This window comes from Spermophilus citellus, assembly GCF_964194105.1.
Source record: "Spermophilus citellus genome assembly, chromosome: 2".
Lineage (NCBI taxonomy): Eukaryota > Metazoa > Chordata > Mammalia > Rodentia > Sciuridae > Spermophilus > Spermophilus citellus.
In genome coordinates this window covers 207,397,595-207,469,683 of record NC_138183.1, presented here as the reverse complement: position 1 = coordinate 207,469,683, position 72,089 = coordinate 207,397,595, and positions in this window count along the sequence as shown.

Genomic DNA, 72,089 nt, shown 5'->3' with positions numbered 1-72,089 from the left:
GAATTATATTTTTAAAACTGTTAATGGTCATTATCTTGAGGTAGTAGAACCTATGGTGATTTTTCTTTTCTTCCTTTTTAAAAACATTATCCGTATTTTCTAAAATGTTTACTATAAGCAACTGCAAAAAAGAACAAATTAATAAATCAAAAGCTAGAACTAAATACTGACTGCAAGTCCGAAAATTCTTCAGGGGCCTATCTGTACTTCTACTATTAGTGAAATAATGTAGGTAGTGAAAATTTATGTCAGGTCATATATTTCGTTACAACATTTAATATCTAAACTTGCTGGCTAAGCAGAGATTTCACATAGAGCATTCCAGATTTCAGCCACTCTCTACCTCCTCATAAGGTACCCAGACAGTTGAGTTTGGGCTGAATCAACAATGCAGAACTCAATGTGGCCCACCTTCAGGAGGCTTGTGCAGGTCTCTCTGGAGGAATGACTTCACTCTCCTGCTGAACTATCTTATGGCCCAGCACCAAGATCCAACAAGGACTAGATCTGGTGAATGTCATATTAAGTCTGTGGTGAAGTAATCGTGTAAGTTCCCAACTGTGTCTCCAACTATCTACTAGACTCTCTCCATCTGGATGCTCTAAGGCCCCACAAACTCAGCCTCATCTATCTTCCCTCCCAAACTAGTGCTTCTTCTAGAAGAACATCCCATTGTATGGTCCCACTGTCCATCCAGATGACCCAGCTAGAAATCTGGAAGTCTGCATCCACCCTGCCTTCCCATCTAGGACTCTGCATCCTAGCACTTTCCAAACCACTCACCATTTCCTGCTCATTCCTGTTAAGTGCACCTTTCTATTGACACCTGATGTGCCTCAGCTAGAACATCTTTCTTCCTTTTTTCCTTCATGGTGAAAACTATCTCAGGTGGGGAGGGGGATGGAGGCAGGAAAGGTGGTGAAATGAGATGGACATCATTACTCTAGGTACACATATGACTGCACATATCGTGTGCAACCATAGAAAAGAAAAGTTGTGCTGCAGTTGTTGTGCTACAGAGTCAAAATGCATTCTGCTGTCATATGTAAACCTAATTAAAATTAATTAATTAATAATAAAATTTTTTTTTAAACTAACTCATCTTTTAAGACCCATATCAAAAGTCATCTCCTTTTAGAACATTCTATACTAGAGAGGTTAATCGCACCATCAGAAGATTCAGGATATATCTAAGTGAAGCTGCTCAACCTTCAGCACTAGCTCAAGGACAATCCTATGACCTGTCCTCTGGTCACAGCTATTGTAGCAGCGATGGGTACATGACCTAGAGATAAGCCCCTGGCCAGGACCTCTCATTCATAAGCTAACCTATTTGCAAACATTAAACTAGAAAGCAGGTGAATTTTATGTTATATAAATTTTATACTTCAATAATTCGTTTTAAAAAATGAGGAATTTTGAAACACTGAGCCTTTTGGGAGTGGGTATTTGAAATTGAAAGCCTGAACGTAGACAGAGGCCCTAGAAAACCACGCTGACCATGCACGGGCCAAAGTCAAGTCACAATGCAGAATCTATGACTAACCAGAGGAAGGCAGCCAGGAGTGAGAAGAGAAAGAAGCAGACAAGGAGAGGAAGAGGGAGATGCCGAGAGAGAGGCCATGAGACTCTGAGGGAGGTTGAGAGAACAGCTAGTCCTCAGAGGTGCTACATCTTTCTGCAGTTTTGATGTCACAATCCTGGTCCCTGGGTCTTCCTCATGTTAACACCCACCCCCCTTATCATTTGACTTGTGCCTAAATGAAGTTGATAGCCACTCCCTGATTGCCCAGAGAAGAATCCTTCTCTCCCTTCCCTATAAAATAAATGTGCATTTGCACATTTATTCTACAGAAAATGTTCTCATGTTGAAAAATAAGTATGGCTCTGAAGTCAAATAGACCTAAACTTTAACCTTACCTCACCAATTAGCAATTCTAAGACCATAAGGCCCACATCTTCTCTTTGGATATTAACTCTCTCATCTCTAAAATTTAAATAATCCTGATAGTGAGGATTTACTGAGACAATATAGGGAGCAACAGGTACTGTGCCCAGACCTTAATAGGTGCTCAGTAAACATCAGCTTAATTCCTTTCCACTTTATCCTTCATTGGCCTGTAAATATTGGCAGAGATTGTCTTTGTGCATTTGGGATACCCTGGCATTGGAGCACTTTGCCTGGCAGATAGAAGGTATTCACTAAATATGTATTTAATTCAATTAAATCCATAGATTACTGGGTTCCATCCCAGAGGAACTGCCAGATTTAAAAAATAAAAATACAGAAAGTCCAGTTTTCATTTTAGACAATCAGCTGATGGTTTCTACAATGAGTGTGTGCACCACACACTTATACTAAAAATTACTCCTTGTTGAACTGAAATTCAAACTTAACTGAACTTCTTGCATTTTATGTAGTAGCTCTACATCCTGACCACTAACTTCTCATCAACTGACACACTGTTTATAGGTAGCAGGCACTTGTTTCTACAAAATGCACCCTTTTGGAATAAAACACAAAAAAATTAGATGGGTGCTTTCTCTAACTTGTGATTCTCATTAATGAAGTCTAGGAATAGCAACTGCGAGCTTACTAGGCATCAGGATCACAAGAGGCAATCTGCCCTGGAGAGTCCTGATTGCCCTTAATTTGGCATGCCGTGTCACTGTAATTATGAGTCGCTGCTCCCTTCACTTTCAAAAGTGACCCAGTTGGGAAGATAAATGATATGGCCTCCTGTGGGCAGGCACAGGGCCAGGACCTTGGCCCATGCTACCTGTAACCAGAGGAGAGATGCTGCTGCTTCCTAAGACATTGAACCCAGGGCTCTCCTTTCCATGTCTCCTGGCTATTTTCACTCAGAGGGAAACTCAGTCGGGGAGCTGCACCTTGCTCACAGTGGCAGCCCCTGGCTAGTGCTCCCCCCTCCCACTGGTGCTTATTTGAGCCTCTTTACCTTCTCCCCTCCTGTCTCCCACTTTACCTGCATTTCTGCTCTATGTGTCCTTCTCTTCCCTTCTCAGGCATGATAACCATTTTATAGATGAGGGAATAAAGGCCCAGAGGTAGGATCAAGGACAGGTCCTTTGTCACCAAAGTCTATGTGTTTTCTAATGCACTGCATGTGACTCTCCAAATGACATTACTTTGGGAGCCCCCATCCCAGGCCAGGCAAGGGGGAAATGTTACTGGGAGGTATGAAGGGAGCTCCTTCAAGATGCACTCCAGACCCAGAGAGGCCCTCCTGTGAGGCGTGCACCTGGGACGCAAGCTCATCTCTGCCTGGAAGACCCTCACAGCCTGTCCACTTGTTCCCTTGTTTTCTTCCAGCTTGGTAAATATTCAGAACAGGTGGGCCTAAATACGGAACAAACGCCATCTAATTTGAACTCGAATTTAGCCTCACAGACCAATGCTTCAGTCAGTCCATGAGGAAAAACAATTATTACACTCCAGCTAGCACAGTCACCAGCTGATGAAGCGGCAGCAGTGGCACAATGGTTTATTGGCAAAGTATGGGAGGTTAGAAAAAAATCAATTTTGTTAAAAATAAACAAACTATAATTCCACCTTCCTGACTTGAGAATATTTCCAAGACAAGTGAATAAAAGCATGACATTTGAGTTCCCAGAAATGATTCCAGAATCATCATTACTACACATTACCTAACACCAAGTGCCTTGGCACAGCATTCAAGGCCTCCTGGATCTGTCTCTGCCAATCTTTCCTCCCTCACTACCTGCCTCTTCCATGAGCGAGTGCTGGTGCCAGCCATGAGGAGCCATTTCCAGTTCCCACAAACACACCACACATACACTCTCCTGATTACATTTCAAGACTCTGAAGCCATCACTGTCTCCATGAGATGCACCTCCCTTGGTGCTTCAGTCCTTCAATACTTTTCTTTATTTTCTTTCTTTCTTTTATTTAATTTATTTATTTATTTATTTATTTACTTTTTGGTACCCAGGATAGAACTCAGGGGCACTCGACCACTGAGCCACATCCCCAACCCTAGTTTGTATTTTATTTAGAGACAGGGTCTCACTGAGTTGCTTAGGGCCTTGCTAAGTTGCTGAGGCTGGCTTTGAACTGGCAATCTTCCTGCCTCAGCCTCCTGAGCCACTGGGATGACAGGCATACGTCACCACACTCTGCTAAGTTTTTCTTTTTTAAAGTAGCATTTATGGAGCATTCATAATGTGCAAAGCATGATAATAGGAGTTTTATATGTATTTTAACAATCTTTGAAATACTGTCATACAGGGGATAAAATGTTTATATTCCCCCTTTAAAACAAGGAAATCGGGGTACCAAAAAGGGAGGCAAGTTGTCAAGGTCAACAGCTGGTAAGCAGTGGAACCAGGACTTAAACCCAAGCAGTTGATTCCAGATTCTACACAACAAACACTATACTGTATTTTTCTCTTCTATGAAACAATAGAGCTCAGGGCCTGATGCACAGAAAGTGCTTCATAAATGCAAGCTGAGCAAACTAACAAAGGAAACCTATTTCTTGGCTCCCAGTGGCCTTGGGCTGCTGATGTGCAACATCTGCTTTCTTGGCAAGGCTGCTATCCTCACAAACCCTTGGACATAAGGCTGAGAAGAGAGCAAGCCTGGTTCCAGCACATGGTTCCACCCAGTGCACCTGGACATCCAGGCAGGCCCTGGTTAGGCACAGATGCCCAGGCTCTTAAAAAGAACGTCCATTTCCACTGAAACAGGTAAATTGCTTCAGGGAATGACAGGTCGCTGTTCTCTCTCTCTGAAGATAGAAACTGTTCCTTCAGCCCAGAGTGAGTTCGTTGGAAAAAACTGATTTCACGCTTTGCTGAGTCTGATTGTCCTTGAACACCAGAGCGCATTATCTGCCCGCCTGGGCAGGGGAAGTGCGAGGGCTGCTGTGGCTGAGGTGCAGGGGTGCAGCTGGCCTCTGTGTGGGGAGATCTAGGATCTCAAGCCTCCCCTGGTCCCCCAGGAGCTCCAACAGAGCAAAGTCATCCAGCAGGCAGAGCTCCTGGCCCCAAAGCCATTGTCCTGACCCTTTAATCCCCTGGTCCTCCCATCCTGTCCACAGCTCCTCAGCCCTCACGTGCCCAAAAGGGAACTTTCCTTCTCAATCCTGCTTTGCCTGTGTTCCAAGGAAGTCACCTTCAAGCAGCCAGTCCCCAAGCCAGAAGTCCCCTCCACCCACTCTCTCTGTTATACATTTCCTGGTCCTCCATGTGTCCCCTTCATATTGACGTGCCAACATTAGAGGGTGGCCTCAAGCCCCTGCTTCCGGCCCCTGTGCACAGGATGACATGAACCTAGTGGCCGGGAAGAGACCTCACGAAGGCCTGCACAGCCCCTCCCTCTGGAGGACAAGTGTGTGGCATATGGTGCAGCTGGAGTGGGGTGCCAGGCCTGGGTGGCAGCTTGTGTGGTCACAGACAGTGAGGAAGAAGATGAAATCAAATCCTGACAGCCTCGTGGTCAACCCAGGGGTTAAGTAGAGTAGAGGAATCTGGCTAAGACCTTGAGAAAGAAACCAGAACCAGATGCAGAAGGAAAAACTAGCCCATGAAACGCGGCAGCCCTGGAAGGGAGGTCCTCTGACAAAGGAGAGAGCTTGTTCCTGGAAGTCTGAGGTGTAAAGGGAAAACTTATCTCAGAGACCCTCGGAGTGCCTTTGGAGGAAGTTTCCGAAAAACTAATCTATTTCAATAGAATCCCTTAATGAGCTTTGGATAAGCAAAGGAGTCCAGAGTTTGTAGGTAGAGGGTGGGTAGTTGAGGTATTCTCAGTGTGAAGGAATTTGGTGGCTAGGGTGGGAAGCTGGCAGCATGGGAGGGGAGAAGGAGATTCAGAAGGTTGACAGAAGAGGCATCAGGACTTAATGAGAAGCCAGGTCAGTGAGAGGTTTCCCAGGGCAGGGAAAGTCCATTCACTCTCTAGGTGCTGACAAGTAAGACCTGATTGTAGGCTGTGACCATGAATGTGGTGTACCCTCAGAACCTTCCAGAAAATTTACTGTATGGGCATCCTTATGTTAGCAGTAACTAAGAGAGAAATGAAGAAAATTGGGGTGGTGCATGAAATGAGCAAAGAGGCGATTACAGAGTCGGGTTCAAGGATACAGGAAAGGTGGGAAACTAGAGAGGCTAGGAGGATGCTGAGTTCCCCTCCTCCTCCTGATGGCTTTTGAGTTACTTTTCTGTGTCCATTAAAAGGAGGGAAATGCCCCCTTAGGTGGGAGGGCTTAGGACTCCTGGTGGCTGACAACTGCATGAGATTACTGACCAGAACCAGAAGTTTGGAACAAGGAGCAATTGAGCAAAGTTAAGCCTGGAGGGGATTTTTTTTTTTTTTTAATTAGGAGTCTGTGGCCATAGAGGGGCTGGAGAGGAGTTGTTGCTGGCACTGGCCTGAACAAGCCTTAGGCAAAATAGAATAGAAAGAAAGTTCCCGGAAATCCAGACAGAGAACTAAGCCAACACCGCAAGGCTACAGGCGTAGACAGAAGATTTGTGCAGGAGGATGGTGCTGTGTCTGGGTTAGGGAAGTGGGCCAGGGAGGCCACTGGGATGACTATGCCCAAGGTGTCAAGGCACGAGGGTGGGAGAGAGCCATGGCGGGTAGGTGCAGCCAGCTTCTCCGCACTTGACCTTGGGGAGGAGCCAGCATGGAGTTATCTTTGCTCCTGTGCGACTGAGGGAACAAATACCCAGGGAGCTCTGCCTGACTGTGTTCTGCCTTGCAGAGGCCCCCAGATCCTTGGGAAAACTACTGCAGATGGAAACATGGGTAATAATGTCCCTCCCTCATCCTCACCCCCAGTGAGCCACAGAGTCCTGCAAGTTCTATATCCCAAATAGCTCCTTTCCTCCTTGTCCCCCAATACTCTTGTCTGCCCTCTCCTCATGGGCCTGTGCTCCCGGGAGCCTGGTGCTCTATCTTTTCCTTGGATTGGGTCTCTGAGTTCCCTTCAAGGGTTGGGCACATGCCAGCAGGTGCTTCATAAAAGCTTATTAAGGGGATAGTTTGGGGATATGAGGCAAACCCTTTTTCACACTGCCTCCACCTACATTTCCTAGCTAAGTAGTTTCCTTTCCTTTAAAAAGTATGTCCACTGCAGTTTCACATACTAATATTTAAGTATACAAGTAAAATTTTCCAATATGGGAGAACTGGGTCATCATCAATGTGTTGCTGGGATGGCATGAGAACAACTACCTTGTTCTATAGTTTTGCAGGAATGTGGGGACCAGGAATTCACTCTGTTCCACTATGGTGAACACAGTTGTTCCTTCAGGGGCTACTTAGAAATAGTCCCACTCCCTTTTGCCCTCTCTTTTCCATCTTCTTCCTTTCTTCCTCCCTCTCCTCCTCCACCAATTCATCATTTATTAGTATTCTACAATATCAGACGCTGTAATAGGCTCTGTCTATAACTTACTTCAACTAATCCTCACCACCACTCTCTGAGAGAGGTATCAGTATCCCTACTCTACATGAGTTGAGAGATTTGCTTATTGGAGCCTCCAGAGCCAGTGAGAAGTAGTTTATTTTTATCCCAAAGCCAACACTCTTTCAGCTCCCTGGGCTGCTTCTCATGCAGCTAGGATCATCTGGCCAGTCCCTTCTCCTATTCCCTCCAGTCTCCATGGAGCCCTACTAGTTGACCACCTCTTTTGGTCCCCTACCTTAATTCACAATCTGTTAGCCCGGTTTTGCAGGTTGAGAACTTAGATCACTTTCTGCCAGAAGATATATTTATCTCTATCTGCTTCCACTGATGCACTGTCATCTGGGAGAACAGAGACCATGTCTGGTCTCCCTCTGTTGCCTTCAGGATGCTTTATCCAGACACCAGGGCACCAGAAACTTCCACTTGATGTTTTTGAATAAAGGGCATAGAGCATGGGTATGGCAGTCAAACAGTCCCAGGTCTGATTATCCTCCATCACATTCATCTCTAGAACCTTTAGCAAGAAGCTCACTTTTCTGAAACTTAGTCTCCAAAATGAGAAAAATAATAGATATCACCCACTAGATATGGTGTAAGAATGACATGAGAAACACACATAAAGGAATTAGCATACTGCCATAATGGAGGAAGGGCAGACAGATGTTGGCCATTCTTGCTGTTGCTATTGGTGGTGGTAGTGACTCTATGCTTCTTATCTCTGATCTTTTAAGACCACCAAACACAGCTACCCAAACCCGTTGAGTCTGTAAGTGGCAATTCCTTTGGATATTTGTGATTGTTTCCATCCTGCTCTTTCCCTGACCTTATTCCCCCAGTTGTGATCTTGGGACTCTGCATCCAGCCTTCAGATTCCAATCTTGCCTCTGCCCCTTGCATATGGATTTTTATGTTTGGTTTCCTAGTATTTGACTTGTGGATGCTCCACCCTGGTGGTAGTCCTATATGAGTCCTTTTGGATCTTCCCAAAGTTTGGGGTCTTCCTCTGCCCTAGTTCCAAATAAGATCACCCAATTTGCCCAAATTCTTCCAGTTTTCTCTTCACATTCTTCCCACCAAGAAAGGGGAAGAAGGAAGGAATAAGGGAGGGCAAGTGGCAGGGATAGAGGAAGAAAAGAAAGAAGCAGAGAAAAGAGAGGAAGTTTACACCACCCCTCCATTCTTCTCTGGACTTTTTCCACCAGTGCCTGGACTTGTATTGTTACTTCTAAGAAGTAGCCAGTTCATCATTCATATGGTATAATCCACTGGAATAACATTAATAACTAGCATGCATTAACCATGTATTATGTGACAGGTACAATTTAAAACACTTCACTAATATTAATTCATTTATTTAATTCTCCTGCCAACATATGAAATAAATAATAAAGGCAACCGCACTTTTAAGATGAAGAAGCCAACATGCACTGACCCACGTGCTTGAACAACTTTCCCAAGATTGTACAAGTTGTAAAGCAACAAAACCCATCAGAACAGCCCCCGGGGGATGAAGCTGGATGCTGTTTCTGCATTACAATGAGCATATCCTTCGAGTTAAGTGTAGCCAGATTTTGAGACAACCTACTTAGATTTGGTTGCTACCTGGGACTAGTGGATTCCGATGAGGTTCAATGGTTATGCTGAAGTATCATCCTAATCCTCTCAATAAATTTTCCCATAGAGGGCAGCCAAAATTTGAGGGCCCCTTTGAGCTGGAGACAGGCTCAAAAGATCCTGCTGCTCCCTCTTCCTCGTTCACACACGTGACAGTGAGTGCCCACAGCTCAGGGGCTCTCACTTATCTTCGTCTCCCCTTCACTCTTTTACTAGCATGTGCCCATCTCAACACATGCCTGAAACACATGGGGTTATTCACACTGATCTCTTAGGGAATTTAAATAATATTTATAAAAGTGTCCCTTAAAATGTTCGATGCTTTTCAAATAAAATTCATCATTGTTAGTAATCTCAAAAAAGTGCTAACTACTGGAGGGGTTACTAAAGAATGTTTATGTCACTGGAAAAGGAAATTAGGAAGGAAGCCATTTCAATTCTTTCCTGCTAGACAGAGGCACAGTCACCGGAGTTTCTTTTGAATGGGGTCAAATTGTCTGTGAAGACCTCTTGATAGTTGAAATTCTGCTTATCTTGTTCAGACCGTGGGGAAAGAGCTGCCTGTGGGTCCCAACTCTGCCCCTCACCCACCTATTTGTGGTAGAGCCCTGTCTGGAGAACCAGTGCTCATTACTTGACTTTGGTCTATAAACAAACTTGAAAGACTGGGTAGCCAGTATGGGTGTTTGTACAGAGCAGTTGAGGAAACATTCCCAGCCCGGGGGCACAGCCAGGGAGGTTGTCAGACCAACCCAGGCCTCTGGGAAAAGGCTAGGCTTAGCCCAGCAAACATGGCCCCAGCCTGGGTCTGACCTCCGGATGCCACGTGTCACCTTCGGTGGGAAAATAAATAGTGGCCTTGTCTGGAATGTGCACCCCTTCTCTTGTGTAACATGGGAAACAGCCAGCAATTGTGTGAGAGGAGAGGCCTGTCTGCAAGCTGTCCTCAGAGCATGTGGTCAGGCCTGCTTCCCGTCTCGGGTCAATACTGCCATTGTCTCCCTCGATGGGGAATGCCTGTCACTCACCCTCCCAAGATGCAAGCTCTAGATTTCAGGATGAGGCAGATTGGCATCCACACACTTGTGTGAGGGGATGAAAGGCAAAGGGGCACACATATATGAGGGGAGTCTCAGTGCTGCTCAGCTTGTGCGAAGACTGCACACGGATGGAGACTGCAGGTCTGACCACCCGCAAGCTCACCTTTAGACAGCGGCTGCTGGGACTCCCTGTGTCCTGAGAGGTGCAGGGCAGATGTGAAGTCTTGCAGTCAGAGTGCAAAAGGCAGCCTGGGTGGGGAGAGTTTGCCAAGCAGGCACCGAGTGAGGACCACAGCCTTATTACCCAGAAGTGTAATTCTAAACCTTTAGGACTATAAGAGGAAGTAAACAGCTTTCATCTTTAGAACTAACGTGCCATTGTATTGTGGTATTGTGACACTGGGTTCAAGCTCAGAGAGTGGGAGAGACTGATACCATTGATTAGTGAGATCTGCCATGAGGTCTGACTGAGAAGGGCTGGGTTTATCTGCATGTGGGCCCCTCTCTGCCATCCCCATCCCAGCCCCACTTCCATAATCCTAGAAATCTCAAGCTAGAAACCTTATCACGGATTTCTCTTTCCTCATTTCCCTCTAGATATGGATAGTTCATAAATCCTTCCAGTTTTACCTTCTCACAACCTTTTTAACCATCCTCCCTCTCCTGTCTACACAGCCTTTGTCTAGCTCATCTCTCACCTTGTTGTTCTCAGCGTCCTTCTAACAGGTCTATCTGACTTGAGCTCTACCCACCCAGCTCGACATCCACCCATCAAACTCATCACAAGAGTGATCCCGGGAAGGCTTATGTCAAGGATTACAGGCCCCAAGAGCCTCAACACAGAAAGAAGGGATTCATCAAATAGTAAAAGAGCTGTCTGAGATAGCTCCAGGCAAATCATAACTTTTTGGTCTCCCAGTGGTTAGTATTCCACATAAGGCTCTAGTTCTCCCTGTTCCTCGCACTGTCCTCTCCCCTCCATCTTGAGCACCTTGCTAACTCATCTCCTAAATACCCTCTATAGCACCCCCATTCGAGCATGTGGAGTAACCAGTTCAAAGACCTTTATTCTTCAAGCTCTGAAATCGAGGAAAGTTCATTTTTATCTTGTTCTCCAATCACTTCATTTTCTTTTCTGGTCAGTTTGTTCCTGTCTCCAAAGAAAAGCTCAAGATGGAATTTAGATAAGGATTGGCCAGCGAGAGAGAAGCAAACAGATCACAGGACTTGGAACTCTTGAGTGAGGGCCACAGTGAGGCGTCTGTCCTGGCCAGCTGAGAGCAGTTTCAATTTGATCCAACCAGCCACTAGGGGATGGTGTGGGGATGATTTATTCCCTGGAGCAGTAGGATGGGCTTCATAGATATGAAAGAGGAACAAGAGCATGTTGTAATAAACCCGACAGATGCCCTTGCCCTGGAGGAAGGAAAGCTCAGTGACTCAGGCATTAAACTGTCACATTATGACTGAAGACAGGTTGAAGGAAGAGAAACCCTGTTGTCAAGCCAGGTTCCCAGATTGTGGGGAAGGCATGAGCTGCCTCCTGGTGAAAAAATGAATAAGACAGCTTCCAGAGATAGGCATGGAGGGAGAAAGCCAGGGAGCTAATATACCTTTCGTAATTGCAAAATCCAAGGTGTTCCCCTTTCTTGTGGTTTGCAAACAGCACATAATGTCTCTCTGCTGCACATGGCAGGAAAAGTAACCATTTTGTCAGAGTCTTCAATGGACTTCCTCTCCATTTTGATCATTTAGCTCCAGAAGCATCCTGAGGCAGGAGGAGAGGCAAGCAGAAAATACAAACCACAGGAAATGTCTAGAAGAATAGGCACAGATAGGTGTGGAAAAAGATCAGAAATACTGAGATCCATTAGAAGGAATCTGTTAGTGCTTTCTTTAGGTGGAAGTTGTGTGGGTTTTTGATATAATTAAAATTATTATTTAAACCACTAAAATACTTCTCCTTTTTTTTTTCTCCAGGGAAATTCTTTTAACATTCCTCAGGGAAGACTCCCCTGTCCCCTGAGATTGACTTAGATGAGCCTGTTATGCAAACTCATGGCCTCCTGTACTCTCCCTTCAAAGAACTCCTCATAATGTTTAATTATAGCAGCTGTAAGTTTCCTCATGTGTTTAATATCTCATCCTCCACTAGACTATAAATTTTAGGAATGCAGAACAGGGTGGCCTTTTTTTTTTTCTGTTCTATCCCTAGAATCTGGCACTTCCTTCGGACATAATCTAAACTCAGAAGGATTGATGAGAATAATGGACGGCATGGTGGGAAGAGAGGGAGACGCGGACCTGAGGGGACTTAAAACAACAACAGGATCCATAGACTGAAGTCCAAATAGGGATGAAGAATGATTATAGGATGTGTTCTAGAGGTGATTAGAAGCATTGAGATTTTAAGAGGGGGTGTAGCTATGGGTAACAAGAAGATCTGGATCGAGGCATAGCATGTGAGTTGTAAGCTGGAGTGGAGTAGAGAAATTCACCAGGGGAGGTGAGAAGCTGAATGTCTGAGGCCACTTGTTGGTTGTGTCTTCTCCATAGATATCGATATTAACAAAATGGTTGCTGATGTCAGGACACGTGTGGAGAGCAGAGGGCGTCAGTGAAGGATGAAACAGGAAGACCAGGAGATGGCAACAACCAGGAGAAGTAGACGGTAACAGGGTGTGATGGCATGTATCTCCCATCCATTTTCTTCAACAAATATTGACAGAGCGTGTGCTATATATGAAGCCCAATGCACACCACGAATCATATAAATAAGAGTAAAATATTGTCCCTTTTTAAAGGACTTACAATTTGCTGCCTATAAACATAAGTAACATCAAAAGGCCTTTATAGGTTCAAGCCTCATTGATGATCCTAGTCTGCACCAAGCATAATGCTCGGCTCTTAAGAATACAAGACTCAGGCTGGGGCTGGGGCTCAGTGGCATGAGCACTTGCTACCATGCATGATCACCGGGTTTGATCCTTAGCACTGCATACAAAAATAAATAAAATAAAGGCATGCTCTTCATCTACAACTACAAAAAAATAACTTTTTTAAGTTAAAAAAAAAGAATATGAGACTAATGGACTCTGCCTTCAAGGAGTTTATGATATAAGGGGAGAGATCAGCAACAACACAAAAAGATTACAACCAAATGGATAAATGGGACTATTTTAGGGTGAATGGAGATTGAATAATCCCAGACATACACAACACCAAGGGGGCAAGAGGAGATAACCTCAGACCGAGGAAAGAAGATCAGAAAAGATGTGGTGGAAAAAATATGTCTGATTCCATTTTGAAGGAAAAATAGAAACAATAGGTGAGAGACAGACTACAGGTTGTTCTTGGCAAAGTTGCACACCATTTGCACACTTGGCGGAGTGCAATTATTTCTGGTGAGTACAGCACACGATGGCAGGCAGAAGGGTGACAGATTCTGAGACCTACAAGGAGCTCTGTGTGTTGGGAGCCCAGGGGGAGATGCAGGGAGTGGTGGTGGGAGAGGAAGCTGGAAGGTGAGCAGGTCCTAGGTCATGAATGTTTTTAGGACAATCAAGGGCCTTTGGATGATCCTGTAGAATACAAGAAACCAGCAGAGGGATGACATGAGCCTGGATTATTAGTAGCAAATGATGAAAACTAAGAAACAAGAAACTCAGCTCAAACTACCTTAAGCAAAAACACGAATTTATTGGTCACATCACTAAAAAGTATGAAGAGTAAAGCTGATTTCTATCAAATATTGATAGACAGCTTAAATTATTTTATCAGGACAGGGCTTCTCCGTCTCTTGGTTCTGTTCTCCTGAATGCTGTGTTCTGCTCTTGCTCCTTAAGATGGCAGATCTGGGCCTGTATCTGCCTAGAGTTGAATCCAGTAGAAAGAGAGTTTTTCTTCTTGCCCCCAGTTCTCACTTAAGTCCTAGGAGTCTGATTAGACCTACTTGGTCACGTGTCCCCTCTGAACCAATCACAGTGGCAAGGAGCTCAGTGTGCTGATTGGTCAACCTGATTCTGTGCTCTACTCCATAAATGGGAAGGGTGCCCCATTCAAACTCCATAGAAGGAAAAAAGGGAAGCCATTCCCTCCACACAAGGGCACTGTCACCAGAAAAGGATGAATGGATACTGATTAGGTAAGAATAAATGTGTTCTATAGCTTTAAGAAAGATCACTGTTGGTATAACTCTGTAGAAAAGCAATTTGTTTGTTAGCCTAGTCATATAAAAGGTGATGATGACCTGAACTAAGGCAGTGGAAATGTGAGTGATCTGGGGGTAAAAGCAATAGAATTTGGAGGATGGGTGGGCATCAAGGGGAAAGAGTCAAAGTTGACTTCCCAGGTTGGGATTGTAGCTCCTTGGTAGAGCACTTGCCTAGCATGTGTGAGGCACTGGGTTTGATTCTCAGCACCACATATAAATTAAGTAAGTAAAATAAAGGTCCATGAACAACTAAAAAAAAAAAATTTTAAAAAGATAACTCCTAGGTTTGAGCTTCAACAATTGGGTTGAATCATTCAACAGACAGAGACTATTGGAAGAAAGGCAGTTTGGGTGGTGGTTGAGATTAATAAATCTAACCTGAGCCTCACGAATTTAAAATATCTAGAGCACATACAAGTGGAGGTTTCCCAAAGGCAGTCAAATCGAAGAGTCTGGAACTCAACAAAGAAGTCTGAACCAGAAATATGGATTCAGGTGTCTTCAAGTCATAGATAGAAATTGAATCTGGGTGTGGGGCGGGGGGTCAATAACCCAGGAAAGGTGTGTAAAGGACAAAAGAAAGGGAGTCCAGGAAAGAGTCCCACGCATGCTAAAGCTTAAGGGGCAGGTGAGGAAAATGAACTAGCAAGATGACTTGGAAGAAAGTACCAGAGATAGAAATTGTAAAGCAGACTGGAGCCTCTGTGCAGAAGGCAAGAGGAAGGCAGCAGCAAGCAGAAGCAGCTGAGTGGAGGGAAAAGGATGCCCACCTTCCACATCACCTTCTTAGCAGAACAAGGTAGTGAGGCTCAGGGGAGCAAAGACAGGCAGCACGTTCAAGGGAGAACAAGATTCCAGTTAAGGCAAGACAGAGAAGGGAATAAATAGTGAGATGCCGAGAAGAAAGCGAGGTGTGCTGATTCTTGAGTATGGAGTTCTAGAAGGCAGAGTAGAGAAAGTTGAGAGGGAAAGGAGGTAGAGGGAGATGAGATTGCAGAAGAGGACTGGTGACTGTAGAGGCTTGAGTTGGGGACACGGTTGATAGGAATGTGGCACCGTGGGGCTAGGTGGTGTCCAGGTTTCTAAATAAACTACTACTGCGTTGGTTTAGCACTGGTGATGTCTAAATTAGATAACGTCACCCCCTCCACACCCAGGTGCACCACAATGACGTCCTGTTTGTTCTTGGAATAAAATGTAGTTTCTTACTCTGGCTTTGCAGACCCCACCTGGTCTGCTCCTGACCAGCGAAGTCCATACCTGGCTCCCCAGCTCTCAATCCACCTCCAAGCACATAAGCATCCTTTCTGCGCCTGGGAAACCTCAAGCTTACCCCATCTCGGGACTTTGGCGCCTACTGTTCCTTCTGTCTGCAATCTCCTTCCTTGTCACGGCTGGTCCTTCAGTTCATCCAGGCTTCAGTTCACGTGGCACTCCCTGGAGAGGCCCTTCCTCTCCCGCCTCCTTTCCCTTGACCCTGCCTTATTTCCTTCACTGTATCGATTACTCTCTGAGACGCTCTCATTTACTTATTTCTTTCTAACAAGAGTGTGGGCTCCAAGAGGTCATGGCCCTTTTTCTGTCTTTGCTCACTGTGTTATCTCCAGCATCCAGAACTGGGTCTGCCACACATAGGTGTTCCATAAATATTTACCGACTGAGAACTGAATAAATGAATATTTCAAGTTGCAATAGCCTCTGTAGGCTCTGGATAGAGATATGGTCAGGTTCCTTTGAACCTTTAGCAGTAGACAGGTTGACATATTTTGACAAAAGAAGTCACTCAAGGTTCTTCAAACAAGATATTTCCTTCTAATATAAATCATTCTGTATATTATACAGCATTTCCAAAAGGCAAAGCCTCACTTATGAAAGAAAGCATATTAAAAAGGTAGTTTCCCAAACAACAAATTTAATAAAATAAATCTAAGTAAATAAAATACAGCAAACAACGGTGCACTTATAAATAGGTTTCCATAGAAGCTGCTGCACAGAACAAAAAGCCACCTGCTCTTACCTAAAATATTTTTGGGAGTTTTAATTTTAAATGGAAATTTTAGAGTGCCAAATTGTCAGGCACTATTGAGGTATAATCAGATGACTTGGCATTTGGCAAAGACCACGAGAGTCCATACTCTGACTGTCTTGGTTGTAAAACTCTATTTCCCAGAATAGAACTTCTTTAGGGGAGTTGAGTGAGGTGAGATCACCTGGAAATGGAGAATGTGGGAAGGGTTAGAGCCTGCAACCAGAAAGGGGATATTAACATTTTTCAAATTGTGTACCAAAGAAGGCTAGATAGAGTCCCTGAGCTAGAACAACAAGCAACAAAAGCTGGGTGGGTGTGGGAGAGGGTGGCATACTGTAAAAATAAATCTGGTCATGTAGTTATTAAATTAACTTAGACAGGCTTCTTGACTGCAGGGTTTGCGTGCATTTGGAGATTTTTCTGAGCAGGAGGTAAGCCACCATATCCACCCTTTGGATCTTAATACTTTCCTAAGAAACACCTACTTAGGTCACGGTGTCAGTAGTAGTTGTATGATTCTTTGATGATAAACTGGCTTCCATATGCTACAGCATCAAGGCTGAGTAGTGGGTTGAAGAAGGGATTAAAAAAATGAGTCGATATACATGGAGGAGAGAAAGTAAATAGCAAAGACACAGCTTTGAGGATCTGCTACCCTGAAGGGCACAGGCTGCAATACTTGAGGTGGAAAGGTAGGAAGTGTTGGGATTTTAAGCAGAATTCACGTTAGCTGTGCCAAGCCACTCGACAAAGGCTGCAAAGCCTTCCTCTGCTCCATTTAATTCGTTTGGCTAAAAGCCAACTCTGACAGAAGAATTTCCTTATCTAAAGTCTGGAGTCTTTTTTTTTTTTTTTTGTATTCTATTTGATTTGAAGCCTATTATCGCTTCTCTTTTGATTAGCATAAATTTAGGTAGAAAAGATCCTTTCTCTTTTCTTTCATGCAATTCTAGAGCTAAGATTTTTCTGAGAAGCAGGGGTAAGCACCAGCTTGGTTTTATAAAATATAAGTTACAATAAATATGTGAAATGTATCTTGTATTGTCTTTAGTTACATTGAAGGAATTCCTAAATTATGCTTTTGAATGGCCCGTGTTCTGGGACCGACTGAAGTAGCCAAGGGCTGGAAGTTCAGCAGGGAAAAAGCCACAGCAGCTCTAGGGGGAGGTGTTGTGGGTGGATTAGGCAACCAGCCACTCTTGCTGTCTCCGGAGAGAGACCACCATCATGCTGCAGGTCCATCTGACAGGCCCTCGTTGAAGGGCCTACAAAACCGTGGAAGCTGGTCTCCGTGGAACTCAGATCTCATTGCCTCCCAATATACTATGGGCTTAAAGTAGACAATTGTATAACGTAAAGTAAACATTATAATGAATATAATTTTCATAAGAGAGGATCAAAAATACATGTGGTTGCCTGTAATCCCAGTGGCTTAGGAGTCTGAGGCAGGAGGATAGCAAGTTCAAAGTCAGCCTCAGATATGGGGAAAAAGGTACACTTACACATTGATGCTAAGACTGCAAAATGGTGTAACCATTTCTTAAAGCAGTATGGAGATTTCTCAGAAAACTAGGAGTGAAACCACCATTTGACCCAGTTATCCCACTCCTCAGTATACATCCGAAGGATTTAAAATCAGCGTACCACAGTGACACAACCACATCAGTGTTTATAGCAGCTCAATTCACAGTAGCTAAGCTATGGAACCAAACTAGGTGCCCTTCAGCAGATGAAATGGATAAAGAAAATGTGATACATATACACAATGAATTATTACTCAGCCATAAATAAGAATGACTTTATGACATTTGCCAGCCAATTGATGGATCTGGAGACTATCATGCTAAGTGAAGTAAGCCAGTCCCCCCCCCAAAAAAAGGACAAATGTTTTCTCTCATAGATGGAAGCGAACACACAATAAGGGGCTTGGGGAAAAGAAAGAATAAAAGTGCAGTAGAGTAGAAAGTTAGGAATGGAGGAAAAGGAATTGGGGTAAGGAAAGACAGTGGAATGAATCTACCATAGTTTTCTGAGGTACATATACGAAAACAAAATGGTGAATCCCACCACCATGTACATCCATAAGACTGGGACTTGAACTAGAATCAGATATATTCCTTATTGTATAATTATATCAAAATGGATTCTGCTGTCATATGTAACTAAAAAAAAAACCCAATAAAACAAAAAGCCAGGCTTAGCAACTTAGCAAGGCCCTAGTAACTTAGCGAGACCCTGTCTCAAAAGAAAATATAAAGAGGACTGGGAATGTGACTGAGGGTTAAGTGCCCCTGGGTCTGATCTCCAGTACAAAACAAAGCAAACAAATATATGTATAAAGAAGAAAGTAATAAGAGATAATTGGGGGAGTGATGTAATCAGGAAAGAATTCAAGGGCCTTCAAAGATGGAAATATAGAACCCTGAAGTCAAAGAAAGATGTAGGGAAGAGGCATGGATTAGACAGTTTCTGCACTGGTGCACCAACTAGAGTTCAGTAATCAAGACAGGAAAAGGTGGATGGCCAGCATAGTACAGTATGGTGTGTTCATGGCATGGTTCTGCTCGGAAAAGTCCCCAGGTCCCCATTTTTCATTCCATGGCAGAGGATGGCCACCACAACTGAAGTCTTCAACCTTATAGATTTCAGAATCAAGTCTGTGTTTACTATGTGACTTAAAACAAATTATCTAACTTCTTGACTCTCCATTTCTCCAACTACAGAATAAGTATCATAAAACCTTTCAGAATCATTGTAAAGAGTCTATAAAATTGATGGTTAGAAGGTATCTCAGTTCATTTTGTGCTGTTATAACAGAATACCTGAGACTGGGTCATTTATAAAGCACAGAAATTTATTTTTCACTACTGTGGAAGCTGGAAAGCCCAAGAGAGGTGCAGGCATTTGGTCTGCATCCTCACGTAGCAGAAGGCATAAGGGTAAGTAAAGGAGCCCAGTGTTTCACACAACCTCTGTTAAAAGGGCTTTCATTCTGTTGACGAGGGATAGGCTCTTGTGGCCTGAACACCTATGAAGGGCCCCACCTCTTAATACCATCACACTGGCTTGAGTTTTGAAGGGGACACATTCATACCATAGCAGAAGGTATTAGCCCACTGTGGGCACCTGGCACTCAGCAGGTGCACAAAAATTCCCTACTGCTGTAAAGTGTAAAGTATAAGCCACAGTAAAGTGGCCTATAGAAATTAGATTTTAAGATTGAAGATTTTTTCAAAATCAGATTTAAGATCCTGCTTTGTCTTGAATAAAGAAAAATGCATGTGGTGGGCATCTTTCAGTGACATTTCACATACACACACAGAGAAAGAGTTTTTTCCTTCACTGCTCAGCCACGTGAGTCTTTTATTTAAGCTGTGCCCCATGAGTATCAAGGAAATGCCTTTTGGTGCACCTGGTTTAAGCCTATCTACTCTTCACTGGTTATTAGAATCCAGTTAATGTCTAGTCATTTAGATAACAGTAGCCAAATAGGAAATTCAGACAGGTCTTTTTATTTTTTTATATGACTCAAAAATTGTATTCAATCCAAATGTTAATAACAATAACAGTCTAAAGCACTGCTTATTAAAAATCAATATATCACGTGATGGTAAGCATCACTGCTACTGGCCAAAAATAACTCAGAAAAAAAAATCAAGTTCATTGTTTGGAAAAAGCTTAGACAAAAGATTTGATTGTATTACTAAAAAATAGAAGTAGTGTATAGATATAATTGTGTAAAATAATCATGAAAAGCGTTCTTTAACATCATGTCTATTTTTCCTATAGCCTATTTCCATGTTAATGGTATTTTATAATGGAAGATGTCTTAGAATCTAGGAATTCTGATATTTCCTGGTTCGGGTCTAGATCCTCTTTCTTTGTCACTTCTCCTTGTCCTGTTCATGGACCCCATGCTAATCTACACCTCTTCCTATGATGCCAGCAACACCTTGGTACCAGAATCAACTATTCTCTCTGCAGTTGCTCAAATTTCCGTCTTCAAAGAGTAAAGCAGAGAAAGGGCAGGCGCACAAGCCCCGCGGCAGTGGGGACAGGTTGTGTTGAGAACCTTGCTCTCCTAGTTGAACACAGTCCCCACCACTCCCTATTGATTGATACCCTGCCCACTGTGCTTATTTCAGTTACTGGACCTTCACAGGCATTTGACTGTGTGACCTTCCTCTGCAGGCCTACCAGTGACACTCCCTGACTTCCATTCTTCTCTTGCACGGATCATTTCTGCCATGGACCCTGGAAGGGCTCATCCCTGCCTGCCTCCACCTGGACCAGCTCCTGAATTCCAACCATCCTTCTCAGTCCTGGTTTGTCTTCTCATATTCAAGTACCTGGCCTGGAAAGTCACGGAGAAGTCTGCCAGCTGATGGAGCCCAGATCTCCTGCTTGAGCACAAAACACAAGGGTGGAGAAGACACGTTCCGCCTCTCTCTAACAGACGCACATTTCACTCTCTTGTCTTTTAGTCTGCACAGGATGAAAGGCTGCTGCACTCCGTTCGACAGAGGGCCTCGTTGGTTCCAAAGGAAACATTGCAGAAAGGACAGTTTTCCATTTCCTTTCTTCATAATGAAAGTCTCCCCCAGAGACGAACCTCAGGTGCAAGAATGAGAACCACCCCCTTCACGCCTTGGCCCACCCTCTACCCTCTGCCTCACCTGGTGCCGTGCTGGTGGCCGGATCTGGGTCTGGCATGTGAGGTCCCTTTGACTCTGAAGAGCTGATGAGGTCAAGCAAGACCCAAGGAAGAGGAACAGGAGATGGCAGAGGGGCCCTTACCACACAGACGGGGGAAGAGCAGGATTGCGGTGGGGAGTGGTTTTGAGGCTGACTCAAAGTTAGAAATAAAGAGCAAAGATTTGGTTCTGTGTTCCCTAGTTTGGATTTGCCAGGTACCTAAAAGGGTAAAAAGGAGACTGGAAGGGAGGTAATCCTGACATTAAGATATCTTAAGGATTCCAGTTCCTGGATGTGTGTTGATTGACTAATGGGGTGATCCTCTGATGACCCATTCAGTCGCTAAAAGACAACCCAGGAGAGGCTTTATCTGTGATGCTCTTCTAAAAATTGATTTAATCACGAGCTGTTATAAAGCCCATAATGCTCACTGGATATCCCTGACTGGAGAGAATTGGCCTTCTTTAAAGGAGTAAAGACAAAAAAAAAAAAGAAAAAAGAAACCTTTTCTCTTGATTTGTGAGCCCTGAGTTGCTTGAATGCTTCTCTTCAAAGATTATTTTCCCCATTTCATGCCCGTCGCTTTATTTTCTGATACCTGCTTAGAAATAACCTTGTCTTTCTGGTACTTAGTTATACCACATAAATCCTTTTGCCATTTCTAAGAAATCACAGAACTCTGCTGACAGCCTTCCACCAGCAACAGCCCAGCACTGCCACCAAGTCTGGCTTAGGGCAGGGGGAGAAAAATTAATGAGCTTTCTCCTGTGGAGGAGTTGGATAGAATTTGTAAAATGGGATTTAATTGGGGCTGAATAAACTGCACTTTAAAATTCCTCACACATCAGCCTCTGCTCATGGGTGACAACAGTCTGCATTGGCTCTGATTTGTAACAGAATCCTAGTCATGCAGGCCAGTGCCCCAGAAAGAGAGAAGCCACCGACCCCACATGGCCTCTGGAGCTCTGCAGTCCTGGGAGAAGCTCTGTGATACGAGCCTTTTCTGAACCAAGGAATCCCAGTTGGAACTTTGGACAGAATTTGAAGCTTTTGTTAGTGACAAGCTGTTCTGATTAATGGCTGCAGAATCCTCAGTGGCTTCCTGCTACCTGGATGCAACCTTAGAAACCGGGTGCTAGCCCTCGATATTGGTGAAGGAAGCAAAATCAGACCCTTGACTAGTGAAAGACTGAGAGAGCTTAGCATCAAAGCTTGTCTCTGACCCAAAGGTTCACAACTACACCAGCTGAGAAACCCACAGGTGCTGGTTTTTTTTTTTTGGGGGGGGGGGGGAGGGAACCGGGGAGGTTTGCTCTTTGGGCAACATGGAGGAATAGCGGGGGAGGACTCATGAGTAACCCCTGGAGGGTTTTCTGTATGTGGATTCCCTGTACCAGGAGAAGGAGCGAAAGGAAAGGTCCACTGGGGTTACTTTGATGACAGGATCTTCCTCTCCCCACTCTAGGAAGTGGAGGGCATGCTTACAATCAGGACAGCAAACAGATTTGCTCTCAGGTGCCAATCCTGCTCATTTGCAGTGGGTGCCCGGAAGACAGCACTGAGAACACTTTCAGTTCTCTGTCTGGGCTCCAGGAGGGAAAAGGTACTGCCATTGATTAGTAATCACGTAGCATGAGCCAGAATGGAGAGGAAGTTTACCTCTACCCACAGACGGTCAGTTAGGAAAGAGCAGCTCAAGCCTTGTTCTAGAGGCTCCAAATTTGCCAGGTCTGCCTCCATTTTGCTTTTTCCTCTCTTTTACAATAGTATCCAGGCAGATTCCTGCTAAGTGTGTGCTCAGTTATGATACCTAATCTGATATGCTACCTGAACTGAATCTACAAATGAATGGTAGATCTCCTCTTCCAACCACTGCTCTGCTACTATCATTATTGACCTAAGACACACAATAACCAAGTGACAAAGAAATAGCAGGGAAAGTGTTCAAATTAACAATGCAGAAATTCAGACAGGACAGATAATTCAACCTTTTTTTTTTTTTTTTTGCTAGCAGAAAGAACAATACTTAGTGTTTCTAACGCCTACTAAATGCATACGAAACAACTTTGCCAATAGGTGAATAATCAAATTGTTCTGAATAATCCAATCCAGTGTTTTCCTGCTTCTTCTTTATGCTAATTTATTCTGACATGGCTTTTCAATAATGAAAATCTGTTCTTGCAGAATCCATTTCTTCGAGATTTTTCATATTAACATGGAGATGGAAGTGTCGTGGAGAATTAGATTACATGTCCTCATGCGGGCACTTGGCATTCCAGGGGAGGGGCCTTTGTCTTGCAGGGGGTGACCAGATGGCATTAATTTGAGAGCAGGGAGTGTACCTTCCTCAGCAGACCAGGCGAATGTTTTCATAGTGCTGTTCCCATCTAATCGAGGCCTCTTGCCTGCACTGACTTAATTCGCTTCTTTCTTTGTGAAATTTGTTAATTTCCAGGGCATTTTCATCCCTAATCATTACCACCAGGGTGAAAAACTCGTGTAAATAAAGGTCTTAGTGACTAGAACATATGGCGGTGTCTTATTCCAGAGAAATACTCTCTGGCCATACCAAGTCTAGCATCAGAAACAGAATAGATTGATACACACATTCAGGAGTTCCTTCTGGGCACAGGTCCCACCATAGGGGCTGAGGGTACTGCAGGAAAGAAGTACAATTCTCAGCCGGGGACTGTCAAAAGTGGGGGTCTCCAGAGAATCTGTTGGAATCAGTTGGTGCTCAGTAGAGGTTTGTTACCAAAGGAAAGCACTTTCAGCATCTTTCATAAATGTCCTCAAGTAGTTTACTTCCTGTGATAGTCCAAGTTGCTATCATCCACCTTTTCTGTGAATATCTTAATCCCAACATTCTTGAAAGTGTCTTAAACATGAAACAGGTTCTTTCTAAAATTTGTGTATGTAATCTTCAATTCCCATAAAAATATTCATTTGGTTATTGCTATAGAGAGTAGGCAAGTTATTGATCTTTGTAATTTTATCTAGTGTAACATTAGTTTTCCCCAATTCTACAGCACCAGTGCTACTCTTATACAAGGTTTCTAAATAATGAAATTAATAATAATTGCAACAATAATAAGATATAGCTGCTGACAACTTGATGATATGCCAGGAAGCATTTTGTATGTTCTATTTCCTTTAACTCTCACACGCACCCTATGTGACACAGGCCACTGTTACCACTCTCATCTTTGTGTGTGTATGGGGTAGGGAGGTACTAGGGATTGATCCCTGTGGTGCTTATCCACTGAGCCACATCCCCAGACCTTTTTTTTTTTTTTTTGAGATACAGTCTTGCTAAGTTACTTAGGGCCTCACTAAATTGCAGAGGCTGGCTTTGAACTTGCAATCCTCCTGCCTCAGCCTTCTAAGCCACTGGGATTATAGTGTGCGCCACCATTCCTGGCTACATCCCTCCTCTTGATGATAAGATTCTACACCAGTGGATGTGGGCTTTCCAGCCCAGCAATGATAAGGCTGCCTTGGCACCACATACAGTACCCTGCCTCATGATAAAGCCAACGCAGTGGGGATCAAAACCTAGACAGAGAGAGGAGAATGGCAACCTGCCCATGGCATTGCAGGAACTCTCTTCCCAAACACTTGACAAATGTGCCCAGGATTTCCTAGGTACTTGATATAACAATTTCCTTTCCTTCCCTCTCCATTTCAAGTTGGGCTATTGTCACTTGCAAACAAAATCAAACATTCAAACCAATGCATGGGCTCTGTTCCTTCCTGACTCCTTTGCCAAGTATTACCAGTGAGTGTTAAAGTCTGGGAGACCTCTCTCTCTTAGTATCTATAGAACCACCTCAAATGCTGCCTCCTTTTGCTCCAACTGTTAGTAAATTCTCTTGGTCATTAAAGAATTAGAAGAGATAAATATGGGAAAGCAGGTGGAGAGGCAGATGACAAATGCATTGGAAAGTACGTGACTGTGGACTTAGGCGGATCTAGATCACTTACTTTTTTGTGCATCTAAAATGGAAATAGCATAACCTACCTCACAGACTAGGGGGAGGATTCCATGGGATAATATAGGAGAAAGTGCTGCTGAGCACCAGGCTTAAAAATAGTTAAGTGCTCCATTTAAATTAGCATCCCTCCCTTCCCCTTAATTAAGATTCATGAAAGAGAGGACTGAATTTGGGGAGATTCAGGTGAAATAGCTTTATACTGTTTCCTCATCTCAATCATTTATTCAACACATTATTGCCACAAATACAAACGAAGCATGGCGCTGGCCCTTGAGGGGCTCAGAATCATCAGCTTGGAAGCTTCCTACTGAAATAAGAAGCAGGAGACCGGGAGAGATGTACTCCCAGGGACAGTAAAAGGGGCAGGTCAGGCTCTGAAGGTGCGAATGTGATGGTCCTCAGATGGACTCTGAACAAGACCAAGCCAGGTGGAGAGCCCTGCTCAAAGTGCTAATATGCCACTGCATCACCATTGGGCCTGCTTTTTCCATTTTTCTTCAGGAAGGGTTGGCTGCTGATGGGCAGTGCCAGGAAGCTGGTTGGCAAGATGAATGCAGTGGACACCCAGAGACTGAAGACATAGGGACATGAAGAGATCACAGGGTGAAGGCTGTGACCCCAGCAGGAGATGCTGGGCTGTGGATAGAGATCAAATGCCACTCACGGTATTCTGCTGTCTACATAAGCTTCACGAGGCATCAGAGGGCAAGATCAGCTGGACTGCTAGGGCATGGGTGTGCAGGCATCCGGTTTCTAGGTGATGGGCCAGAAAGACAGTTACAGTTTCACTTGTTCACAAAGAGGACATCTGGATCATGAAGAAACTTTTTTCCCCCTGCCATGAAAGTACATGTGCCAACCGAAGCAGCTGCACATGCAGCTGAGTCAGGACACTGTAGGGGAAGAGCTGCTCCCTGGTTTAGAACTCGTAAGGCCACAGTGTCCTGTCACCAAGGACAGGACCAAGGAGGCTACAACTCAACCTTCTGCAAAAGGGAAAGAGTAGGTTTCTGCTTGAAAGACACTGATTCTGACTCTGACAGTTATTTGCAGGCTGAGGAGGGGATCAACCACCAGATAGATACCCAGGAAACGACTGTGCCATGCAGACAGGAATGAATTCCTTCAGCTGCAATCCAGGGGGGAGAATTCTGTACCCTCGTGAGGGCTGTGTGGGGGCACATGGCATGAATCACTCAGGGGCAGCTTCCCACTCACACTCCAACGATCATACACAAGAGGGTGAGCAGCCTGCTGTGACTTCTGGGCAAATTGGGAGCAGAGGGAAGGAGCTGTCCTTAGGAACGGGGATTAGGCAGAATGCTCCACTCTTGACTCTGTGGACATGGGAAGGGCTGTGGCTACTGGGGGGGGGGGCTTTCTTTTTCTCACTTCCTTTGATTACTTTTTGAGGGGTGTCATGGAGGAATTCAAGAAGTGTTTGGAGTTAGACGGGGCTGGGTTCGGACCTAGCTCATGCTTCCAAGCTGTGTGAGCTAGCCAGCCTTCCACAGGCTCTCTGGGCTTTATTTTCCTCCCTTGGAAAGTGGGGACAAGAAAATCTTCTTTGAACTGCTGGAGGATTGGGTGTGACCCACAGCAGGCTCATGGAAAGCACCCAGTCCCTAGATTTGGTTTCCAGAGCACCTATTCCTTTAAGGGAGAAGCAGCATACCTCTCCATACCCCAGGCACAGACAAGAACAGTGTTAATCAACACATAAACAGAAGGAGGGGATTGATTTGTTCTCCTTCTCACGCAAAGCTGAGCACGAGACAGGTTATAGTTTTGAATATTAATGCATGTGAAGTGAGAAGAACCACTTAGAACAGAAACTGTCTTGCTTGCAAAGATTTATTCCCTATGTAGTTTTTCATGGCTCATAAAAGGTGATGGATGAACGTAATTTTTAGTTTAATTTCTTGCCATGCAGTTCAGTAATTTTTGAGATAAACTCAAATTACTAAGGATCTGGAACTGTTCAAAGCAATGAGGAGTCATGTATATTTGGTTGTACACAGGACACTCAGCATGTTTAATTTTTTAATTCAGCCAAAGAAGGGATGATGAGAAATCTCAGCAAGCCTAGAACCTCCAAATTTAATCTTCTTTTAGGAAAAAAAAAATTTGTCTGTAGGGGTGTTACCAAAAGTTTGGTCCTTGTCCCTGATGCTAGTCCAATAACAAGGACCAGTTTTGAGAAAAAGGAAAAATAAGTTTTATTGCTTTTCCAGCAAAGGAGAAACACAGGGGACTCTGGTTTCAGAGGCTGTGATTCTGCCTGTCACAGGGAACAGAGGATTTTTAACGAGGTGATTCCAAGGCTACATTACAGGTGTTCTCTGTCTGGAGTTGTATTTCGCTTGTTAATTCGGGAGATAGTCATTTCTTAGATAATCTGGTGCCATCCCCAACTCTGAATTATTTCATTCTGTTCCTATGGTGGGTGTAATTGCCTAGGATGGGGAAGAAAGGTAATCCTGTTCCCCTCCCCGACCCCCAGATTTGGGAAGGGAAGGTTATCGAAGGTGAAGTGGAGAAGAAGAGAAAGAAACATGTCCATTTTAAAAATAAGTCTCAGTGGCAGAGCAACAAGGCTACATTCAAAGCATAAAGTAGGCTATTGTTATGGGGGAGAGAGTGGGGACAGAAAGTAGGGACATGGATAGGCAGGTACTTCTTTTCCTAGATATTTTGTATCTTTTTATTAAAATAGATTTTTTTTTTCCTAAAAACAGAAAGGTAGACCTTGAGATGGGGTTGGGTGGTTTGGGTTGTAAATTTTATTTTGTTTTGATTTTTCCTGTAGGTTTTAAATGTTTATAAGACCATTGAAAAATCTACATATTTTATGAAATTAGCAACGTGGTATAATCGGGGGGGGGGGGGGGATAGAGTTTTAGAATTAATCAGGTACAAGACCAGTGATCAGGATACAAACTGGATCCAGAAATGGGAGCCAGATTGTCAGAGGTGGGGCAAAGATGTATATAGGCCAGCTTTCTCTGCAAGTTATACGTAGATAAATAGACAAGTAAATAATGAAATAAACAAAAACTAGAGTGTAGTTAAGCACTGATAAAGGTTAATTATTTAAAAAGATTTGTGTTTTTAAAAAATAGTCTTTCTTTCAGTTTTTCTGAGGAAAAAGACATTGCTCTAAAAAAATCAAACCTAGTGAAAAAGCATAAATTTTTCTCTATGTTGTATCTTGCCTTAAATGTATTCCTGTTTATTAAACTGCGTTAGGTTAAATAAAATATGCCATCCTAATGAAGATCTTTTCCTCCTTATAATCTTTCTGAAAACAAAGAGAGAAAGATAAACGTTCAAACAACCACAAGCTCTGCTCTCTATCACTGACAATAACCTGAACAGAATTCTTCTCTATCAGCAACTTAACCGCAGTGACATTGTGCACGCCCAGAATTACAATTTTAGTCTGAATGACGATATGGTATTTGCAGCACGCCAGGCACAGCCAGTGTTGGAAATAGAGCGGGGACAGCAGGGGGAACCTCTATACTGTTATAATTCTGTTTCTATGGCTAGAACCGTCTTCAGAAGTCAGATAATTATGGCTGCAAGGAAAATTTAAAAGGATATAGGAAGTAATGATATCAGAGAAACCACGGTGGCCCGTTGAAATATCTGTGCATCCCAAATGCAGTAATCACTTTTGGCATGTTGGATGTTCGGTAAAACTTCCATTGATAGGAAAAACAACTACAGCCTAGAAATTTGCCAAAGAGTAACATAAATAAGAGGATATGACATCAAATAAAATGAGCTACAGTCTTATCAATCTCCATTTCCTTATTTACCATTTGTATACTCTGGGTTTAGGAAAAGGATTTGAAGTGGCTTTTAATGAAAGAGTCAAAGACAGTCTCATTCTAAATTAAGGCAAAAGAGCCCCCTCCCCCCAAGAAGTATATAACAAAGGGAAAGGCATTTTGGCCCTTCCTGGGGACTGTAATGTCTCAGGTTTGTACTCCCCCTGTGCAGCAGAACAATTTAAAATGGGTCTTCAGCACCTTCACATTGTCCCAGTTCTTGGCGGGAAGTCTCAGCACCCAACTTGCTCCTGATTCTCCAGGTTTTCAAACTCAAGCTCAAGTCCTGCTCATCTCACCTCTGAGGCCCTTCTGCTCAGCACCGTTCTTTTGGTGTTGACCTTCAGTTTCTCTCTCTGGCTTATTATGCAGGAAGAAATTGATCCAAGATCAAGGAGAGAGATTTAATACAAATTGCTACTGACTTCATATACCAATTTAAACATTTATTGACTCTAACCAACGATATTCAGCTGTGCCAAGCCTGCATGCTCATTTAAACCACTGCCTATTGTCTGCACACTTGGGAAGTTCTGTCTCACTCAAAATCAGCAGCACCACCACTGACTTTAGCATCATAAGGCGTTCTTTCCTCAGCAATAGCCAGATTTTGCCTGTCTTGCGATATCTTGGTCACTTGATGTTGCTGATCTGCCCCTGTCTTCACAAAATAAACTCAATCTCCCTAGAGGCTCTAAACCTGTGGCTTTCTTTTCTTTTCTTTCTTTTTCTGTACCCAGAATCCCACAGTAAGAAATATATTCCTAATCACAGCAAAGCGTGTGTGCACACACACGCTCACACATACATACACACATACAGAAACAAAGGCTTCATTACAGAAACAAACCAACCCTTACTACATGGAATCCATATTGATATTTTCTATTCTATTTTCTTCTATTTTTTTTACAACTTTGATTAAGATGCTCTGAGTCAATTCACAATCCACTAAAAGCTTATGGCCCAATTTTATAAACTCTGATGTCGAGTGGTACACAGTTTTGATCTTATCTCACTGGGAACCAGGCCTTTATTTACATTTTTCATTGTTGCTGCTGTTATTGTTTTCTTGCTTTTGAGGTGCTGGGGATGAAACCCAGAGCCTGACACATTCTAGACAAGAACTCTGCCACCAGTTTATACCCCCAGCCCACCTACCTTCTTTTCTACCAATAGTCCAACTATTGCTGAACGGTTCTCAAGATGCTGCTGGATTTGGCTAGTTATGTGACTACAGGTTTTAGGATCATCTTGAATAAACATAAAATCTCTCTCTTCCTCCACTCTTTGGCTCCCATGGTATTTCCAATGCATCTTTTCCACTTTTAAAATATCCCAACTTGTCTTGGCGACAGTCAGTCACAGTCTTTCCTGTCTTCAGTCACACTGGGTTGCCCAGGCTCTCCAGATCTTCCATCAGAGACCAAAAGCCTTTTGCTCCTTTGCTAGACCCAAACACAAGAGAGGTGCACAAACCATTCTCAGTAGAGGGTAATTTTTTCACTTGAACACAGTTCTGAATTCCCTGGCAGTCAAGACAAAGAGGAGAACCGAGAACAAGGGCTTGTAAGAATGTTGGCATAATTCTCATAAGATAATAAAAAGAAATACATTTCATCAGGAGAAACGCAATTTTTCCTAGAAGTATACAGAGGAATTTATTGTGTGATATTACATCTCCAGCACACATGGAGATGCATAAAAGCTGCTGTATCTTTATATATAAAGAATTCTATAATGTATGTCTTGGTTTTGTTGTTATTTATGCAGTTAATTTTTTCTAAGTTTATTTTAAAAGTGTTCCAGAATTATCCCTAGATTCCCCCAAAAAACATTTATTTAACTAATTGGCAGAACTGGGTTCCCCTAAGCAACCTTGAAAGAAATGCAGCACTTGCTACTTCCACTTCCTCATACACATACTGTTCGCCTCCTGAACTACATTCTGTCTTCCCCCCCTGAGATCCAACTCCAGTATCTCTCAGTGAAATCTATTTTCTAAGTGACTCTAATCAGTAAGGATGGGCTAAGTTATGCTATCCTAACAAATGACCCTAAAATCCTAGTGACTTAAAACAAGGTTAATATCTCACTTATGCTCATATGTCTACCCCACATTGGCTGGAAGGTAGGGAGCTCTGTTCTATGACTCACTCAGGGACTCTGCCTTATGGAACCTCCATTATCTGGAATGTCACAAGTCATGGTGATAGGGAGAAAGAGGTAGAGAAACCTGAGCACCAGCTCTTAAAGAGGGGAGGGGGGATAGTAGGGGATAGGAAAGGTAGCAGAATACAACAGTTACTAATATGGCAGTATGTAAAAACGTGGATGTGTAACCGATGTGATTCTGCAATCTGTATTTGGGGTAAAAATGGGAGTTCATAACCCACTTGAATCAAATGCATGAAATATGATATGTCAAGAGCTTTGTAATGTTTTGAACAACCAATAAAAAAAAAAGTCTCTGACCTCACAAAACATGTGCTGCTTCTGTACGTGCTCCATACACTAAAGGAATGGAAGAGGTGCCATCTTTCCTTTTGCCAGGGAGAAAGACATGGAGATTCTGTGAATGGCCATTCTTCTCACCATAAAAAGGATGCTTCTCCTTTGCTTCCATCCAAGCATTTCTGCTGACCATCTCTCTGAGTCTCAACATGTTTTCTCTCTCAACATGTATGTGCCCCCCCCCACATATTGTGTACCACAATGGGGCCTAGGGAAAAAAAAAACAACTTGAAACTTTTATCCTTGATCTTACAAAGAGTGATCATCTCAAAAACTAGTGCAATAGTAAATATGTGTGGATTTATAAACAAACTCGTGTTTTTGTCCAAGACCTTTTTTTTTCTGATTGGCAATATGACCAACCAATCTAATATATAAGTATATATGAACCAGGAAATTTATTGTATCATTGCTTATAAAATCAAAAGAATTTCAATATCAAGCAACAAGGGATATTGTTAACTGTGATCATCCACAGTATGAACTAATTTTTTTATATAGAAATTTATTTTGTCAAATGGGGAAATAATCTGTAGAGTTATACTTATGGCAAAATTCCAATTCCATGAAACAAATGCCAATACCAACAAAAAGAGTCCTAAATATGTGCTTTTAGCTTGAGAATGAAGGAAACCGTGAAAAGATATGCAGCAAGTTGTCCACATTGACAGTTTCAGGGGGATTAGAATGGAGGGCAGTAAGAAGAGATTTGTCAACTTTTAAAAATATGCTTTAGGACAATTTCATTGGTTATAATTATTGATATTATCATTTTAATTTAATAAAGAAAAAGTCTATACAAAACTAAACTAAAGGAAATTTTAATTTAAGAAAAATTGTAACAAAAATAAATCCTGTAATTGCAACACCTCCAGTCTGCCCCATGGTCGGTCCTCTGCCTGTCCACAGATTTATTTTATAGCTGCAATCCTAGTGAACACATTCTCTTTTACTTAGCTTCACATCTGAAATGTGGTTTCTCATCACCCAGTCTTTAAAAAGATTATTTTCTGTATCTTCACCATCTTCCAAAGGACCAATAAACTATAATTTATCAAACCACTATTTCATGGGGAGTATGATGATCATCAAAATACTAGAACTGTCATTCTAGTTTATGCTTTTAAACATTATTTTTCCTTGAGGTGTCTTTTCTATTATGGCTTTTTTGATATATGTACAGCATTCTTTTCTTTTTCTATTTTTTTATTTTTTTGTTCTAGTATGATTTAGGAGGTAAATATTCTGTTTTAACATTACTCATCATTAACTTCAGACCTTCCATAAAAAGCATATGTACCATAACTTTCAATTTATATGTATCCATTCCAGAATCACTGTAGAATTTCTTTTATGGCTGATAAGGAGTTAGGAACTTTGGGGATTTTCTTACTTTCCCCATGCTTCCTCATTAGTCATTGGTCTAACCTAAGAGATAATCTACTTCTTTTTGTATCATCTATCTCAGCTTTTATCACAAGCAGATAATAATAACTACTTCCACTCTTTCCATTCCTGCCTATTTGTAAGAATACCTACTTATGTTTACTTTCATATATAAGAAACTTTTCCCAGTGACTATATCTATTTGCTAGATATAGTAATATTGGTGCTAAGTGGGGTGGAACCAGCTGGATAGGGAATAGAACTGGTGGGGACATAGGTATCTTGCAATGTCTATCATGTCTCCAGCTATGCGTTAATCTTCTCAAGGTGTATTAGCTAGAAACAATTCCAACAGGCCCAAATCAGAATAGGGCCACATTCTTCTACTGCAACACACAGTGTCAGAAGACAGTGAATTGTGTTTTCAGAACTTTTGAAGGAAAAATGAGTGATATAAGATGACTGTGTTCATTGAAACTATTTTTTCATAAAGGTAATGAGACCAGCTTTCTTCAGAAACTATACAACTCAGATATTTCTGTTAAAATCTTTGGGAAGCATTATCTAGAATAACAAAGAAAATTAAAAGGAGAAAATTTAGCTACATAAATGCATAAATAATGAACACTGAAATCAACAGTTCCATATAAAATATAATTTTTATTTCAAGTACCTATTTTGAATATAAGTAAAAATAACCTAAATGGAAAAGTGCAGTTACTAAGCAAACAGAAAGTAAATACTGGAGGAGTGAAAGGGAAGGAAGTGACTTAATACTAGATGTTTATTTCTTGTTTACATGAAGTCCAGCTGGATGGATGGTGGGGGTAGGAGACACCCTGAATCCCCTTATGCCTTGCTTTCAGGTATCATGTGTATCTTAATCATATCTGTCTTGTTTTTCATGGTATCATCTTCTATAGTACCCATTTTTCTTTTTTTACAGTCTCCTATGATTTGAATTATTGTAGAGCAGAATTTTCAGCTGTTCTGTTGGTATTCATAACTGCCAGTTCTTTGAGATTGGCTCATGGGTTTTGTTTTGTTTTAATTTTCATGCAGGTCAGGGGATACAAAGAGAGGCAGGAAAATGGTCTCAGAAAAGAAAATCATTTCTGTCACTAAAGGATTTGCAATCCAGAAAAAGAGAGGCATATAAACAAATAATTGCAGCAATATATTTTAAAAAACAGCCCTAGAGAGAGATGTAAATATTATGTGGGAACAAAAAGAGAGAGCAAAGCACTCCTCCTGACACTGGAAAGACAATATTTGATCATCACTGGAGAGGACCTTGTATCCCCCAGAAAGTATCCCAAACAGAGGGATCAGCATTCTCAAAGACGGGGTACCTCCACTGCAGAGGCATGCTAGAAATGTATCTGAGCAAAGAGACTCAACTTGAAGTGATCTCTCATTGATGGTTCAGTCCTTCCAGAAATACATCATTCTGTAAGTAGATCAATTCAAAATAAGTGTGCTTTAAATTCTAAAAAAGACTAAAAATCCTGTGTTCTCTGCATGTAGCTTCAGGATGCTTCCAGAATACACCAACATGACGTCAACATCCCAGTGTGATGGGAGGCAGGGGATAGATTTTTAACTGTCAGAATTGTGATGCACCTGTCAACATGCATGAAATCAACTGCACAAACATCATAGGCCTCCCTGCTCGGTGGCAGCAGAAAGCTCCAGTTTTTTATCAAGTTAGGAAATAAAAATAAAGGAAGACTCTGTGTGCATCTTCTCATGGAGGATCCACCTGCCATATCCAGATTTTCTGTGCCTCCTTTCCCATTTTGTAAATGCCAAATATATGTCTTCTTTCATTAAACAATTTATCCCCTCTGGGCCTTAACTTAATGCTAGAGTTTTACTTTTTTGAAATATTAGAAATGTGAAAAGAACCAATAATATATTTTGAACTGGCATTGCATTGAAAGACCAATATTCCTGCCAGAGCTTCTGTGAGAGAGAATACAATGACTTTGGCTCCGTGGTTGGCAATGCTGAGCTCACCTCACTGGGTCTGGGACATGCTGAGGGTGAGAAAAGTCAGAGCTTCTGAAATGTGAGTGTGTCCAGCCCACGCTGCTGACCTGTCACCTCCCTCTGGTGGTAGACCAGGAAACGGGAGCACTGAGAATGACATTTTCATGAATAATACATGATTGCTGAGGATGGTTGTAGCACTTAAGACTGGAATTTCTCAGAATGACAATGGGAGCAGGTTGCTTTAGACATTTCCATTAAATTCAACAAATGTTTATTAAATACTTTGAGCACAGCTGCCAAGTCCCTGTGCCAGTTCGGTAGCACCTTCTGCAGATGCTGCAAAGATAAAGACAATTCAGGTTTTGCCCTCAAGAACTTCACACCTAAAGAGGGAGCTGGAACAAGTACACCAACATTCTTAGTAAAATGCAGAGATGACGAATGCCAAGAGAAAGGTCCCAACAAGTATCTGTGGGGATGAGGGCAAACGAGGAGCCTGCACGTCATTGATGGGTGCCTGCAGGAGATATCAACTGAGATGGATTTGAAGAATGGGTGGCCAACAATTTTGAGCATCAATTATGTGCCAGATGCTAGCATGTGCTATCACATTTAATTCTCCCAACAATCCTACCAAACAAGCATTTCTGTGCCCATCTAATTGATAGGTAGGGTGAGGCTCTAGGAGGTTAGGCAGCATGCCCCCAAAACCATAACTGATAGAACCAAAAGCTGAAGCTCAGATATGTCTTTCCCCACAGCATCAAGCTGACTTTTCCAGCAGTAAAAATGGGAAAGGTCTTCAAAGAAACAAGAAAATGAAAGGCACAAAGAAGGAAAGGAAAACACATATAATAGACACAGCAATCTAGTTAAAATGGAAAGAAAAGTGGGCATTTATGTGACCTTCAATGCCAGGGGGAGAAGTTTCTACTTTTGCTGGCAGTAGAGCGCCCTGGAAAGTTTAGCAAAAATGACAGGGTTGGATCAGTGCTTGGTGAGTGCATCTAGATACATTGTGTAACTGAGATGAGAATAGGAAGATGCCTGGAGTTGAGGAAGTATGAACCTCTGGTGAAGGATGAATCTGTCTGACTTATTTTGTTTTAGTCAGCTACTCTGCTGCTGTGACTTAAAGACCTGAACCAGAAACTGTAAAGGAGAAAAGGTTTATTTAGGGGCTCATATTTCAGAGGTCTTACTCTACTCCAGCTCCATTCCTTAGGGCTCAAGGTGAGACAGGACATCATGGCAAAAGAGTGTGGCAGAGGGAAGCAGCTCACATGATGATCAAAAAGCAGAGAGAGAGACTCCACTGGCCAGATACAAATGTATACCCCAAAGCCATGCCCTAAATGCCTACCTCCTCCAGTCACACCCTACCACCTCAATTACCACTCAGTTAATCCCTATTAGGGGTTTAATTCTCTGACTGGATTAAGACTCTCACAACTCAATCATTTCTCCTCTGAACCTTCTTGCATTGTCTCATACTTCAGCTTTTGGGGGACACCTCGCATTCAAACCATAACACCTTCCCAGCAAACATGCCTCTTCCATAGTTGAAACTACTTGATACCTATCTGCAAACTTGAAGGCCCATCTTGTTCTTAGAAGAGTTAGCAATTTGCAGAGCCACTTTTAGTACCAATCCTACTATCCTCTTTATGTGACCACCATCCTCTCTCCACTGGATCCTATTTTTTCTTCCTACATAGGTGAATGTGACCATGCATATGCCCACACAGAAAAAGGGAAACACATGCTTTAGTTTCAGTCCCAAACCTCAAGTTTCCCAGACAACTACCTAATACCTAATTGATTCTAACATCTGTCAAAACACCTACCTGTTCCATCTTTACAGGAGCATATGGCCACATTACCTGCCTGGACCATGAGATTGGGGCACTGAACTCCATCTGTCTGCCTGGTACCTCGTGTTTCCTCTTACCTGATGTGGGGCTTATTGCCAGGACCTGCTCCACCCTGTATGCAGGTTTGTTTGCCATGGTCTGATTCATCTTATTTATCTTCTGTACCTGCTTAAGGTCAAAAGTAACTGGAATAGACAAGAAGAGGTCATGTCAGAAATGAATAAAAGAGGCACTAACTGGCACTTAGAAATAAGCTGAAAACTGAAATGAAGGAGAATGAGCCTGAGATGATTCATTCATTCATTCATTCAAGGACTACCATGAACTGCTCTATATACCAGGTTCAGTGTCAGGAACTGGCTACATAGTAATGAAAAAAAAATGCATGCCATTGTTGAGTTTACAGACTAATTAGAACCGTAGATGTAAAAAATAAATGTTAAAAAATTAAAATTCTTGGGATCTTTAAGGAATTTAGAGAAGATGAAGGGAGGGAAGAGAGTATTTAGAGAGGTGGAGAGGTGACAGCTGCTAGACAATGCAGGGTCACTCAGTTAGACCAGACAAGTAGTTAGATGATAAGAATAATGGAAGGAAACAGTTACCTTCTTGTCGCTTGCAACCCAACTAGTGGCAGTATCTTCTCTGATCCTGTGGGTTCTTCTTCCTTTCCATGTGTCATCCCTGGTGTAGAGCTCAACACCTTTTCTCATCTCCTCCCACCTCAACCTGTCCCAAGGCATCAGCGAGCAATGTGACTTTGCATGAAGATCCCACCATAATAAGGTGCTCCCCACATCCCACATGTCCATTGTCCATTCCGACCATCAGTTTTATGGTTTGTTGGTGTTTCTTTTGTTTGGTTTAGTTGGGATGTTTTGTTTTTTTCTCTCCCCCTTTTCCACCAGTACCCAGTTCCTGAGTTCTTTCATTTTAAATTTCCCTTTGAGAATCTCAGCTTTTTCTTTCTCCTGTTAAGCAACTCAATCCTCACTCCTATTATCAAGTTTATGTACTAACTCTATTTCTCTTTTGTGGAAGCAAAAGAGTCCTGTAGTTAACAGGTTCCACCGTGCTTAGAGCACACTATAGTGATTATCTTTTGCTTCTTTAAAATGTCCTAAAGACTCACTTCCCTATCCACTTCCATTCTACCTTCTCATACCACCACATCCTTAGTTGCCTTATTTGTTTCAAATATAGGGCTCTTTTCATAAAGAATTTCAGCAAAAACATCTCCATTTATGATTAGTTATTTATGCATATACCCAGAACAACCTCTATTTTAAAGTTAACAAAAAGTTTTCCTCTTAAGTTATTAAAAAAAACCTCATAATAATATCACTTATGCACACACATATACACACATACCCCAAAGAGTTCAACTCCTAAAGCCCATCACCTGTGAATACAATACCCTCTATGGCAAAGGCAACTTTGTAGATGTGCTTAAGATCTTGGGATGGGGAGATCATTTTGGATTTTCTGAGGGGACTCAGTATAATCATGAGTTCTTTTAAGGGAAAAGGGAAGAACAGTCAGAGGCAGGAAAGACTCAATGGGTCATTGCTGGTTTTAAGAATAGAAGTAGGTCATTCCACAAGCCAAGGAATATAGGAGGCTTCTAGAAGTTGGAAAACTCAAGGAGACAAATATCTTTTAAAGACTCCGAAAAGGAACACAGATCTGTCATCATCTTAAATTTAGACCAGTGAGACACATTTAAGACTTTTGATCTCTAGAACTATGAGAAAATAGATTCATGTTATTTGAAACTACCACATTTGTGGTCATTTGTTATGGCAGCAATAGGAAACTAATACATCATCTATGAGGCAAGACTAATTTTTTGTTTGAAAAGGAAAACACTTTGAGGCAGCAGTTTGGTTAACAAAGATAAAGTCTCTTCTATTTTTGAATGTTGACACAAGAGGGAGTCAAGCCACTTTTTATTTAAATAGCTGTCCCAGTGGAGGAAAAGGGGTGGGGAGGACAGAGAGGATAACAGAGCTGAGGCAGGTACAGACTTTCTTATACACCCTCCTGATGGGCCCCCGAAGGTATTGGAGGCCTGAAATTTTTGGACAGAAGGGATGACTGTAGGCATTTCTTTTTGTATGGAAAGATAATAGCTGGGGCCTGCAATAGGTAATAGCATGGAGCCAAGGAAAGTTCTGGCCTTGATTACAGGAGCCATGCCTTATGGGGGCTAGGGCTTAAGATGCCCAGATCTCACTTAAGATTAATTCTCTATATGTTGAAACTATTGGCACTAAATCCACTGCTAAGTTTTGCTAAAATTTATGACTTGATCATAGGAAAAGATCTCTGCCCACTTAAAAGAACACAGAATAAAGATAAAGGAACACAGAACACTAGATAAAGGCTATTAGGTTGGAAAGGATGACCCAGAGGTCAGGGGGCAGCCTTTTAGAACAAGCTGGAGAGACAAGCAATGGCCAGAACTCATTTCCAGCTCATACAAACATCTTTGGGGAATATCTCAAAAACACTTTTGAAACCCCATGAAAGACCAGAATTTCTGAAATCACCAGGGAGGAAATCTTGAACCATCTTGGTTGGGTATTTTTAAAAAGGGTAACTAGAAGGTAGAGAGCTTGAGTCATGCATATTTTTAAAGTCTCATTTTAAAAACAACCATGGGCTAGAGGAACTTGTATTTGACTAGCTCTATATCTCACTTAAAAGTACTGTGGAGAAGACATGCATTAATTCATTCATTTAGCACATTTACATGATATTGTAAGACGATTTAAACAGACATGATAGAGTATGTATATAGGTGACTCTATGACCAGTGTGATTCTGCAATCTGTACAATCAGAAAAATGAGAAATTATACCCCAATTGATTCAAATGTATGAATTGCCAAGATCATAGTAATGTCATGTGTAGCTAATAAAAAAAATTAAAAATTAAAAAAAACCAGACATGATAGAGATCCCCCAGGGTTTCTTTGCCTCAAACCTTGTCTCTCTTCTTGCTTCTTCTCTGTTTTCTTTTATTTTTTTTTCCTTCCTTTTTTTTGCCACTTCCTCCTCCCCTGAAGCTCGACTGTTTGAGAAACTGGAAAAAAAAAAAAAAACAGCTTTTGAAAGAACCATTCTAGGGTTGTATCAATGATCCCGAAGACACAATGAGACAAGAGACACAATGCCAAGCTCAGGTTTCAAAACATTTAGGAAAGAAATGGACACATGAGCCAAACCACAAGGACACCTGTTCCTCTCTTCTGTTTGTCCCATAAAATAGCAGGAGCTCCCTGATGCACATCAGTTGGATGGAGACTTTGACCACTAATGAGCCACTTAAACTATTTTTTCTCTGTATCTTCCCAAAGTTGGGCATTTCATTAGGGGTTTTACATATGATCTCACTTAACCTTTCCAAATAATCCTAAAATAGAAATAGTATCCTCCTTTTACAGATGTCAGTATTGAGGTCTAGGTAAATTGGATACCCTGCCTAAAGTTAAACAGCCAGTATGGTTAAACCCGGATCTATCCAACTCCAATCACAGGCGCAGACAGAGATGTGGAAACCAAGAGACAGTGGAAAGTGATATCAGGAAGCTGAGAGGGAAGGAGAACTGACTGTCCCCCGTGTACCAGCCCCTCTACTATCTACTATCTGCTATCTACACAATGCATCATTAATCCTTACAAGCCAGTGAAGAGGGCACTGTGATCTCCAATTCACAAGTGAAGGCTTGGAGGTTCCAGAGGGTAAGTGTCTTGTCTGAGTTTATGCAACCAGGTGGGGCTCTTGACCTCTGCCCACCCACTTCCTAGGGAGGATGGACCACCTACTGTCCTTCCCTCACACCCTCCCAATAGATCCTTCTCAACTTGAGCACAGCTTTGTCTCTGTCCTCAAACTTGTGAATTCTCAAAGGAAGTGCCCTGCCTTGACCTTGATCCATGCTACTTCCTTATACCCCACTCTAAAAGGAAAGTTTATTTATTTATTAATATTTTAATTAGTTGTTGATGGATCTTTATTTTATTTATCTATTTGCAGCGCTGAGAATCCAACCCAGTGCCTCACACATGCCAGGCAAGTGCGCTACCTCTGAGCCCCAGCCCCAGCCCTAGAAGGGAAGTTTGTATTTCCCACTTTCACTTCCTCACTTCTAGCAACTGGTTGAAGCCTGGCTTCTGCCCCCAGCCCTCCCCTGAAACTGAGCTAAACCTACCAGAGACTCTTTCACGGTCAAACCTAGTGGTCATGCTCAGCTTCCATCCTTCCTGTGACTTACATTGACTCGATAGCATCTACGTGGCATTAATATATGAAAATGGAGCTATTCTGATCTTAGCAGGGAGAGGGCCTGACCCAGTTAAGTCAGTCTTCTTTGTTCTTCTCCCTCACTGCAGGACTTTCTGAAGTTCAGGGAAGCCCTGGAGCTCTGAGGAGTGGTAATTGAATACCACTTGTATTAGCCTGGGTTTTCCAGAGAAATATAATGAAAATAAATAAATATATATATATATATATATATATATATATATATATATATATACACACACACACACAACACATATATATGTATACACACATACACATACACACATATATATATATATGTGTGTGTGTGTGTGTGTGTCCATATATCCACATACATGTGTGTGTGTATATGAACATATCTGTGTCTTTATGGAAAGAGAGAGATAAAGAATGTGGACGCTTGGCAGATCTAAAGTCTGCGGGTTAGGCCACCAGGTTGAACACCTAAGGAAAAGTTGCAGTTTGAGTTCAAAGGTGGTTTTCTGGCAGAATCACTCTGCTTCTGGGGGCTTTCAGTCTTTTTCTATCAAGGCCTTCAGTTGATTGAATGAGGTCTACCCATATCCTAAAGAAGAATCTGCTTTATTCAAGTCTATAGATGTGAATGTAAATGTAAACCTAAAAAAAAAAAATACCTTCACAGAAATATCTAGAATAAAATAGCTCGGTATCATGGTCTTTACAAGTTGACACATAAAATGTACTATCACATCACTCTAGAGACCAAACAGCCCAGGATTTCACAGCAGTCTGAAAACAGACACTTGATGCCCGCAAGCCAACCCTGTAACCCTGAGGAGGGTAATGAAGCCAGTGGTTGGATTGCTCAAGTGTTGGGCTCTTGCTGGAAGGAACAGTGAGTGGTTCAAGGGAGTTGACTGATAAATGGGAGAAAATGACACTTGAGGGACCAACATGAGGAACTTGGTACCAGGAACTATGGGCAATTCACTAGAATTTACCTTTGACCCCAAATTTTCAAAAGGAATGACAATAAATCAGAGTATCCCCTAAAGGCAGTATCCCCTAAAGGCTGTGAGTCCTTTGTGGATAGAGATCAGGTCACATACTTTTCCACTGAACTTTTCCACCGAACCCAGCCTTGAGGTGGATACTTAGGGGAAGCTGCATAAATGTGTGGTGAGTGAAACAGAATTGAAATTCACCCACACAGCATGTGCAATTTCCTGCCTCTGTAAAGTTGCACTGAACGCTGAGCCCACAGCTCTCCACAGGTCTAGGGAGTAGCTAGTACTGACATTTCTATACTCACATTAGCCATTCCCAGTCAATTGCCATGGATACCTAGAAGGGATGCAAGGTACCAAATGGAGTGAAATTCAACTTTGAAAAAATCTTATACAACCATAAAAATGTTTGCTTGTTTGTTGGATAGTTGTCAAAACATTAACGTTTTCTCACACACACACACACACACACACACACACACACACACAGTCTTTTCTGCTATCACTGGGATAAATTAATGAAGGGGCCTTGTACTTGGCCTGGAAATTCTGAAAAGACTACACTGTGGTGTTTGCTTTTTTCCTTTTACAGATCTTGGCACCTGTCAACTTAATTCACACAAATTCTGAGTGAGGTACTTTCTCTCCATTTTACAAATTTTTATGGCAATGCTATCTCTATCCTGTCAAATTAGTTCAATTCTTTTTTTATTAGCCTTTTGTTATGTAGATCTATGGATAATTTTAATTCTATTGACCTTGTCTTTATTAAACCGATACCCTCTACTGGATTAAATTGGGTCATAAAAACTGTATCACGTTATTTTATGTAGCATAAATATAATGTCGGGTGTTCAGTGTACTGTCAAGTCTTGGTGGTAATGAATAGCAGGCTTTCATCGCCTACTGAGAATGCTGACTCTCCTCCTGCTCCACAGCTGTGGCCCATGCCACACTATTTTCAAAGTACACCATCTCTGCTTTCCCCTAAGAATCAGTGACACAGTCACCTATTCTCTTTCAAACTAATTTTATCATCTCTTAACGGAAGAGGGAGGGAAGAGAAAGGGAGAAAAAGGGGAAAATTAGTACACCTCTTTGTTCATGACAAATCTCTTATGAAACTTTCCTTGGGCAGTAAGAAATGCTTTAATTTTGAGAAAATATGTGATCTGTTGATAGTGAACGTACTGATGAGACTTCTTCAATCTGCAGTTCCTATGAAGCCTTCAGAGACACTGGTGTCCTTATCAGCCAGGGACATGACTCGCTCAGGTAAAGGGACTGGGGTCAAGTCATGATGAGACAGCACCCCCAGAGGACAAGGTGGGAATGGCAGAAGCTAGGAAATTGATCCAAGTTCCATTGCCCAGGTGAAGTCTCTCCAGTGCTCAGCCAGGAGCCTTCGGGCTGAGGGGAAGCTTTCTCAAGGAGAAAAGCATCTCTGTGTTTCCCCTAAACTGGGGAGAGTGCGAGGGAGGACGGCTCCAGTGAACTCCACTTTCTGAAATAAAAAAGGTCGATGGCTACCAGGGCTTTTTGCAGCCATTTCATGAAGGGTTAGAAACTCTAGATCCAAGACCAGCACTGTACAGACTCTGCAGGGGTCTTATTTCTGTCACCTTTTCTATGTGTCCCTATAGAGACCTGCAGTAGAATCCTTAAAGCACCCAAGATCTGGGTGCTTGTCTTTGAGAGCAGGAAGGAAGCAGGCCACTGGGAAGACTGCAGGCCACGGTGCACCCAAGCCTAGAGGAAAGGAGACCAAGGGGAGAGTAAGCGAAAGATCTGCAGGAAAGAAAAGTGGGAAGGCCCACTAGGATTTGGGACAGGAAAAGGGAAAGAAGAGAGTAGGAGCTGGCTAGCCTCAAAAAAGCACCTGGGGCAGAGCAACAGAAATGCCCTGCCCAGAGCTCCTGACATCACTAGCCAACTTGCAGGGTCTAATCAGGGAGGCGAAGCCATCTGAGGCCAAAGAATCCTAGACTCAGTCTCTGTCATCGAAGGCTATGCAATGTGGGCCAAACCTTTGTAAAATGGGCATGATAATAATTCCTACCTCTTAATGTTATGGTGATTATTTTTCTTCATTTTTCTCCCTGCCTTGATATCAAAATTTCTTAGAAATATTGAGATCTCAAAAAAAATTGGAGGAAAAAAAGAAAGATAAGTCATACCTAGATTCCCTAAATATGGAGAGTTGGCTTGGTCCTTATCCTTCCTGAGTAAGCTATTCCAAGAGCAACAGCAATGTCCTGGCCAGCTTAGAGCCCTAACAGAGGGGGAGTCCTTCAGGGCTCAGAGTTTATGCTATTGGTTTCCAAGTCAACCTCTGTTTCATTAAGAACTGTATGACTCCATTTGTCATTAGACTGGATAAGGTGGCATCTGGATTCTGAAGTTACAATGTGTTCCCAGACACTTCTCTGTCTGACTTAGAAGGGACTGTTTTAGATGGTGATAATGAAGGCAGGCAGCTCCCAGAGAGAGGGTTACTCACAGGCAGAGCTGTCAGTGCCCTGAAAAAGTGCAGGGATCTGGCAGGTGGGGAATATGAGCTCTTATACAAACAAAGCAATTTCAAGCTGTCTTGGCCCATGACAGGGTGTGTGTGTGTGTGTGTGTGTGTGTGTGTGTGTGTGTGTGTGTGTTTGTAGGCATGGGCAGAGATTTCTAGTTGTTCCTTTACAACACATTAGTTTAGTTCAGATCTTCCATCTCCCACCTGGACTTCAGCAACAGTCTCCTGCAAAGAAATGAAAGTAAAACATAGAAACTTTCAGATTTGAGAAGAGAAGAAAAAAACTAAGGTAAGTAGAGGTCACTGGACAAAAAGTTCCCGGCCAAAGTTTCCCATCTTCCACCTAGAACACGCTCTCCTGTCACCATACAGCAGGGACAGGAATGCTTCCCACTTTATGATTCTAGGACAAGTATGGGCTAAACCCTTAGCTCCATTTAGCATGGCTGTGAAAGATGACATTGCAAAGAAAGTCACTAAATCCGGAGAGAGGGAGAGGGAGAGGTGGGGGAATGGTGGGGGGAGAGAGAATGAATAGTAAAGAAATAATTCTTCAAAGTGCAAATAACGTAAGAAATAGCATGGTTTTCAGATTTTCTGATGCTACCAAGATGCTAGTTCCATAGGAATAGAGATAGCCAGCTGTCCTGAGCCCATCTTTGCAGAATAGCAGTAGGAAACTCTAGGTCCCAGAGAGCTGGCCAGCCTTCCCTGAAATGGCCATATTGCTTTCCTGCCCAGCTCCCAGCCTGGCTCCTTCAGCAAGCACCATTTTTTCCTCTTATATAAATTATTATAAATTATATATAAATAGTCATGGCATATTTATGTTCCTGCCAGTTTCCTCTCTGGTTGGGACCGAAAGAAAGTGTTTGTTCCTCTTCCTGAGCCCATGTGAACACTTCCCTCAGCCCTACTTTCCTGTCTGAAAGACATACCTCTTCTCCAGGTTTTTGACAGATTTGTTATTGGCTGGAGTACATCACAAGGGGGTGGGGGGAAATTCCATAAAGGTGGAGAGGCCAATTATGGGTCAGGATCATGAAAAGAAGGGACTTCAGCAAGTCCCCAGTTGTCAAAATATCAGAATATAGAAAATAAAGGACATCATTACTACAGTGCTACATCTTCAATAGCTGTTCTCCACATTTTATCTTTACGCCAAAGTAAACATCCTTGGCAATGGGGTGGGGCATGGTAAAAGTTAGTGGAGAAGGGAAGTTCTTATTCATAAAGATCAAAAGATTAGGGCCGAGGCTGTGGCTCAGCAGTAGAGCACTTGCCTAGCATGTGTGAGGCCCTGGGTTCAATCCTCAGCACCACATAAAGATAAATAAATAAAATAAAAGTATTGTTATCCAACTACAACTAAAAAATAAATGTGTTTTTTTTTTTTAAAAAGATTAGGTGACTATCTTATTTGGGATTTTAAAACAAAGTTTCAAACTGGTTGACTTATCAGCTATAGAAAGTTATTTATCATGGTTCTTGAGAATGGATCAGAGTGCCAGGGAGCAAAGTCAGGTTCTATGAGGCCTGGCTGCAGTTGTAGACTATTGACATCTCCTTGTATCTTCACGTGGTAGATGTTTTAGTCAGTTTTCAGTCACTGTAACAAAGTATCCAACAAAATCAACTTTAAAAAAGTAAAGATTTATTTTTGCTTATGGTTTCAAAGATCTATGTCCATGTTCATTTGGTCTCATAGCTTTGGGGTTTTGCTGGGGCAGAACATCGTGGCAGGGAACAAATGGTAGAGCAGAGCAGCTCACCTCATGGTGGCCAGGAAGCAAAAAGAAAAGAGAGAAAGGAAGGGGTCAGAGGCAAGACACCTTCCAGGGCATACCTCTAGTAGTGACCTACTTCCTCCAATTATACCCTACTTCCTATTGTTTCTAACACCTCTCAGTTGTCCATTTAATTATGAAACCATCAATGGACTAATGAGTGCTCATAATCCAATCATTTCCCCAAAACTCCACCACTGAACGTTGCTACTTTGGGGATCAAGCCTTCAACACATGAGCTTTTGGGAGACATTCCAGATCCAAATCATAATGTTGAGGAAAGGAATGAGAAAGGGCTCTGGTGTCTCTTTCTACCCTCATGACCGAATTGATTCCCAGAAGCCCCACCTTCTAATAACATCATGGTGGAGATTAGGCTTCCAACAAATGAATTTTAGGGAAGCACAAACATTCAGCACATTGCAGTAACTTTATGCTTGGATAATTTTTCATTGATCAATTCAATCGCTTTTTTATGCTGCTTTCCCTAACCTTTCTTCCTGTGGTAGTCTCCAAAAATACCTGCCATAAATTCCTTCCCTCCACATACACCCATGGCATTTTACTCATCAAGAAGTAAAATCTAAGTTGTCTCTCATTATAGCTGGTATGGACTTGTGACCTAATTTGATAATAGAATGTGGTAAAAGTTACATTCTAGGACTTCCAAACCCAGGCCTTAAGAGAACTTGCAGATTCTATACCTACCCTGAGAGTAGCTATCTGTCAAATGAAGTCTGAGTACCCTGAGAAAGACACACTGTGAGGAAGCCCAAGAAATCCAGGTGCAGATGCCACACAGAGATGAGAGCTGCCTGCTAGAACCCAGATTTTCCAGCCATCCCAGATGAATCAACAGGCAGGCAACTGAAGAAGCCATATTGGACTTTCTGTCCTAGCAGACAACACATAAAGCAGGAAAGTCTTCCAGCTAAGCCAAGTTCAGTCTACAGAATCATAAGAAATCATAAGTTATTGTTGTTTTAAGTCACTAAGTGTTTGGGTGGCTTATTCCATAGCAATAGATAACTGAAGCACCATCTACCCTATGCCATAGTAATTCATCTCCTCATTTGAGGTATTTAGGTATCTTTGTACATGCTTTTGCAATTGTTGGCTCACTTATTAGTTAGTATTCTTTTCAAGTCCTTAAAAGCAAGGGACAGTGTCTTAAACATCTCTGATCCCCCAAATATCAGGTGCATGCTCATTAGTTGTTGGAGAGATAACTGACTAGATGGATGAATGAGTACAAGGTGATGAATACAGAAATCCTTTTCTGGCAAAAGGCCAGAAGGAATGACTTGCTTAAGGGAAGGGTTTCTTCTCACAGCCTCTTCCTCTGATATTAGAAAGGAAATAAAATAATTACATAAAAATACAGAGAATTTGGAACCTGAGTGTGAGTGAGGGAACTCTATCTCAGCAATGATGAAGGATGTATAGTTATTTATTAAAGATTAGTTTTAGATAGGACCTAATTAGATAAAGTACCCAGGGAAATCATTTCAAGAAAAGTATAAGAATGACTACAAAGGAGAAAACATTTCTGGGCTTATCAGTCACAGGCAAAGGTTGTTGAAAGAAGCTTCTAAGAAGGAAAATCATCTTCTGATCCAGAAGGAAAGAAATAGATCCAAAAGAATAAATGGAAATCTTTTATCCACTAAATATACATGGTGTAGATTCAGATTTTTAGAGAAATCAGTAATTTGCAAGAAAGGTTAAATTGAAATACCCAATGAAGTGAACTTATGACTAAATCTATAAAAATAGTTGTATTATTTTTTTCAGGTAGTAAGATTCAAAGTACTTGGCTAATGTACATGAGGTGAGGTATGCACCATCTGCATACACAAATTATCACCAAATGCTTTCACACTTCCTACTATTTTCATGTGCTGTGAGGTCACTAAGGCAGAGAGATTGTAGGGCATAGAAAGTTTTTAAAATAAATCTTTGCAAATTACTTTGAAAACTGAAAACAACAAATTAACTTTGATACCAGCTTATTAGAATTTTCATAGATTACTCAAAAATAAAACTTTTATGTAGAAGGAATTAATTTATAATCAACACACTTAGGTAAAGAAGCATCATGTTACCTTTTTTCTTAAAATTGTATTAAATCTGACTCTTCCTCCCTTTGTCTCCTTTACCCTGGCGTGTTACATGATCCAGAGCAATTCTGGAAGGGACAATACTAGTGACAGCTGATATACACCTTGTCTACATACATATGCTCCCTTGAAAGTAGGAAGTTACATGGATTATATTCCTGCTTGAAAATATACTTTAGTCAAAAAAAAAAAAATTTGAGGCATAAGAAGACTGATGAATCAGGAGATGATTGCCATTCAAAAGGTAGTTTGTTACTCATAGTTGCCAAGAGGAGGGTGCACACCACACCACAGGGTACCACATGGGAAAGAATCAAGTTCACTCAGGAGGTGAAGGGGCTATGGGTAAGCACCTTCATCATGATCACCACAGTAAAGAACAGGCAAGGCTGGCTAAGTGAGTAGGCTTAGCATTGGTGAGTTTGAATCATTTCCATGGGCTCTGGGGCATAGTGACTGTACCTTGCTGTCTGGTGGTTGGCCCTGGGGTGATCAGGGAAGGCAGATGGATAGTGGCCAAGAGTGTGAAAGCTCATTAAAGAAGGTGGTAGGATAAGGACTCTGGATTGATTGGTGTGCATTTGAAAACCTTTCTCATGAGAGGTTGTGAGGGGAATGGGAAAATAAACAAAGAGAGAAATGAATTACAGTAGATGGGGTAGAGAGAGAAGTTGGGAGGGGAGGGGAGGGGGGATAGTAGGGGATAGGAAAGGTAGCAGAATACAACAATTACTATTAGGGCATTATGTAAAATTGTGGATGTGTAACCGATGTGATTCTGCAATCTGCATTTGGGGTAAAAATTGGGAGTTCATAACCCACATCAATCTAATGTATGAAATATGTCAAGAGCTTTGTAATGTTGTGAACAACCAATAAAAAAAAAAAAGAAAACCTTTCTCATGGGTGTTATTTACTCTCTAGAAATTAGCTATTTACTTCAGCAAGTCCCCAGTTGTCAAAACATCAGAATATAGAAAATAAAGGACATCGTTACTACAGTGCTAAGGCTGGGCCCAGGGATCTTTGTGGAGCCTAGGATTCCTAAGTGTTGTATTTCCATCTCTGAGAACCTATCACTTCCCAAGAAATCATCTCCTTCTCAGCTTTAAGAATATTTATTTTTCTTCAACTTAAACACTTCCACATCATTAGGATAACTTCCCACAGTATTTTTTTTAATTTCAACTCAAATAGGCTTTAAAAAATATTATTGACTCACTTACTGGTAGGAAAATCTTCAGACATTGTTTTGTTTTGTTTTTTCATTTTTAAAAAACCAGTACATTCATCGGATGGCTAATCATTGAAACGCCCCAGATGAATTAGATGCTACGACAGCCACCCTCTTGAGTTTAGGAGTTGTTCTTTCATGAAATCCATGTCAGACATCATTATATAAGAGTTCTGGCCCTTTGTGTGTGTTTTTTAAACATTCCTATGAATTCTTTGTCATTTTTCTTTTCAAAAAGTAAAGGCTGATTTCCCTCTCTTTGAATAAGGACTCAACTTAATGCCTCGCTTCTAATGAACAGAATGAATGACTTTTGAGACTAAAAGACATTGAAATGTCCTTCTTCCTTTCTCTTTGGTGATTTACTCTGGGGAAAACCAGCTGTCATGGCATGAGGACACTCAGGCAGTCCTACAGAGAAGACCATCCACACCCATCACAGACCTGCCATCTTTGTGATTGCCACTGTAGCAAGGTCCTCCAGCCCCAGACAAACCTCCTAAATGTAACAGGGGTTGCTCCTTTGGGAGTTGTTCTGTGTAGAGTTACTTCCTCTTCCCTTGCCTGGCATTCTAAATTCTAAAGAAAAGCTGTACCTAAATGATCAAGATGTTGACTGCTAAATAATCTTTCTTTAGACTTACAGAACCTAGAACATCTACTGGCCTTTAGATAACAACAGAATGTGTAATGCCTTTCTTTATTTGTTAGCTTTGCCTATTAACTAACACAAAGCATGTAAATTGCTGAGGTTTAACTTGCAGAAAAGTTCTATGTCGAAAGAATTACAGGAACTAGACCCCAGAGGTCTAGGTCAATTGCTATGTTCCAGCCAGAAAAGAGAGGAAGGAAAGAAGGAAGGGCGGGAGGGAGGGAGAGAGAGAAAGGAAGGAAGGAAGAAAGACATGCATTCTGGATAAGGAAGACCCTACTGGCATATGGTCTTCCTGACCATTGGCCCCTGGCATCTCCTCTCTCTCTCCCTATTGTGGAGAACAGACTGTGCCCTACTCTGAGTTACTCCCTGATGTATAGGAGAGTAGTTCTCAGACTGACCTAAACCTCTTTAACTACATTTTAAAAAGTGGTAGTTTGCCATGAGTTACTCCATTTTGAATTTAAGTGCTGAGATAGAATGACTCTACAACTTATTTGTACAAGTAAACAACCACCATCTGCCTGGCACAAACTGATAAATTAATCATGTTAATAAAATGACCACCTGAGAACTTATTGAATTAATCAAAATCACATGGATGCGTGAGTGCATCAAACTCATATAGGAAAAAAACAGGCCTATGATTTATTAAACCCACCAGACCACTGAATGAAGTAACCCCCTCATCCAAGACCAAAAACAGGCAGAGCACTCCAAGACTCAGCATGATGGCACCGGGTCACTGGCCACTAGACTTGCCCAGGAAAATTACCACAGTGATAAACTTCCAAATCTCTGTCCTTGGGCTTCAACAAAATGCTGTTTCTCCAGCCCATGATGACACACACAGACCACTCGAAACGAACATCTCGAAATGACATCTCAAGCTGACACTCTGAAATTGCCATTAGTCTGGATCTTGGCCTAGAATAAGCTCATGTACTTTGACAGCTCTATGCCCTGAACAAGTTCTTCCCTGGTAATCCTATCTCACCACGTACAGTGAATCCCCCGCTGCATTGCATATCTGCTCTCTGCACTTGCTCTCAGTTCAGTCTCCAGAACCCCTATGCTGCTGCTGTAACCCTTTGTTAACCTTTCTATAACACACACACACGTAATGGTCAGGCCCCGGTGACCACAAGAAGGCAGATTAAAAGGCTGCTGAACAGGCTTTATTGAGATTCGCTCCCAGGCCAGACCCTCCAGACCAACAGAGCGGGTCCAGGGGAATCACACAGGGCTCAGCCACACCAGAATTTTTATTGGGCTTAGGGCAGGAAGGGAGGGCTTGGGACAGGAAAAGGAGGGCTTGGAACAGGAAAATGAGGTTTTTAGAGTCCCTTGTCCTACTGGGGTTGGGTATGGAGAGCTTGCTGAGATCCAGGATTGGTCAGGAGACCCTGCTGATTGACAGGTGGTTCTGTTGGTACCTGATTGGTGGTTCTTGCACAAGCTTGGGTTGCTTGGTGCTTTGTTCCTTAATCACTTCAAACCAACCTAACAATATATACAAACTTGAGTGTTGGAATAAAAGAACTTGTGTTTGCCTGGCTTATGACTATCAGGCGACCCATAAGTATTAAGTAAATTACCACCTCTAAAACTGGTATGGCTGTGAATATTTTACTCAATAAATTCTGACATTGTGGAAAGACAAACATGTTTGGTCTATGTAAATAACATAGCTAGCTCACAATGCCTATATAAGCCCTTTCACATACCTGAGTTCCCTAAAATAGTCTTGAGGGAGAGTACAAGAAACCCATCCCCATCTTCTCAGTGTGCTAGTCCTTAAATAAACCTGATTTCCTTCCCACCCACTCTTGCCTGCCCCGTTTGGAGTTTTGAATGTTGAGCAGACAGACTTGAGTTGAGTAACACCACAGCTGCAGCCCTGTCTAACATCTTCACTGCAATGTCTGAGACAGCCTAAATCAGAACCATCCAGGTAAACCACTCCCAAATTCCTCATCCAAAGAGACTATGTGAAACATTAACTGTCTATTGTTTTAAATTACTTAGTTTGGAGGCAATTTTCATACAAGAATGGATAATTCATGTGTCCATCTCTGCTATTTATTTCTCTTTCATTCTTTCTTTCTTTTTTTTTTAATCTTATTATGCCTTTCTTCACAGGGCAACTTAATTCTCAAGTATAATTCCCTTATGTGAGTAAAACGGCTGTATCAGCTCCAAGTCCAACAAACAAACACTATGTTGCCCAAAAGGATAGAATTCATAGGTATCTCAGAATCCCAGCAAATGCCTTAAACTTCTGGTAAATTGGGCCACCCCTGAATCAATCCCTGAGATTGGGAGAATACCCTGTGTTAACTGATAAAGCCCTACATTACCTGAACTATAACAAAGAGAACTAGCTTCATGCAAATCACCTGTCACACACATCTCTCTGGAGGAGCTTTCCAGAAACCCTGGGCTTTTGAAGACAGAAGTGATGAATGACTGTTGCCTTCAAGCAATGGATGCTTTCCAATGCCAAACCAACTCCTGAGAAAAAAAATGGGGGGGAAAGACCTGGCTCCCCTTTTTTGTCCTGGGGGGACAGAGTTGTTGAGGAAAAATATAATCATAAAAAAATACAAATTACTATACATGTTAGTGGTTCTCTGATGACTTCCAAATCTATCTCTATCCTGAAAGTTCTTCTCAAACTGTAGATCAAATGTACAATGACTCTTGACATTTCTACTTTAATTTCTAATAGATATCTCACACTAGCAGATTTGAGATCCTGATATTTCTCCACACATGCTCAGGCTCAGAATACAATCTAACAGGAAATTGTGCCATCTGTGCCTCCAGTCTACCATGTCTTCCTATTACCTTGGTTCACCATCATCTCTCACTTTTATGACTGCCTCCTAGCTTCTCTTGCTTCCTGATGGGGAGAGGTAATCCCCCTGACACCCCAACTCTTATTACCTCCAGTCCCTTTCCTTATTCTCTTATGCCATCTTCTTTACCCTCAAACATGCCACCTTGGGTCCTGAGCATTAGCTGTTTCCTCAGCTCATTAGGGTCTTCTTCTAGCTACCAGTTACACGATTCCTTTACTTTGTTCAAAGCTCTGCTCAAATCTCAGTCTAAACAAGGCCTGCCTCACTGCCCTAACACTGGGACCTGCACAGCCTCAACCTGCTCTCCTGATTTCCTCTAAACTGGTCCTATTTTCATTTTTTCTGTAGTACTTATCATATTCTATGTAATATGTCTATTAATATACTTATCATCTACCACTATCCCCTGTACCATGTTTAGTTCTATGGCAGAATGAATCTTTGCACATCTTTCTTACCGCTGTATCACAAGCACACAGAACAATGCCTGATCATCTGGACCTCAGAGTAGGTGCTCAGTACTTACATATTTGTGTGGCCTGCTGTTTACCTGGCTGATTCTCTCCCCAATCCCATGGTGGGTATAACTCCTTTCATCTCCCTTTCCTGAGGTTCAGCAACTTCCTAGATATTACAAAACAAGAGGATGAAGAGGTGGGATTAAAGCCAAACCCACTTTATTCCCTGCAGACCCTTCCTGCATCCAATCTTAGAGAATCTCTATAATTAGAGATTTTCCCCCCAATTCACATGACAAGGACTGAGTGGGGTAACCATGATTCTTACTCTGATGCTCCAGTATCTAAATGTGACCAAAGTCCCTGCCACTGGGGTCTGGGGACACAGGCAAAACTGTGGCTGTCCTCATCCTTCTCTGAGTGCTCAAGTTCTTTTGGGGGCAACAGAATTAGAGGTCAATTCAGAGGTGGAGGAAAGGAGTGGTCAGGGATTATTTAGATTCCCCTCAGCCCACCACTTCAGGCATCCTTAAGGGAAGCTACTGGACTCTGGTCAGCAAATTCACCTGCTTGCTCTCTGCCTGTCCCTGTCCCTCAGCTGTAACTGAGAATATAATTATGGAGATATTTTTTTTAATCAGAGCAGATTTCATTAAGTTAAAGAAAATGTAAAAATTATGAACATGGCTTGAGGCTCCGAATGCTATCAGGGAAATTAGGCTCTTAACTTATGTGATTTGACATCTGGGAAATATATTTAGTAATCACTTTTGTCTTGAAATATGTAATAGTTTCCTTAGAAAATATCTTCCTCTTAACTATTTCCATCTTAACCTAAGCCTAGTGGATCTGTGTACAGCTTGAAAGAAAGAAAGAAAGAAAGAAAGAAAGAAAGAAAGAAAGAAAGAAAGAAAGAAAGAAAGAAAGAAAAGAAATCGATGAATCCCTATATATTTTTTTGAAATATTTGTGCTTAATGTTTCTGACCTTGCTTCTTCATTGAGTGGTTAATGAACAAAAAGTGTTTCTGTTTTATCAGCAGAAGCCCAGAAATTTGTGTTACTCTGAGAAGTAACAGAGTGAGTTTCTCTATTTGGAGAGAGACAGACAAATGGGGCATTTGATAACAGTAAAAAATATCCAGGGCCCATCTCCTCCCTTCACCCCACCAGCCACTTACCCCTTCTATGACTGCCCAACACTAGTTTTGCCCACCAGGAATAATCTGTCCATATATTTCACCACAGGACATAGTCTAAAAATGAAGGCTAATGAAAATGGGAGATCCACCCAAATTTATCTAAGGTGAGTAAGGTTTACATTTACATCTTGGATGCACCTAAAAAACCACCCTCCTGATTTCCAGTATTATAATTCAAAGTAGATTAGGTGGCTCAATCATGAGTTTCCAATGTACTCTAATAAGTCCCATAGCACAGCAGTTGGCTCACTTTGAGAATTATATCTTGAGCTTAGGCTCTTTGTCCCTCTAGCCAAGAAGACTTGGAAAGCAAGATGTTCACTAACTCATTTACTAAAGTAACCACTGTGATGGATACATGGTAACTCTTGCTGGATAGATTGAAAGAATGATTGAGTTAATTAATTAATAATGTGATAGAGGGGCATTTGTAAATAATGCATTTGGAAAAAAAATTGTAAGACTGAATGAAGGTTGAATCAGTTGTTTCTAAAAGACAGACTCTGAGTTCTGGTCACCAGGAAGATAGCCTATGGTATACAACTGGCAGCCACTGAACTCATTAAACTAATTACAAATCTTGGCAGGAATGCTTCTAAAGAAGCTATTGGGATTTCTGTCCAATGACCCTGATCATTCTATTCATTGAAAAGAACCAAAATGGAATGGGCTGCCTCTGGGATGGTAAATGTCATGTCACTCTGAAGTAGAATGCCATTTTCTGAAAGGCCTCATGCATCAAGTAGGGAATTACACTAAAAATGCCTTAAAATTCCTTTAATGTGTCACTTTATGAGTGTGGCCTTGAGGAGCAAACACTGTAACTAGAAATCAGAATATGGATTCTTCAGAAGTTGTTGCAAGGCTGTGCATCTGGAGCAAGCCTAGAACAAACAGAAGCCTAGAATAGAAGATTCCCAAGGACGCTCTCATCTCATAAGGAGTTACTCTTGGCTGCCATTGCAAGGAAAGACCTAGGTAGTGATGAGTGATTCCACGGGGTGGTCAATGAAGAGAAATGAAATAACTAGTATTATTAGAAGTGCTTGATTACTGGTACCCCACTTGACCCAGACTGGAATGGATTAAAGGTGTTAAAATAATAGGGAAGATATCAGGCTGAGATGGCCCTAGGGTCTTGGGTTCCTATGTAAGCAAATCAAAATCCAATTCAGTGTTAACAGTAAAATTATCCTTCACCAGCACAAATTGCCAACCAACTCTAGGGAGTTCCTAGTTAGAAAAATTATACCCCCATAAGGCAAATGGCTAACTATAGTCGATCAAGAAGTTTCTTCACTTCCACATTTCACTGCACAAGCTCACTGCTCGAGCTGCTGGGGCAGAGCTCTCAGAACCTCTTTGGGTTCTAAGCACTGCCCAACTCATGAATGGTTCTTTGCTTAAATAATAAATACTGTTAAATTTAATTTGTCTAAATTTTTTAACAGAGGAAATACCTGTCTCACTTGACCCCTCATCCAGTGTTGGCTTTTGTTAGCTGAAAAACAGGCTGAATAAATGTTAGCTGTAGGGTAAACTGAGTACCCAACCCCCACCCTTTGTTAGCCTTCCTTTGGTGCCTTTTCCCTTTATTTCCTCTTGTTTTTCAATTTGAAACCTGTGCCTAGCCCATGCCCAATCCACTTGAAGGCAGAAGATGACACCCTTAGCAACTACTGTGTGACCCAATCACTGGACGCCAACAAGGCAGCTTGCAGACCCAGAGACCCCTGTTCGATTTAAGCAGCACAACAAAGGGCTATAAAAACTATTTCCTCTCCTCTTTTTCTCCGGTTGATCAGACACTGCTGCAATAAAGATCTCTGCAATACAGAGCTCTGGGTTGCTTGAGTGTCGTGGTCACTTTCCTTTCAGCTATTATTTCAAATTGATGTTGAAAATTCACCATCTTGGGCTGGGGTTGTGGCTCAGCGGTAGAGCGCTCGCCTAGCATGTGTGAGGCCCTGGGTTTCGATCCTCATCACCACATAAAAATTAATAAATAAAATAGAAATACTGTGCCCAACTACAACTAAAAAATAAATAAATATATTTTTTTTAAAAAAAAAGGAAAATTCACCATCTTTCTTTCTTTACCACCTCCATAAGGTTTTTTTGCTTTTGTTTTGTTTTGTTGGTTTGTTGTTGTTCTTACTTTATGTCTGTCTTTTCTTCCCTCTTCCATAATATTGCCCTATGTTCTATGCAGTTTGTATCTTTAAATTATTAGACTTAAAAATCTATTATTTTAGAATTTATAAGAATTCCCTTCGTTCTTGGAATGAGACTAGAATTTGCCCTTAAAGCAATCTCTGATTTTGTTATTTTTTTTTAATTGTGTAGAAGTTTGGCAGGTATCCACCCAAGAAGTAATTTTAACACAGATTCTTTTTTTTTTTTTTTAAAGAGAGAGTGAGAGAGGGAGAGAGAGAGAGAATTTTAATATTTATTTTTTAGTTCTCGGCGGACACAACATCTTTGTTGGTATGTGGTGCTGAGGATCGAACCCGGGCCGCACGCATGCCAGGCGAGCGCGCTACCGCTTGAGCCACATCCCCAGCCCCTTAACACAGATTCTTCAGATTGCTAATGCTAAGTATTCAATATAGTAAAGAAAAAATTCATTCATTCATTCATTCATTCAACAACCATTTAAGTGGCTGTGAGTCAAGGCTTGGTAGTACTTCTGAGGCAGCTGAGGCACTCTTCACAGGGCATTTTTTTTTCCTTTTTTTTATTGGTTGTTCAAAACATTACATAGTTCTTGACATATCATATTTCACACTTTGATTCAAGTGGGTTATGAGCTCCCATTTTTACCCCGTATACAGATTGCAGAATCACATCAGTTACACTTCCACTGATTTACATATTGCCATACTCATGTCTGTTGTATTCTGCTGCCTTTCCTATCCTCTACTATCCCCCCTCCCCTCCCCTCTTCTCTCTCTCCCCCCTCTACTGTAATTCATTTCTCCCCCTTGTATTATTTTTCCCTTTCCCCTCACTTCCTCTTGTATGTAATTTTGTATAACCCTGAGGGTCTCCTTCCATTTTTTAATGCCAACATGGGAAACCTTCACGTTTGGAGTAAGGTCACCCTCTCAGGATTAAAACTTCAGCACCTTTGCCACCATTTTCATCTTTCTCCTTTGCTCTGAGTGACCCTGGATTACAGGGATAAGTATGATTGATCAATATCTCATGATAAGAGTCAAAACCACCCCCGAGGCAACAGCAACTTTCTTATCTCTGACAAGACCTCACCTGAGGAATCCTGAGATAACCATCAGCCAGGCCACAGTTTGGCCAAAACTGCTGCATTGTCTCTATGATCTTATATCAGTATCCTGAAGATAGGATTGGAAACACTGGTCCCCTTGTTTTCCCCATGTTGGCCTATTGATTAAAGTTCTTTCTGTAACAGGGGTTCACTTGATGCTTTGACTATATCCCTTGTGGCTTTGAAACTTACATTTTTTTTTCTTTTTTCCAATCTTCCCCAAACTTCTCCTCTCTGATCTTCTTTTCCCAGATCATCTTCTTCCTGATCTCTCCTCCCTAATCTCATTTTCTCTGAATCACCTCTATAAAGGCCCCCGTTCCTGCAGATGGGCAGCATCACAGCCTTTGGGACCAGAGTCCTCTGTGTTTCTCCTTTGCTAGCAAAGCTATAAATCTTTTTCTCAGGACCTTGTCTTCACTATTGGATTGGCATCGAGGATGAGGACCGAGCTTTCAGTTACATTTTCCTGCTTTTCATCATTATTTTTTCCATAAGACTTTTGGGACAAAGGATGGACCAATTTGTTGGCAACTCCAGTATCAGATGTCTGTCCTAGGACTCTGGTAACAAAAACAGAGCCCCACATGCTCTTGGACAACTGATCCTCCATACTTCAATGACTTATTTAAAGGAGTAGAAGACATCAGAAATCTTGACAAGATCCTCAATCTCTCTTCTCCTTTAATACCTACAACGTCACCCCAATCATCTCTCTTGGGACACCAGATCTAAGTGGAGCATGCCCATCATCTCCCTTTTGTCAGGCATTGATAGAAACCCAGGTCCCTCAGTTTACCCAAATCCTCCAGATCTAATCCCCAGGACGCTCTGTACATTCTGATCCAATCTCATAACCCTCTTTGATTTGTAAAATCATCTAGAACACAGGTCACAATAAGCAATATCTTCTAAACCCTGGACCCTTCTCAAGGTCTATCTGCACCTTCTGGCTCTAACTGAACCTGGATCTTCCCTGAAGATGCTGTTCCTCTGCAGCCCTCTCAAGGGGTGGCCATTTTATTCCCCACATCAGTGAGCTGATGTGGGGTAGCTCCTCCCTATTCCTTCCTGCTGTTTCTCAGGCATTCTCCTTTCACCTCCCCTAAAAGTTATAGCTTTGACTCTCGTATTTTTACTTTATCAGCTGCTGTCCATCATTGTGGCCTGTACACTGAATGCTGAGTGACCCCCCCACACACTTTGTTTCTTCCATATTTGGGCTCCTCCATGTCCCTCCCGCCAACTCACCTTCAGAGTCTTAGGTTACTTTAAGATCTGCATATGTAATCATTCTAAAATCCTGACCTGTAGTTTCCTGATCTCCTACCCTCTAATTATCTTTACTTTGTGGAAATAAGTAAAGAGCTTGCTATGTAGGTTCAAAACAATAGAAATGCAATGGTATTGGTTTGGATACTTTTTGAGTTGGGAGGCCATAGTTAATCAGACCTCACACATATCTGAAGCTGAATCTTTGAACTGATGTGAGCTGACCTTTGAACTGGACCAAAATGCAGTTTCCTGAAACATTGTTTGTTAACCTCTGCTGATCTTCTGTATACTGGCCACCTTCCCCAAACTATCTAGAGACTGAGACAGCACCTAATTCCTTTCTTATAAGACAGATTATTTACCAACATCAATCATGATTCCTGACTAATCCCCCATTGCAGTTTAAAGCTGTAAATGCAGCCACCATTCTGTAAAACCTGAAATCCGAATTAGCTCCAAATTAATATAGCTTCTCTGTTTTTAACTATACTGATTTTATTCTTGGTCCACAGTAGCAAGGAAGTCAGCAACTGGGTCAATGAGTCTCTGCCAAGACTTAAAGGCAGGCACCTTTGTAGAGAAAAAAAGGGAAAGGCTTCAGGTAAGTTCTGCTCAGAGGTTATTGGCCTGAAAAGCTAGAGGCAGGATAACCAGATGTGGGGTAATTTATGTGATTGGTTTGGAAGGCATATTTGGTTTCCTCTAGTTGGTCCTGAGTTGGAGGTGGGACAAGAAATAGGGAAGCTGGCAACCATTGACCAAGTTCGGCCAATGTGGGTATGTGGTTCCAGGGATTGTGGCTGACTTTACTGGCTGATTGATTCAGAAGCTGGGGGTCATAATTCTATTGTGGTTCATTTGCATATTCAGTCTCAGCCTTCGTGGTCCTGATCCTGGACCATTTGATTACCAAGAATTATAACTCAGATTCAGGCATTCCTTTCCCATCCTCCTATTCTTCTAGCTCATTCTTTCTGACACTCCAACAATCCAGTCCAAGACCTACAATCCATTTATTCTATCACCTTTTAGTAGTAAAAACTACCACTCCCCATCCATATGCCCTCTCATTCCTCTTTTTACCCAGTTGAAAGTCTATCATCAGTAGTTACAATCATTGTTTTATATATTCCCTCAACTCCTTGGCCCTTTACTCGATTCCTATGTTTTCACCTGACAAATCATAACTCAGGTTAAATCTAACACCTCACCAACATCATACCAGCACCCTCACAGCCACCTACAGCTAGAAAAATCATACAACCTTATTGACTGGCAAGGAGAGAATCAAGTTTGTAGGCTTAAAGCTTATGATTTTGAGGACCCTCTTTAAAAAATAATAATACAAAATTGCAAGGATAAAATTGCTAGGATCTACCTAGTCAGACCCTTCTTTGAAAGGCTCCAGGCAGGCAAGTGTGGATCCCTGAGCTTAAGTTGCATTAGCTCTGTGATATGTTTGCCCTTGCTGACCAGTCTCTCACCTCAAGTGGACTTTTAATGCTGCCCATCAATTATACTCTATCTCTACTACCAGTTTCCTAAATGGTTATTTCAGAGAGAAAATAGAAGCAATAAAAAAGAACTTCCACAAGCTCCCATAACCCGCCTGCAACTGTGCCTGTATATTTTGCCTTTCCCCATTACTACTGATGAGCTGTCTGGGCTGTGGTGAAGGCCATCACCTGCACCTGTGCCCCAGGTTCCCTCTCTCCTTTCCCCTACTCAAGGACATCCCTCTGGAAATCCACCTCAATTCATTCTCTCTCTCTCTCTCTCTCTCTCTCTCTCTCTCTCTCTCTCTCTCTCTCTCTCTCTCTTTCTCTCTCTCTCATCTCTATCTCTCATCTCTATCTCTCTATCTCTTTGTCTCTCTCTTTCTGGCCATTTCTCTCATACACGCACACTAGTGCTTTCTCTCTCTCTCTACTGGGTCCCTTCCATTAGAAAACAAACATGTTAAAATCTCTCTCATCTTAAAAAACAAAAGAAAACATATGTAAGGCCCCACATAATCTGTACCAGTTACCTGACTGACCTCACCGAGGACCCTACTGATTTCTTCTCTTCACTTTGCTCCAGCTACATAGGTGCCTTACTCTTTCTGGGACTCCTGGCCACAGGGCGATTACACGTTATTTTCTTTGCTTCAAATGCTATTCTGTCAGATAAACTCATGACTCACTCCCTCACCTCCTTTGCTTCTGCTGAAGCATCATCTTTCTGTACTTTCTTGATAACTTTTTTTCTTTTTTTTTATTGGTTGTTCAAAACATTACATAGTTCATGATATATCATATTTCACACTTTGATTCAAGTGGGTTATGAACTCCCATTTTTACCCCGTATACAGATTGCAGAGTCACATCAGTTACACTTCCACTGATTTACATATTGACATACTCATGTCTGTTGTATTCTGCTGCCTTTCCTATCCTCTACTATCCCCCCTCCCCTCCCCTCCCCTCCCCTCTTCTCTCTCTACCCCCTCTACTGTAATTCATTTCTCCCCCTTGTATTATTTTCCCCTTTCCCCTCACTTCCTCTTGTATGTAATTTTGTATAACCCTAAGGGTCTCCTTCCATTTCCAAGCAATTCCCCTTCTCTCTCCCTGTCCCTCCCACCTCTCATCCCTGTTTAATGTTAGTCATCTTCTCATGCTCTTCTTCCCTACTCTGTTCTTAGTTACTCTCCTTATATCAAAGAAGACATTTGGCATTTGTTTTTTAGGGATTGGCTAGCTTCACTTAGCATAATCTGCTCTAATGCCATCCATTTCCCTCCAAATTCTATAATTTTGTCATTTTTTAATGCAGAGTAATATTCCATTGTGTATAAATACCACATTTTTTTTATCCATTCATCTATTGAAGGGCATCTAGGTTGCTTCCACAGTCTTGCTATTGTGAATTGTACTGCTATGAACATCGATGTAGCAGTGTCCCTGTAGCATGCTGTTTTTAGGTCTTTAGGGAATAGACCCAGAAGGGGAATAGCTGGATCAAATGGTGGTTCCATTCCCAGCTTTCCAAGAAATCTCCATACTGCTTTCCAAATTGGTTGCACCAATTTGCAGTCCCACCAACAATGTACAAGTGTACCCTTTTCCCCACATCCTCACCAGCACTTGTTGTTGTTTGACTTCATAATGGCTGCCAATCTTACTGGAGTGAGATGATATCTTAGGGTGGTTTTGATTTGCATTTCTCTGACTGCTAGCGATGGTGAGCATTTTTTCATGTACTTGTTGATTGATTGTATGTCCTCCTCTGAGAAGTGTCTGTTTAGGACCTTGGCCCATTTGTTGATTGGGTTATTTGTTATCTTATTGTCTAATTTTTTAAGCTCTTTATATACTCTGGATATTAGGGCTCTATCTAAAGTGTGAGGAGTAAAGATTTGTTCCCATGATGTAGGCTCCCTATTTACCTCTCTTATTGTTTCTTTTGCTGAGAAAAAACTTTTTAGTTTGAGCAAGTCCCATTTGTTGATTCTAGATATTAATTCTTGTGCTATGGGTGTCCTATTGAGGAATTTGGAGCCCGACCCCACAGTATGTAGGTCATAGCCAACATTTTCTTCTATCAGATGCCTTGTCTCTGGTTTGATATCAAGCTCCTTGATCCATTTTGAGTTAACTTTTGTGCATGGCAAGAGAAAGGGATTCAGTTTCATTTTGTTGCATATGGATTTCCAGTTTTCCCAGCACCATTTGTTGAAGATGCTATCCTTCCTCCATTGCATGCTTTTAGCCCCTTTATCAAATATAAGAAAGTTGTAGTTTTGTGGGTTGGTTTCTGTGTCCTCTATTCTGTACCATTGGTCCACCCGCCTGTTTTGGTACCAATACCATGCTGTTTTTGTTACTATTGCTCTGTAGTATAGTTTGAAGTCTGGTATCGCTATACCACCTGATTCACACTTTCTGCTTAGCATTGTTTTTGCCATTCTGGGTCTTTTATTTTTCCATATGAATTTCATGATTGCTTTCTCTATTTCTACAAGAAATGCCATTGGGATTTTGATTGGCATTGCATTAAACCTATAGAGAACTTTTGGTAATGTCACCATTTTGATGATGTTAGTTCTGCCTATCCATGAACAGGGTATATTTTTCCATCTTCTAAGATCTTCTTCTATTTCTCTCTTTAGGGTTCTGTAGTTTTCATTGTATAAGTCTTTCACCTCTTTTGTTAGGTTGATTCCCAAGTATTTTTATTTTTTTGAGGATATTGTGAATGGAGTGGTTGTCCTCATTTCCATTTCAGAGGGTTTGTCACTGATATACAGGAATGCCTGTGATTTATGCGTGTTGATTTTATATCCCGCCACTTTGCTGAATTCATTTATTAGCTCTAATAGTTTCTTTGTAGACCCTTTTGGGTCTGCTAGGTATAGAATCATGTCATCTGCAAATAGTGATAGTTTAAGTTCTTCTTTTCCTATTTTTATGCCTTTAATTTCTTTCGTCTGTCTAATTGCTCTGGCCAGTGTTTCGAGAACTATGTTGAACAGAAGTGGTGAGAGAGGGCATCCCTGTCTTGTTCCAGATTTTAGAGGGAATGCCTTCAATTTTTCTCCATTCAGAATGATGCTAGCCTGGGGCTTAGCGTAGATTGCTTTTACAATGTTGAGGTATGTTCCTGTTATCCCTATTTTTTCGAGAGTTTTGAACAAAAAGGGATGCTGTACTTTGTCGAATGCTTTTTCCGCATCTATCGAGATGATCATATGGTCCTTATTTTTAAGTCTATTGATGTGGTGAATAACATTTATTGATTTCCGTATATTGAACCAGCCTTGCATCCCAGGGATGAATCCTACTTGATCATGGTGTACAATTTTTTTGATATGATTTTGTATCCGATTCGCCAGAATTTTATTGAGGATTTTTGCGTCTAGGTTCATAAGAGATATAGGTCTGTAGTTTTCTTTCTTTGAAGTGTCTTTGTCTGGTTTAGGAATCAGGGTAATGTTGGCCTCGTAGAATGAATTTGGAAGGTCTCCCTCTTTTTCTATTTCCTGAAATAGCTTGAAAAGTATTGGTATTAGTTCCTCTTTAAAGGTTTTGTAAAACTCTGCTGTATACCCATCCGGTCCTGGGCTTTTCTTAGTTGGTAATATTTTGATGGTTTCTTCTATTTCCTCAATTGATATTGGTCTGTTTAGGTTGTCTATATCCTGCTGTCTCAATCTGGGCAGATCATATGACTTAAGAAATTTATCGATGCCTTCACTATCTTCTATTTTATTGGAGTATAAGGATTCAAAATAATTTCTGATTATCTTCTGTATTTCTGAAGTGTCTGTTGTGATATTGCCTTTTTCATCCTGTATGCTAGTAATTTGAGTTCTCTCTCTTCTTCTCTTCGTTAGCATGGCTAAGGGTCTGTCGATCTTATTTATTTTTTCAAAGAACCAACTTTTAGTTTTATCAATTTTTTCAATTGTTTCTTTTGTTTCGATTTCATTAATTTCAGCTCTGATTTTAATTATTTCTTGCCTTCTACTTCTTTTGCTGTTATTTTGCTCTTCTTTTTCTAGGATTTTGAGATGAAGTATGAGATCATTTATTTGTTGTTTTTTTCTTTTTTTAAGGAATGAACTCCATGCAATGAATTTTCCTCTTAGAACTGCTTTCAATGTGTCCCATAGATTCCGATATGTTGTGTCTGTGTTTTCATTTATCTCTAAGAATTTTTTAATTTCCGCCTTAATGTCTTCTATAACCCATTGATCATTCAGTAACCTATTGTTCATTCTCCAAGTGATGCATGATTTTCCTTCCTTCTTTTATCATTGATTTTCAGTTTCAATCCATTATGGTCAGATAAGATGCATGGTATTATCTCTACTCCTTTATATTGTCTAAGAGTTGCCCTGTGACATAATATATGATCTATTTTTGAGAAGGATCCATGTGCTGCTGAGAAAAAAGTGGAACAGCTTGATGTTGGGTGGTATATTCTATATATGTCAATTAAGTCTAGGTTGTTAATTGTTATTGAGTTCTATAGTTTCCTTATTCAACTTTTGTTTGGAAGATCTGTCCAGTGGTGAGAGAGGTGTGTTGAAGTCTCCCATGATTATTGTATGGTGGTCTATTAGACTCTTGAACTTGAGAAGAGTTTGTTTGATGAATATAGCTGCACCATTATTTGTGGCATATATATTTATGATTGTTATGTCTTGTTGGTGTATGGTTCCCTTGAGCAGTATGTAGTGTCCCTCTTTATCCCTTTTGATTAACTTTGGCTTGAAATCTATTTTATTTGATATGAGTATGGACACTCCTGCTTGTTTCCGAAGTCCATATGAGTGATATGATTTTTCCCAACCTTTCACCTTCAGTCTATGTATGTCTTTTCCTATCAAATGCATCTCCTGTAGGCAGCATATTGCTGGGTCATGTTTTGTGATGCATTCTACTAGCCTGTGTCTCTTAATTGGTGAGTTTAAGCCATTAACATTTAGGGTTATTATTGAGATATGGGTTATCCTTCCAGCCATATTTGTTTATTTATGTTACTGAATATGGTTTGTTTTCCTCTTTGATTACTTTCCCCCCTTTACTGTCCTACCTCCCACTGTTGGTTTTCATTGTTATTTTCCATTTCCTCTTCCTGTAATGTTTTGCTGAGGATTTTTTGGAGAGATGGTTTTCTAGCTGCAAATTCTTTTAATTTTGTTTATCATGGAAGGTTTTAATTTCATCTTCCATCTTGAAGCTTAATTTTGCTGGATACACAATTCTTGGTTGGAACCCATTTTCTTTCAGTGTGTGAAATATGTTATTCCAGGATCTTCTAGCTTTCAAAGTCTGTGTTGAGAGATCAGCTGTTATCCTGATTGGTTTACCCCTAAATGTAATCTGCTTCCTTTCTCTTGTAGCTTTTAAAATTCTCTCCTTATTCTGTATGTTGGGCATCTTCATTATAATGTGTCTAGGTGTGGATCTCTTATGATTATGCACATTCGGCGTCCTGTAGGCTTCTAGGATTTGGGATTCTGTCTCGTTCTTCAAGTCTGGGAAGTTTTCTCGAATTATTTCATTGAATAGATTGCTCATTCCTTTGGTTTGGAGCTCTGTGCCTTCCTGTATCCCAATGACTCTTAAGTTTGGTCTTTTAATGTTATCCCATATTTCTTGGGTGTTCTGCTCATGGTTTCTTAACAGTCTTGCTGAGCTGTCTATGTTCTTTTCAAGTTGAAATACTTTGTCTTCATTGTCTGATGTTCTATCTTCTAAGTGTTCTACTCTGCCGGTAGTATTCTCAATTGAGTTTTTAATTTGGTTTATTGCTTCCTGCCTTTCTAGAATTTCTGTTTGTTTGTTTTTTATAACCTCTATCTCCCTGTATAGTTGATCTTTTGCTTCCTGGATTTGTTTATGTATTTCATTGTTGAAGAGATCTTTCATTGTCTGATTTTGCTGTCTAATGTCTTCCTTGAGACTCCAGATCATCTGAAGCATGTATCTCCTGAATTCTTTATCTGACATTCCATCTGCTGCAGATATTACCTCTTCTAACGTTGAGTTGACCTGCATTGCTTGTGGTCCTTTCTTTCCTTGTCTCTTCATACTGTTCGCGTTTCTTTCTGCTTACTGAGACTGTTGTGTTATTGAATTTTCCCCCTATATATTTGTATTACTCTTGTATAGTTGCAAAGTCTCCTGCACAGGCGCGGGCAGGGGCTCTGCTCCTTCTCCAATTGGGGCACTGTGCCTACCACATCGGCAGGCCACTGGGCCTGTTCTGCTGGTTGGTAGCAGGTGCGCCTACCTTGCAGGCGCGTGGGGCAGCTCTGCCACTCCCAGGTTGCTGGGCCTGACCTGCTGGTGGGTTGCAGGTCTGGCTACCTTGCAGGCACGGGGGGAGGGCGCACACCTATTTGTATTTAGACAGTTACGCGAAATGGAGGACGTAATGCTTGGGATGAAAGTTGGGGGGAAGGGGAAGGTAGGTGCTCTTGAAAAGAAAGAAGGAGAGGGAGATAGATAGCATAGAGGAGAATGAGAAGAGCAGTAAAACTTGGAAGGGGAGAGAGAGAGAGAAAAGGGAGAGAAAAAATTAAAATGAAATAGGAAATAAAATTAGGTCTTAGAGATCCATTTTCTTCTCTTCCCATAGGCAAAGCTGTGCCCTCCGGGCTGAGTTTTGCCCTCAATGTGTCAACAGCAATCCCTGTAAGGCGGTTCCTGGGAGTCTCTCAATCCTGTTGGTCCAGAGCCGTTTCACTTCTACGGCCCCTCCTCCCCTTCCTCCTGCCAGCCAGCCAGGTCCTGCTCACCGGAGGCAGTTCCCCAAGGATTTGGTTACTCTTTCAGCCCCACCAAGTGCTCTATTTCCCTAACTACTGAGCACTCTCGCTGTCATTCATCTAAGCCCCAGTGCTGTGGAGCTGTGGTCTGGGAGTCAATTGTTTAATTTTTCCGGACCCCTTTGGTGGGCACACCTTCGGAATCTGGCAGCTAAGACCATTGGTGTCGCTGCTGGTGGTAATAGGAGTTGGGGGTTGAGGATCCCCTCTACTTCCCTCAGCCCCTACAGTCACAACCACACTGCTGGCGGTAGGAGGAGTTGGGGGTCTGGAGTGTCCTCTGTTTCCCTCCGCCCCTACCGTCACACCCTCTCAGTTCGCGGTTGTGGGATTTGGGGGTGGGGATTCTTCTCTGCTTCCCTCTGCCCCTGCAGTCAAGCCCATGTCACTGGCAGTAGGGGGAGTTGGGGGTCGAGAGTCCTTTGGCCCTTACGGTCACGCCCACGGAGAGATTTTGAAATTTCCCGGTTGTTTGTATCTGGTGTGGGTGGGAGTCACACTCCTGCTAAAGTAGATTCCGCTAGGAAGGAATCTCTTTGGCTGAACTTTGGTGACTTCCCCTCTCTGCTATGGCGGGCCCCTGGCTCCTTGCAGGAGTGTCCGAAGGGAGGGGTGGAACTGGCTTGTCTCTGGTCTGACACAATCTCTGGTTTTAGTTCCCAGTTCGCTATTTCGTAAAGGGTTGGTTAGATTCCCTTCATGCTGTCTCAGGGGGGGAGCCGTTCGCCGGGTGGGCGGGGCTGTTAGTAGAGCCGGGAGGGCACGGGCTGTCTGCTGGGCCAGGCGGGGACACTTCTCGCTGCGCCGGGCTGCTGGGGGCCGCCTGTAGAGCCGGGCAGCTGCGGCCGCGTGGCTACGAGCCTGGCAGGTGTGGTGGCCATTCGCAGAGCGAGAGCAGTGCCCCCCTGGGACGGCGGGATGGCGGGTGCCGTCTGCGGGTTCGGGCGGGCCGCGCCGCTCTGGGCCGCCGGCCGCTTGCAGAAGCGGCTGGTGGCTGCAGGACTGGACCTCCGCGCCCGCGTGGCCGGCCAAGATCCACTTGTCTGGGACAAACTGACACTTCTAATAAACCTACCAATTCCCGGCAGGTCCCCTCTTAACGGAATTTTGCTAGAAGTTCCTCAGTAGGTAGACTGCCACTGTTCCAATGGGTCTTTCTGATCCCGTTAATGTGGAGACATTGGAATTGCTGCTTCCTCGCTGGCGGCCATGTTGGATCCCCCTCTGAAGTGCATTTCTTACTAAAAGGTCCCCATAGTGAAAGTAGAGTTTCATACTTGTACTGGCGGGTGGGTTCCTCAGAAGCAGCAAGCCTCTACAGCCAAGCAGCTCTGGGTACCAGGCTCTGCCCACCCATGTTCCAGCAGACTGCAGCAGCTCACCACCAATCTTCTCCAGGTTACCGGTGTTTGGAATCCAAGACAGGAAGTCCAGCCTCTAAGACACTATGGCAACTAGCCGCCTTCTTGATAACTTTATTGAAAACTTTTCTCCCAAAATTTCCTAATCTGTTCCTCAAGTCCCCTTAGTTCCCATCATCAAAACTACTGTGTCTATTATATATCCCTATGGTTCTTATAAGCACTCAATAAAAATTAGTTGCTTGAATGAAAGTCCAAAAGTCAGAGACCTTTTGTTTATTTAAATACAACCCTAGATGGAATCATTCTAGAGTATTATTGCTCACGGTAGGGAAATGTGTGTTTTGTCAAGTATTTGCTCATTCTGGTCCTCATTTAACAAATCAACAAGTTTGGATCTTTATTACATGCTTGACGCTGCATGATAGGTACTGGGCACATACACATGAAGGGAAGAAACATGGACCCAGCCCTCCTGAAGCTCATGCTATGAAGACAAGTTAATTGGAGACAGCTCGCTTGGCCCATTGCTTCTTGAACATGGATTTACTTAAGACTGGGAAAAGCCTGACTCCTGAAAATTTACTTTTAACATGTTCTACAGATGAATTAGTCTCAAACACACAATTAAAGAAGACAGCAACATCATATGCAATGAATTTCAAGCTTAGCATGAAAGAGAAAAGTTTAAAAAATAGTAGGTGTCTCTTTAAAAGTTTCTTCTCAGTCTCATGTTCTGTTAAGAACTGTAATGCTTGAAATTTGGTGACATCTGTATTCGTAGAGAAGGAGGGAATCCAAAGGAACAGATATGCTGGTCTTTGCAGTAGCTTTCAAGTCTTAAGATGTAGGCTCTTTATCTAGACTTAAATGTTCAGACAACACGCACCTCAATTCCCTAGCTCAGGCTGCCACAGATTTTCCAACAGCCTTTCTCACCATGCTCTCAGATGGCCGTGATATTTTTTGAGTATGTGCATCCTGGCTGTTTTAATACATAGTATTTCACAAGTTTTAATCATTCCCACGAGAGTGTGGGCAAAGGTGGGGGTGGTGTGAGGGAGGAGATTCTCACCATGCAGAAGTTTGAGAGTTGTTCAAACCAAAATTGTCTACATTTCCTCAGCATTCCCTATCACACAACTCAGAGGAAAAACACACCCCAGGGTGCAGCACATTGCGGGTTCTCAAAACTTATCACTGAATGTGATAGTCCAACTTCTGTTACTAATAACACGCCACCACAGACTGGGTCGTTATAAAGAAAAAAGGTTTATTTGGGCTCATGGTTCTGGGGATACAAGTGAGAGCAGGAGCCAGAAATATGATAAACAGATAGGACAGGGACCTTGATAGCCACAATTCTGTGTTTTTTTTATCCTGGCATACCCAACTTCACATACAAAATATCTGAAGAGCCAGATAGAATGTGATCAAGCACATGATCAGTGCATGATGGACATCCTGATTGGACAGAGGGCACATGATCACCCAGTGTCTCACTCTGCATTTAGAAACTCTGCTTCCTTGAAGTCTTTAGCCAATAGCTTTAAAGGTCACCTCCAGCAACACCATATAAGCCCCTAGATAGTAGCACCTCAGTGACAACCCCCTCTCAGGACCCCTCCCTCTTCGAGCTCTGCTTCCTTTCTGTTTCAAAAATAAATTCTGTTACTTTGCTCTTACCCTCCAATTGGCCATGGATCTCATTCTTCTGATCCACCAAGACAAAGAACCAACACTTCACTGAATCTTACAAGGTTAAGAGGCTGTTTCTGGTAATGAGCTTCTTGCTGGCAGACGCCAAGTTGGCACAAAGCATCAATTCTCAAGAGATAGGCACACGTAGGCATGTCCTTTGGCCTCTCTTCCCTTTTCTTATAAAGCCACTAGTATTCAGTCATGAGAGCTTCACCATGTTGACCTTATCTAGTTCTAACCACCTCCTGAGGGCTACCTCTGCACACCATAGTCACATTTAAGTTTCCACCTCTTAGTATCTCTCAATGGGGACTAAATGTCAATATCAATTTCAGAATGGACGAACCATATTCAAATCATAGCTTTGAGTAAGTCAGCATTTTCAAAATTGTATTTAGGGAATACTACAGGCAGAGCTACACCCATCCAGGTTAGTAAATAGAATTGAGAACAATATGCTCTTTCTAAGAAATTTAATCATACTTGCTTTGGTTCAGTTCATTTGATTGTAAATGTAACCCAGATGGCCTGGAACTCCACAAACGGCCTGAAGTTACTCCTCCCTCCCTCTGTTCTTCTTCCCTCCTCCCTGTCTCCTCCTTCCTTACCTCCCCCCTCCCTCCTTCCCTTCTTGGTATACATAGGTGAGAACTAAAACATACATAAAAGTACACAGGTATATACAGTTCAATGAGTTATCACACAGTCAACATTTTGAAGCCAGCATCTGGGTCAAGATACAGAACACTGACAACACTCCCAGACCCCTTCTCACCGTTCTTCCCAACTGCAGCCCCTTCCCTTCCTCCCAAGAAACCATGGTCCTAACTTTTATGATCATCCTTTTCTTGAATAGCAAAGTATAGTTAAATCTTTACTTTCAGAACTTTTAATGAATGAATTCATGCAGTGTTTATTCTGTGTCTAGGGGTTTTTTTTTTTTAGTGTAATAGGATTGTGAGATACAAGTTGAGTGTAGCTATAATTTGTTTATTATAATTCATATGTATTTGTATATAGAATATGAAACTTCACTCACTGTATGCATTCTAAATATATTCTCCTAGTCTTTTATAGTGTCCTTTGATAAACAGAAACTCTTAATTTTAATGCATGCAACTTATCTACCTATCAATCTTTCCCTTTATAGTTTTGCTTTATGTATGCTGTTGAAAAGATCTTTCCTACTTCAAAGTTATGGAGATTTTTCTATATTTTCTTGTAGAAACTACTGTGTTTTGCCTTTCTCATCTATATTTACAATTCACTAGGAATTCATTTTTGTGAACCATGTATGAGGTAGGAGTTGAGATTTATTTTTCCATAGGGACAACCAGTTGACACAACATCACTTATTGAAAAGTGTCTTTCCCTAGTTA